Source organism: Lytechinus variegatus, chromosome 4, assembly GCF_018143015.1.
Source record: "Lytechinus variegatus isolate NC3 chromosome 4, Lvar_3.0, whole genome shotgun sequence".
NCBI classification, from domain to species: domain Eukaryota; kingdom Metazoa; phylum Echinodermata; class Echinoidea; order Temnopleuroida; family Toxopneustidae; genus Lytechinus; species Lytechinus variegatus.
The window spans coordinates 5232959-5299999 of record NC_054743.1 but is presented as its reverse complement, the minus strand read 5'-3'; the positions used below and the strand labels follow the sequence as shown (position 1 = coordinate 5299999).

At 37.1% G+C, this 67041-nt stretch overlaps 2 protein-coding genes across 2 annotated transcripts; both read left to right on the top strand.

Moving 5' to 3' along the window:
• Nucleotides 1-22217: 22217 nt before the first annotated feature.
• LOC121412436 lies at nucleotides 22218-29829 on the top strand. Its single transcript, XM_041605247.1, has 2 exons — nucleotides 22218-22462; nucleotides 23522-29829. The coding sequence occupies exon 2, from the start codon at nucleotides 23995-23997 to the stop codon at nucleotides 29827-29829; it is 5835 nt and encodes a 1944-aa protein (XP_041461181.1). The 5' UTR covers nucleotides 22218-22462; nucleotides 23522-23994.
• Nucleotides 29830-33511: 3682 nt separating this feature from the next.
• LOC121413235 (WD repeat-containing protein 3-like) lies at nucleotides 33512-64560 on the top strand. Its single transcript, XM_041605981.1, has 25 exons — nucleotides 33512-33615; nucleotides 38795-38989; nucleotides 39882-40091; nucleotides 40571-40689; nucleotides 41246-41324; nucleotides 44175-44270; nucleotides 44725-44847; nucleotides 45678-45779; nucleotides 46350-46447; nucleotides 47082-47180; nucleotides 47970-48200; nucleotides 49008-49101; nucleotides 49521-49622; nucleotides 51179-51267; nucleotides 51914-52055; nucleotides 52614-52670; nucleotides 53221-53433; nucleotides 53923-53976; nucleotides 54535-54663; nucleotides 59247-59408; nucleotides 59764-59814; nucleotides 60253-60296; nucleotides 60997-61125; nucleotides 62316-62409; nucleotides 63023-64560. The coding sequence occupies exons 2-25, from the start codon at nucleotides 38831-38833 to the stop codon at nucleotides 63176-63178; spliced, it is 2832 nt and encodes a 943-aa protein (XP_041461915.1). The 5' UTR covers nucleotides 33512-33615; nucleotides 38795-38830; the 3' UTR covers nucleotides 63179-64560.
• Nucleotides 64561-67041: the final 2481 nt, after the last annotated feature.

Here is a 67041-nt window from a genome sequence, read left to right as displayed (position 1 = left end):
TGACTTCTCTGCAGCACCCCAAGAAACCTTATCTGTCCCCCAGACCACAGAATGCCCTCGGGTGTGATAAGGGCATAAAGGGCCTGATAACCACAGAATATACAACTACTGAATTCCGACTGAGCTGCATGGTTGAATGATACTCTCCTGTCACAAAAGTTGTCTCTTTTTAATATTATAATGGAAAAGTTGTTAACAAGAATTTGTATCCCAGAATAAGCTTTAAAGCATGAAAATTGGATTGGAAATAGATGAAATATTACTCAAGAATCCTCTAAACACAGACATGATCAACTTGCATTGCGAAGGGAGTAGCCAAAATATGTTGTTTACACAATAGTCATCGCCCATCACTGACCTTGGCTGTGGTTTTTAGTTTTACCGCAAGTGCAGATTAATCTGACTAGCTTGAATTTCTGGACATCATGATTCGTTTTCTTGTTAGTTATTTCATCTTTATTTTATAAATAAAACTTCTTAAATTGATAGCTACCCCAGATATAACTTTGAATTTCTGAAAAGGACCGAGTATAAGCCAAGATATCTCTGCTGAGTGTGCTGTCAACGCTCTTCATGCATGTGTTCGTATCAAACGGACGCATTTTGCCTCGTTTAAATTGAAACATTGACTTCCGAGTTTCCCATGTAGACAGTCTTCGGGAACTCGGAAGTCAGTGTTTCAATCTGAAAGACAGCAAACTCGTTATCATTGACTAGTCTAATTCATAGACCAGACTACTGTTCTATAAGTGTATTTTGGTTTCTAATAATGAGAGGGGTGTGAATCACTTCAAAACTATTAATTAAATGATGGAATTATGAGGTTAAGCGTGGCAATGATAATACTCCTAATAAATAATATTTCTTAAAGTATGAAAAATTAGATCGCAATAGATATTAATGAGTGAGTATGCACTCATTAATTGCACAGATCCCTTATAAAAATCGCCAATGGTATTTGAATGGTGCCGAATGGTAGTTGAATGGTGATCTGAATGGTAAATGGTACGCGAATGGTATTTAAGTGGTGTTTCAATGGTAAGTTCTTAATGGTTATTGGTAGTTTATTTAATGGTAAATGGTATACCATATACCCAATGGTGTCTCAGTGGTATGTGACTAATGATATGATTGGTATGATGAATGGTATACCATTTACCCAATGGTGTCTCAGTGGTATTCAATGGTGTCTCAGTGGTATGTGCTTGTAATGGTATGATTGGTATGATGAATAGTATACCATACATCCAATGGTGTCTCAGTGGTATACAATGGTGTCTCAGTGGTATTCAATGGTGTCTCAGTAGTATGTGCCTGTAATGGTATGATTGGTATGATGAATGGTATACCATACACCAATGGTGTCTCAGTGGTATACAATGGTGTCTCAGTGGTATTCAATAGTGTCTCAGTAGTATATGCCTCTAATGGTATGACTGGTATAATGAATGGTATACCGGCCATATACCCAATGGTGTCTCAGTGGTATACAATGGTGTGTCAGTGGTATTCAATGGTGTCTCAGTGGTATACAATGGTGTCTCAGTGGTATTCAATGGTGTCTCAGTAGTATGTGCCTCTACAATCGTATGACTGGTATGATGAATGGTATACCATATACCCAATGGTGTCTCAGTGGTATTCAATGGTGTCTCAGTAGTATGTGCCTCTATAATGTTATGATTGGTATGGTGAATGGTATACCATATACCCAATGGTGTCTCAGTGGTGTCAAATGGTGTCTGAGTAGTATGTGCCTCTAATGGTATGACTGTATGGTATACCATATACCCAATGGTGTCTCAGTGGTATGCAATGGTGTCTCAGTGGTATTCAATGGTGTCTCAGTAATAAGTGCCTCTATAATGGTATGATTGGTATCAATGGTATACCATATACCCAATATGGTGTCTTAGTAGTATGTGCCTAGTGGTATAATCATGTTGGATAATTGTAAAGCCATAGTGGCTTAGTGGTGTTTGCCTAATGAATGCCATTTGTGTTAATGGTGAATGGTATGCCCAATTGCATTACCCATTAACATAATTCCGAAGATTTAAAGAAAATATATCAAAGATTAAAAGCTATTTAGAGTTAATTAAATATTTGAGCTGTGACTTTTATGCGAGCAGCTTCCCCAAATCAAGTGTAATCGCTCATGATTGTAAACATGGTTTCTTGCATTCTTTTAAATTGTCTTTGTCCTTATAAATAAAAGGTCTATATGTGTTTAAATATTATTGATCCAGTGGTTATAATACAATATTATAAATTTGTAATATTTTACAATTGTACATATTACCTTCTAAATTTAAATATGATGCAATGGATGCAAAAATAAAATCAATCGATCAATGAAATCTTTTTTGATAAAAAGGGCTTTAATTTTTAATTAATAATTTTTTATTCTATTTTTATAATCATTTTGCTTATTTATGGCCGCTTTTTATAAAAACTATATATGGAGTGTTCCAAGAAGATATTTGCAATCAATCCCAAAATTCAGATGCAAATTTACAGGTGATGATACATTAAGTTTATAAAACATATCAATTTGGATTTTTTGATGGATCAGTTGCAAGTTTGCAATGAAAAGTATGACTCTCAATTGATTTTGGAGTCTGAAATTGATTTGCGTTCGATTGCTTCGATTGCCCATAGGTCATTATTTTGCTCAAAATGAATTCACTGTTGGTTGTCTTGGTCCCCCAACCTCTATCAAATTCCCGTCCGCAAACCCTGATTTGGTCTGTCTGCAACGTCAAAGCCCCCTCTGAACCCATTTGTACGCTATTATAGCTGCTTCCAATCATAAATTATTTCTCTCTTTTTTTTAACAAATGATATTTTCAAAATTCTAATTCTATTTTTAGGCCCTAATTATTCTTTCCCACTTGTGGACGGCGTTTATAAAGAGGAGAGCTATTCTATAGGCCGGTCATTACTTGATTGAAATGATTTATCCATATTGTCTTGCTCCCTCACCCCTATCAAAATTCCCTGCCGCCATACAGGGTATAGTACAATGTAACAGAAAAGAAATCTACTGAATGAAATCTCAATTTCAATCATTACAAAAGCAAATTAAAAGGGAAGAGGAATGAGTAAAAAAATATATATAAAAGGAAAAAAACAGGAAAAGGAAAAGGCAAAGATTAACAGAAAAGAAAAAAAAGGACAACGAAAATAAGAGAGAGAACAGGAAAAAAAGTGAAGGGATCGAAATTTTTTTTCATAGATTCCAAGATCTAAGGAAAACAGTGGCACTCATGCCATCATGGTTTGCAACCCAGAACCAATCGAGAGGAAAAAGAAGACACCCCTGATTTGGTTTTAATTCACCCCCCCCCCTCCCCCCCATATGCGTTGGCAAGCAGGGCCGCTTGGCTGCTTGCTAGCGCATATTATACGTGTTGTTATCGCACGCACGCGCGCGCACGTCTAACCGCCAATTGCAATATTTGAAAAAGAAAACTCCATCTACCGGGACCACCGTTTTGCTGTTGATAAGTCCGTCGATAATTCATCAAAAACTAAAGGAACACTGGTCAGATTCGGACAGCGACTTCAAAGTCATTTGTAGAAGGCTAAACAGTAAGTTCTATAACAATTTTCTTTGATTTATTTCTCAAATTGTCTCAAAATGTTAGATGTCGGTGTACTGCCACGACCACTGCACTGCCACCGCCATTGCCCCGTTGGCGCTGGCCGCTGCTCTACGGGCCGGGACGTGGCTATGACGATAGGACGATAGGAAGTGCTTACATGTATGCTTTGTGTTGGCCGAGTTTAGCTCGGCGAGCATTGAATAGATTAGTAATTCGCTCATATTGCCTGATGTTTATTGTCAATGTTTTACAAAAGCCATCTCTGAATACGTTGAATTCATGAATGAATGATTTGTTAATGCTATTGTCATGACATTCACTGAAATTGAAAACTTGCCGACATATATTGTTTTGGGCGCTAATGCAGTTTCGCACCGGCCGATTACCAGCACACCTAATCACCAATACTTGTTACCAAATGTCATGACAAGTCTCTCAGTCACATTTCGATGTCAATATATCCACCACTTTTCAAAATATTGTGATCGGGAATGGCTGTATTTCGGCTTCGATCTCAACGTCGTTGATCGACATCGCTTCTCGTGGATCGCTTGGATTCACCGTGCACCGTAATGTTGATATGAACTGAAGTTAGCAACCAAATCATGCGAACATAGATTCGCATGCGGCATGCTGGCAGTTTGTTCGCCACATTTTCGCATGATTTGGTTGCTAACTTCAGTTCATATCAACATTACGGTGAATCCAAGCGATCTGCGAAGCGATGTCTACGCCGTGTCGATCAACGACGTTGAGATCGAAGCCGAAATACAGCCATTCCCGATCACGATATTTTGAAAAGTGATGGATATATTGACATCGAAATGTGACTGAGAGACTTGTCATGACATTTGGGAACAAATATTGGTGATGAGGTATGCTGGTAACCGGCCGGTGCGAAACTGCATTAGCGCCTTGTTTTGGAATTAATTAGGCCTAGGCCTAATTTGTTGTTGTTGATAGATGTTGGTAAATGAGATAAAATGGAGGTGAAACATGGTAGGGGTCCTAAAGTTCAAAAAAATGATAAAGGCTACGCAGCCCCAATGATAAAGCTACACTGTACACACCACTCATGGCACATACTGTTTCAATGGTGAAATGTGCACTTTGTGTGTGGAACTGTGACTGGACAGAGTGACAAACGATTCCTATTCAATTTTTCTACAGAGGCTGCAATAATTATGCAGAGAAAAGTGGCGCTAATGCAGTTTTGCACCGGCCGATTACCAGCATACCTCGTCACCAAAATTTGTTCCCAAATGTCATTACAGGTCTCTCAGTCACATTTCGATGTTAATATACCCACCGCTTTTCAAAATATTGGGAACGGCTGTATTTAGTCTTCGATCTCGAGGCGTTGATCTAATCCGTAGACGTCACTTCGCGGATTGCTTGGATTCGCCGTAATGTTTATTTGGACTGAAGTTAGCAAAGAAATCATGCTAACAGGTGGCGAACAAACAGCCAGCATGCCGCATGCGAATCTTTGGTCGCATAACTTCGGTCCATATCAACATGACGGCGAATCCAAGCGATCCGCAATATTTTGAAAAGTGGTGGCCATATTGTGTATTGACCTCAAAATGTGTGTAGACAATTTCTGGTGGGGAGTTTTGCTCGAAGTTGGCTGGTGTGAAACTTGTGAAGCATTAGTGCGGGAGGGTATTCTTAGATCTTTTCATGGGGCTAGGCATATCAATTTTTAAAGTAAATTTTATCCTTTTTAAGTTTGTCCTGTGATCACATTTTATCTGTTTTTATTTACTGATCAAAACTTGCCTAAAACAATGTCTGGAATTCATCCACTGGCATATGATTGTCCATGAACAGATCCATTATTTCTCAAAGGGGGTAGTGGGGCAGATTTTCCCAAGGAAACTTTAAATAACAAGCAAACCAAAAAAGAGATCCTCACTCTTGTATGAGACAATATTTTCAATATAAATATTTGCTGTAACTTTCGAAGGGGGGGGGGGGAACATTTGTGTAAGAAAGCCACATTTTTATCTTGCTCTCAAGGTGGGGGCACAGGGGTCCATTGCAGAAAAAGTTGTGTTTAAACGCAAGTCAAAAAATCAATCGCATGTCCCAAATGCGTGCTGTTGATTGGTTGAAAATCAAGTTGCGCATGATATTTATTGCAACTCTAAATATACAACACACCCCAGGTCAAATGTGCCCACTTGGATCCGCTTCTGCGATTGTCAATACCAGGAAAATGGAATTTATGTCATCGATTACCCTCCTTTTGAAAATTGCTGCTCTGGAAATTTGATTTCAGATGACATAGCTATTACTAGTATAAAGCATGCACAGTTATAATACAGCCTTGTCTGAACTAAGCTGAACAATATCACATTTCCTTATGATTTTCCTGAATTCTTGGCTGGTAATCAGAGATCCATGAAAAATATCTCTAAAATTAAAGTTCTAAGATCATTCTTTTTCTATTACTATATTAGTATTCTATTTTTGTTTGTATCTGCACATACATGCAGATTTTACAACACTCAAATTGATTTTATTTCATTTTCAAAGTTTGGACGACGGATGCACTGGATGATAAGGTAGATGGTCCAGCCTTATCTGGGAATGACACGACGGGTGTCGAACACAGAAAACGTGCCGTGTACAAGAAAAAAATGGAGTTTATGAAAGGTATGTGTGTAAGAATTTTCTTCAGTAGAAAAAATTGCAAAGCTTCATGAGATAAAACAGATTGTATTCCTGCAGTGGCATAGCTGAAAAAAAATTAAGTATGTTGGCTGAGGGGAGGGGTGGACACTTTGTCCTCAGGTATTTATTTGTTGTGGTATTTGTCATCATTGGGGCCTCCCATTAGATAATAGGTTATTTTCTATCCATCTATGTTTAAACATAAATTTATTTATCATATTTTACAAAATGTTTTGTTGATATTTGTTATTTGGTACCATTCAATTGAATGGTAGTGTATACTTCAAATTTATCGATATTTAAAAAATATATGAACTTCTAAAGAAAGCTTACACACACGACAAGCATTGATATTTTGAACCCTTAGCTAATATACTGTCCTTTGCATTGTTTTCATCCAATATTTCTTATTACAGCTTCAAGGAATTAATCCTGCCGGGTACCCATTCACTTCACCTGGGTCTAGTGCAGCACAGTGTGGATAAATTTCGGGCTGAAGAAAAAAAACACACCATGGCTAGGACTCAAATTCATGACCCTCTGTTTGTAAGGTGAGAGTCAGAACCACTAGACCACGACAGCTGATGTCATATCCCCACTTGTTCTTTTGTATTTTATTACAAGAAGTCGTGCTTATTTACACTTTGTCCTCCGAGAGCTATAAAAAATGGAGTGAAAATTTATTTCAAAGACATGTCCACCCTAACAAAAGTTTGATTTGATTATAAAGAGAAAAATCAAACATAAAAATCGGATGAAAAATAAGAAAGGTATGACATTTTTAAGTTTCGCTCAATTTCACTTAATAGTTATATGCACATCCTGCTCGGTATGCAAATGAGGGAACTGATGACATCACTCATTCACTTTTCTTTTGTTTTTTAAAATATGAAATATAATTTTCTCCACATTGACCTATGAAATAAAGTTTTATTTCTCACTTAACATGTGGAGTTACCATTGCTTAACATTATTTGGTTCAGTCCAGTTGGTCCTTATTATCAAATCTGTAAAAATTGAAAAATTGTAGAATTCAAACAATGAAAAACAAAAGTGAGGGACATCATCGATTCTCTCATATGCATGTGGGTAAATTGTGCATATAACCATTTTGTGAAATGTAAGCGAAATTTCAAAATGCCATAACTTTCTTATTTTGATGAAATATTTTGCATGATGCTTGCCTGATTTTTCCCTGTTGATTCAAAACAACCTTTTCTGTGGTGGACTTAATCTTTAATGTGAAGATATGCATTGCTGGAAATAATTATATGATACTTGGGACATATACACACATGTATGAAAATATGAAATAATTATGATTTTATTTTATACAATAAGCCTAGCAAATATTCCTGACAATCATGTGTACATTAGGTTAATTTTTTACCAAAAGATTGTTAAAATTTCAAATTCAATAACTTTGTTATTATTAGATGTTAATGAAATTTTCAGCATGATGCTTTTCTGATTCATTCTCTCCCTACCAAAATCTCCACTTTTCTCATAATGCTTTCTTTCTATGGTCCCCTTCATTCTCCTTATAACTATTTTGTGTGTAAAATGTAACCGGTCGTCCAACCCATTTGATTGAAGGGCTAGAGGTACTCGAGACTGAAAGTTATGTGATATAATTCAAAGTGTACATCAGACAAACAAAAAGCACTGAAAATTTCATCAAAATTTATTGAGGATTAACGAAGTTATGATGAATTAAAGTTGTTATTTTTTGGTAAAACTGTTCTCTGCAAGTCCTCATGAATATACAAAATCACAATTTATATATTTTTTGTATTATATGAATTCAAATTTTGTCCAAGCTAGGTTGTAAAAAATTATGTTTGACTACTGATTCTGTGTAAGACAATAATCATAGTATTTCTCACACATAGTTGAGTTATTCATCTGATTCAGCACAACAAAAATAGACAGAAAAGAAATAAGTGGGTATCTTGTATATATTATTTTCTATATATTTTGCAAAAAGAGGTCTCTATTTTTCTTGTTTTTTAGTGTTCCAAATTGAATAATTTTATAAACTTTTGGCGTGTTTCTACAGTAAATCATTAAAAACAGTTTATCTTTTCCGGACTCGATTAACCTTATCGCTCTTAAACCAACCTGTTTCTACAGACCGAATAATCTGATTAACTTGCATTTCGCTTCGCAAATACGGCAGAAATCGGAAAATTCAACCTATAACATCAACATTGCATTTTGGTATGTCAAAAATTGCATCTCGTTAGGAAAATTTTCAAAATTCATGGTAGATCTCACTCATTGTAGCAGGTATACATGTTTCGCGATCAGCTGGTGAGATTAAAAAGGCCAGAATATATGTATACTGTGAGATCGCACTTCTGGGTTCAAGCACTTAAGCCAGACATGCATGCTATTTTGCCCCATGTTTTACAGAAAAGTTAAACGGATTAACATGACAATAACCACCTCTCAGAGATGGTTATGAGAAACCGTATTTTGCGCGATGCAATTTATCAATAAACCGCATGGCGTCTGTTTCTAAAGGAAACTTATCCGGGATTCTGGATACTTAGGCGGGTAATACTTTTTAACAATTCTATGTAGAAACACGCCATTGATATATCTTTTTAGGTGAAAAGAAAAAAGAGAACAATTTGGGGGTACTATTTTCCCCCCTTTTGGGGATATTTCATTTCTTCTAGGTGTGGTACCCTTTATTCATTTGGCCATGTGAAGGCTATCGCACATTTTGAGTTTAATCTTCAAAATTTGGTGTTCATTAGTTTGTTGTCCAAATTCTGTCTTACATGTAAATTTGTTTATAGGAAGATTAACATAATATCTATGTGGAGTGCAATCATTGATCTCTTGTAGTGTCGCGCAGTCACATGTATTCATAATATGGTGCTTTTATGCCATACCTGTCAATACTCTTTTGTTCTTGAACTCATTAGTAAAAAAATGTTTATTAATGTTGTTGAAAGCAATTACACACAACAGATTTAACATCAAGTATCAGGTTTGTATGCAGAACATTGGTTTTGCCAAGTACTCAATCCATGTAAAAAGCAATAAGAGAGAACAGGTTTATTCTTGGAAATGTTAGTCTTCATTTGTTGTGTTTTTCAATCAAACTCGATCTGTCTTGATACATGTTTATTTTTTCATAACAAGATTGACAGAGTATAGATATCAACGAGTAGCTAAGTCATATATATTAATAACTTATGTGCTTTAATTATAAAGTCTATACTTGTGAATACTCTGTGCCATTTATGCTGTACTTAAACTTCTTATAGTAAAAAACATTTTAATGACGTTCTTGAAATAACTGCTTTCATTTTTTTTCTTGTGTATACTTATTCCATTATTAAGCCTACCATTAACCCCAGAGATATGCTGTTCACCATTGGTCTACCATTCACTGTACTTTATTGGCTTACTATACATTGCACATCTTTGTTCTACTGTCTACCATTGGTCTACCATTGAATATACACTTGTGGTCTATAGTGTATGACCAATGGTGTTATTTGAATGGTTGACTAATAGTATATAGTGTATGGTATGACAGTATTGTATGGTAAATGGTAGGTCAATGGTGTACAGTGTATGGTAAGCCAATGGTGTATGGTAAGCCTACGGTGTACGGTGAATAGTAGTTCAATGGTGTATGGTAGGCCAATGGTGTACTGTAAATGGTATGTCAATGGTGTACGGTGTATGGTAGAATGGTGTAAAGTGAATGGTCAATCAATGGTGAACGGTGTACGGCGAATGGTAGTTGAATGGTACACGAATGGTGTACGTTGAATGGTACGTGAATGGTGTACGATGAATGGTACGCGAATGGTGTACAGTGAATGGTACACGAATGGTGTACGATGAATGGTACATGAATGGTGAATGGTAGGCGAATGGTGTATGGTGTAAGGTAATTGGTAGGCCAATGGTGTCCAGTGAATGGTGGCTGAATGGTAAATGGTAGGCCAGTGAATGGTGGCTGAATGGTGAATGGTAGTCAATGGTAAACCTGTCTATAGTGGCCATATGGTAGATCAATGGTGAATGGTGTTTGATCAATGGTATATGAATGGTAAATGGTGCTCATGAATATGGTAATAGTAATGTCCGAATTATTTAAATTAGTTTGAATGGTATACCATTGAGGCTTGAATGGTATACCATTGGTGTATGGTGGGTGCTGTGCGAATGGTATTCCAATGGTATATCAATGGTGTATGATAAATGGTAGTCAATGGTATACCATTCAATTTTTTTTATAAGGGATGCAAAGTGGAGTCGATAGTGAAACAGCTAGGAGAATAAGGAAGGAGGATCTGGGGCAGAAGAGAAGAAGAAGAAGCATAGGGAGAAGTAGATAAAGAAGAAAAAAGAATCAATGAATGATGATATCAAGCGTAAGAGTATAGAAGAAAGAGGGAGAGAGGAAGAAAGAGAGGGAGGACCATGACAAAGTGATACAGGCAGGAGGGAGAGAGATGAACGACTATAAATTGCGCCAACAAATGTCTGACTACAAGACTATCCAACCTATTAAATGGGTTTCATTGATGCGGTTAACTGTTGCCTACAAGTTGCTACTTGTGTTTACTTTCTTTGATAAGCTTCTTCGAGTTGGAACTCTCCCCTCTTTCAAAGGCAATGACTCAAAGTTTAAACGAGAGGTTTTCGTCATGTATATATTTTTTCATTCCAAAATTCAACAAAAGTTACAATGTAAGGGAGTAATGCAGAGAAGACTATGCGAACATTAAAGGGGAATGAAACCTTTGGAACAAATAGGCTTGTGCCACATAAAAATCAAAGAATAAGAATAAAGAAAGTTTGAGAAAAATCGGACAAATAATGAGAAAGTTATATATGAGCATTTCAATATTGCAATCACTCATGCTATGGAGACCCCCCCCCCCGTTGGCAATGCGACAAGGATGTGTGATGTCACTGATGAACAACTTTCCCTTTGGTCAGGTGGACTATAAAATACCCTCAAAATGTCTCTTTTTGCTTTTTCTTATCATGCTTATGATGATACAAACTCTTTATCCATGATGTATTCTTAAAGAATATTACATGCCCTCATCATAAAGAACACATGATCTATGCATGGATAGATGTGATAAAAGAGGCAATTCAAGTGAAATATATGGGGAGAGTTGTTCACAAGTGACATCACACATCTTTGTCGCATTGCCAATTTGCTATCTCCATAGCATTAGTGATCGCAATATTCAAATGCTCATAACTTTCTCATTATTTGTCCGATTTTTCTCAAACTTTTGTTGATCTGTTTCTTTGATTTTTCTGTTTTCACACTAGCTATCTTTATTCAATGATTTCATTCTCCTTTAACTAGCCCCAAAAGGCCTAACATAGTGTGCTTTCCATCTCCATCTCCATCATTTTCCATGATAAGATGACCTTTTGTTCCGTCCGCTTCAAGCGGTAAAAAGGGTCTGTCTTGAGAAAATTTCACGACCATCACGATCTTCTACAAACTTAGTAGATTTGACACATTACAAAATAATTCAGAGTAAAGAAAAAGTTCAAGGTGCGTTGTAGGGCCTAGGTCTACATCATGAGCGCCAGTAGGACTATGAGATAATTTTACGACTAAAAACAGTTTAAACTGCTTGCTCCCATTCCGAAATCCAAATTTTAACGATTTTTCGCTCCGAACTTTGTCTATAGTAAATTCAAGATCGTTGTTGTTGTTGTTGTTTGTTGAAAATTAATGGCGACCAGTCATATTTGACTATTATCGCCAACTCGTTAGGCCAACTATTATTTCTTTTCTTTTTTTCGACGTGTCTTTAAAAAATCGTTCCTCTCCTTCTTTTTTTTCTTTTCTTTTTTATTATTATTATTATTATTATCATAAAGACTATCGTATCTTACAGGTTACCGCATGATCCCGTCCTTTCTAACGACACCGTCCAGACATCGTCCTGTCTCTCCGGTGTAGACAGGGGGCTCCCTTTGGGATACTCTATAGTCTTGAAACTCGAAAAAGAAATAGAAATAAAAATGATAGAGTCTTTTCCCGTGAAATGATCTCGCATATACCAATCAAATACATGTATGTCTGTTTTGCTTTGTATAAAAATGATAAAATTTGATATGGGGAGGTTAGGATGATTCGAAATTTATGGGGCATCCAAAATAAGGGCTTTAATAAATGGAATGGTGCATTGTTAAATCAAGGTTGTAAGTTAGATGAACATGGAATTAGTAAATAACCTACATATATATACACACATGCATATACATATTCTTTTTCCTTTCCTTCCATTTCTTCATTTTTATTATTTTCCTTTCATTTATTCTCCTCTTCCTTCCATTCTTCTTTTTTTCTTTTCCCTTTTCCTCCTTCCTCTCCTTTCCCTTTCTTTTCCTTTTTTGTTAACTCTTTCTTTCCTTTGTCTTTTTTTTTTCTCAAAATGGATAATAAGCTCTACTGAATACAAGGCATATAACCTAGAGAGAAAAGAGATATATATTATTCTAAAACTAAAGTGAACAAGGACCATCATCTTATATGGTCATTATACTCATATAAATGATATATATACACACATGTGTATCTACATGAATAAATATACTAATCAAATATATATATTTCTCTCTTTCCGCCACGGAAAAGAAAAAAAAATCCTATCGAATTATTCTTTTTGGAAACGTTTCGTTCTTTGAACGAAACGGACCAGTGCATTTTGGACACCAGGGTCCCAAGAATTCAGGAGCCTGGGAATTCCCTCGGGATCGGCGATGTCTGCCTCGACAAGAAGCATCGACCTTTCAATTAAATACTTATGACATTTCACAATATAGTGTTCAATTGTTTCTTTCTCCGGACATGAATTGCACTGTCCCGTTGGGTGTATTTTCATTCGCCAGAGATCTTCATTTAGTCCTATATGGCCTAATCGGAGTCGACGGAATATCTTTTCTCTTGCTCGGTCTAATGAGCAAGTCGGTGATTGTAAGACCGACTTTTGGATTACTTTATAGTGGGTGTTAGGGGAGTTTTGCCATCTAGACTGCCATTGATTAAAAGAAATTATCTTTAAAATGTTATTCACTTCGGACGTACATAAGTAATTTGTTATTTCTATGGGTTTATTGAGAGCTGCTTTGGCATGAAAATCAGCACGTTCGTTACCCAGTATTCCACAGTGGGAGGGGATCCATTCAAACCTAACATCAATATTTTTCAATTTTAGATGGGACAAACTTAATAGTATTTCCGAAATGAAATTTTCCTCTTTGTTATTCTTTAATGCCAGTAAAGCACTTAAGGAGTCTGTGAAAATAACTGTACCTACATAAAGGTTATCTAGCTGGTGTAGCCAATTAAGGGCAAGCATGATACCTGCCAGTTCGGTTCTGTAAACAGAAGTACCATCTGACAATCTCTTTGATTGTTGATAAGAGAATGCTGGAACGCAAAATGCTGCAGAACTGCGCCCTTCCTTGGGTGTTTTGGATCCGTCAGTAAAAATGTGGAGCTGATTATTCCATTTCGTATTAATGAATTCTAAGCTTGTCTGTAACAAATGTAATGGATTATCTGACTTACTTACCTGGTTTGTCAGTTCCGTTGATATAACTGGTTCCGTTAGTAGCCAAGGGGGGAAATTTGTGGGTTTGAATTTTTCTATACATAAGTAATTATTCGAATTTGCTGTTCGATACCCGAAAGGTTTATTGCAATTCTTACCTTCCATATACTGATATTGCCAGCAAGGTTGTAAGCTTGAGAAAAGAGGATGCTTAGGTTGAAGTTCTATACTATGTTTGAATTTATGAGCTAGCTGTTGTCTTCTTAGATCTAGTGGAGTTTCTCCCATTTCTACTTGCAGAGATGCTAAAGAGGTAAGTGGAAGTGCACCTGCACATATCCTTAAAGATTGGTATTGTATTGAGTCTAAAGTTTTCTTAACACTTTCTGAAGCACTATCATATGCCTCACATCCGTAGTCCAGGAGGGATCGGATATAGGATCTATATATCATCATTAGAGACTTAGAAGAACTTCCCCATGACGTACCAGTTAAACATCTGAGGATATTCATTTTTTTCTTACATCTGGTTGCAATGTTCTCTATATGTTCAGTCCAGGTAAGTTTCTTATCAAAAATCATTCCTAAAAAGCGATGCGAATCTTCACGTTTTAGGGGTATGCTATTTATAGTAAGATTTATCTCAGATAGTTTTCTACTCTTAGTAAAAAGTATGGGGACAGTCTTCTTTTGAGAAAGCTGGAGGCCCCATGAGGAGAACCAATCATATAGAACATTCAGATAATTTTGTATTTTCTTGGTAATGAAAGGGATGTTACTGCCAGAGATCCATATTGCACAGTCATCGGCATACAGTGAAATTTTAATCGAGGGATCTGTAGGGATATCATGTAACATAATGTTAAAAAGTGTGGGACTGAGAATACTACCTTGGGGGAGACCTCTATCCATCTTGAATTCTTTTGATAATTGCTTATCAACACGAACTTCATAAGTGCGGCCTTTCAAAAAGTTGCGTAGAAAACTAAGCAAGTTCCCTTGTATACCTATTTCATTCAATTTATGAACTAGACCTTCTATCCATATCGTGTCATATGCTTTATTTATGTCCAAAAAGATAGCTAATGTATGTTCCTTGTTATTTATACTCTTTTGAATGTCGTTCTCAAGGTTCACTATACTATCTATGACACTCCGGTTTCTTCTGAAACCGTTCATGAAGGATGGTAATATTTCATGTTTTTCGAGGAACCAATCGAGCCTTGACTTGATCATGGTTTCCATGATTTTTATCAAGCATGATGATAAGGCTATGGGCCGATATGATGAGGTATCACTTGAATTTCCGTTATGTTTTAAAATTGGGATCATTATTGAGTGCTTAAGCTGGGATGGGATTTGTTGTGTTTCCAAAATCGAATTGAAGAGCAAAAGTAAGTACTCTTTTGCTACGAGGGGAAGGTTTTGGTATACTATGTAAGGTATTTTGTCCTTACCCGGAGCAGAATTTCCTTTCTTTTCGATAGCTCTATTGAGTTCTGTAATACTTAATTCCTCATTCAGGACATGCGTGTTTATTTCCTCTGGTCTATTATTTTCCCTTTTTTTACGTTGTTCGAAAATAAGTTTCTGCTTGTTTTCAGTGAAATCCGTTGCTTCTTTGGTAAAAATCGTTTGAAAGAATCTCCCAAACAAATCTGCCTTGTCTTGGTCAGATTGGACAATTGTGTCTTTGTCTTTCAATATTGGGATTCTCTTGGGATGGGATTGTATACCGTTAAGTCTTTTAATGCACTTCCAAATAGTGGATTCTGGGACAAATCGATTAAGGTTCTTACAAAAATTATGCCAGTACTGCTGTTCACTTCGACGGAGAATTTTCTGCGCTTCCGCCTTCTTTTTCAGAAAATTATTCAAATTTTCAATAGAAATTGTTCGGTTTAATTTCCTTTTGGCTTTATTTCTCTCTTTAATTTTATCCGAACACTCTTTATTCCACCAAGGGATCGGCATACGCTGTTGTTTTTTCTTTTGGGGGGAAATTTTATTTAACACCCCAGTTATTTTGTCTACAAACTTACCATATAATTCAGTTGGATTTTCTTCAGTGTTTTCTGCATTGTTTTGCTTAAATACCTTTTCACATTCAACTGAAAAAAGTGCCCAGTTCATAGTTCGAAAAGGCCATCTGATATCCTCTTTTTCTTTTTGCATAAATGTATTATTACTCAGTAATTTGTCGAGAGTTATATCAATAAAAATTGGATAATGATCACTGCCGAACTGGGTTGGCGATGTAGACCATTCGCATTTGCCAGCTAAAGAAGGTGAAGTTATTGAGAGATCTAAAGCTGATGTTTTGGCATTCCTCGGGTCCATTCTTGTGGCAGATCCATCAATCAAAAGAACCATATGTGTGTCATTAATAAGATTTTCAATAATTTTCCCATTATGGTCTGTTCTTTCACCTCCCCACAGGGTGTTGTGAGAATTAAAATCTCCTAATATTATATAATTGCGGTGCTCTAGTATACTCACTTTAATTTCTTTAACTATATCATCGTTTAGTTGTTTACATGGATTATAAAAATTAACAATTCTACAAGTAAGACCTTCAATATATATATCTAAAATTTGTAGTTCTATGTCTGTTTCTATTGAGGGGTAGGCATATTGAACTGAATCATGAATGTATATTGCACATCCACCTCGATGTTGGGATTGTTTATTTTTGGGGATACAGGAATATTCTGGAAAGTATAAATTAATATTGTCATTAAACCACGTTTCTTGTACACAAATAAGGTGGACTATTTCATTTGCTTTATTTTTGCTATTGACAAATTTCAAGAGCTCAGCTCCATGAGCTGGTAGACCTTGTGCGTTCCACTGAATAATGGAAAGCACAGCTAATAATGATGTAATAGAACTAGCTCTGGTCGTTCGGCTGAACTGGGCCTGAGCCCCTGAGTAAAAGTCTTTCTGATGACACCTTGATTAGGTGAATGATATTCTTTTCACTTATATCTTTGTAAAAAAGTTTCAATAATTCAACTAAGGAAATTATCAATCTCTCACATGCTTCTGTTGTTGGTAACATGTCTGTTGGGGGGTTGTTCACATCATCTTCTATATCTAGACTCTGGGTATTCAAGTATGTGCTAGATGGAACTTTCCTCGGTGCTTCATAAGGTGGGGGTATAGATCTACTTGAAGTTTGGGTTGAGGGAGCGCTGTTGGATGGGGGAGCTCTATTGGATTGGAGTTCAGAAGGCCTAATGGGTTGATGAGGCCGATTAGAGCCCTGTTGTGGGGGGTCTTGGTGAACTTGTTCTGGGATTGGATTTGAGTTAGGAACAGATTGGTTTTGCCTTTCGCCCCAAACTTTTGTAGCTTGTGCGTATGTTAATTTACTTTCATATTTAATTCTCTGAACCTGTTTCGCCTTTTTTGCTTCTTTACATCCGTTGTAGGCAGCGGAGTGTGCCTCTCCGCAATTTGGGCAGCCCGGATTGTCTTTTCTTGGACATTCATTGAAAGAGTGAGGTTCTCCACATCTTACACATCTCAATTTAGATCTACATTGAACAACTGTGTGCCCAAACATTTGGCATCTGTAACACCTAGTTACTGGCGGAATATAAAGTGCTACTTTAAATGATTGAAAACACATTGTAATATTTTCTGGAAGTTACTTGCTTGTTGAATGTTAAAATAACACTCCTAGTTGGGACGAAAACGGGTTGGTAATCGTTTTCAGCATTTCCAGTTCTTTTTGACATCTTTCTTTTTGCTGCTCAAAACATTTTGGTGTTTCAGTTCTTCTTCTATTTCTTTATCTGTCATATCTATGGGGATACCTGAGATTATTCCTCTAGCGCCAACAGCTTTTTCTTGGACTTTTACCGGAATGTTACCAATTGACTGGATTTGCTGTAGGCTTCGATGTTGTTTTTCGTTTTTACATTGGACTAGAATTCCAGCGTACACATGGTTGATCCGCTCAATAGGAGACAAACCAACACATTCTTTAATTGACTTCGCAATATCTTTTGGGTTTATATTCTTCAATGATTTTTTCTTGTCGATTGGAACAATTAGAGTTTTCAGATGATTGGTGCTATGAATGGAAGTGCTGCGGTTAGGAGAGGGGGTTTTGTAGTCAGTATTTCGTGATTCAGAATCGCTGGAAGAGGAGTCCGCTCTGAGCGAGATAGATTCTACCGCCAGACTTCCTTCACGTTTGCGTTTATTTTGGCGTTTTTTATACGTGACAGTCCGGACATCCTCGTCCATGTCAAAAGGGTCGACTTCCGGAGCGGAAGTCGACGCCATATTGGGTGCGCCGGGGAGAGGCGGGAATTTTAAATTCCGCCACGTGTGTGCGTGTATTAGTGCTAGTAGTATTAGAGTGCAGTTAAAGCCCAAATCTTAAATGCTACCTTATCTCGTAAAATCCAACTCACCCATGCAGTCTCTGAATCTCAATTACAAGAGTATATGCCCATGAAATCAAATTCCAGAAGAAAAGTAAAAATTTTCTGTCAAAAAGATGAAATTTTCTCCAAAACTTGATCCGATCGGGAGAGTCACGTCAGTACGTCAGAGCACGTCAGAGCACGTCACGAGGGGGGGGGGCACTTATATTGACGAGTGCGCGACCAAAACACGTAAAAGGGATGTCTTTTTCAAGATAGGGTAACATACCTGGTAACATAACGTAATAAGGGTGTCAAAAACAAAACATCGAAATAATGAAAAAAAGTATCTATTTTCGCTAGGAAAGCTCCGTATTTAGGGTCAAATTTGCGACCATAACAAATAGGACTAAAATGTTTTATAAATAAAGATGCACTTGCCGAAAGAGTAAACGTGTGAGAGCCGTTATATTGTAAGGATTGTCACTGTTATTGTCAACCGATACCGAGATGATCGTCTGTGTGATCGGGGTCGGGGGCGACTGCAAAATGGAAGCTTCTCGCCAAGTGACTTACCGTGATCTTCAGAGATTAATGTTGCTAGATTAAAGGTGTTTTCGTTTTAATTCCTGTCTGATTCCTGGTTATTCCTGTCTGTACTTTTGGATCCCCTTATAGTGGCGCTGCGAGCAGGGTAGATGAGTTGGTTATTCAGAGAGGAGCGAATGTTTCAAATTCTGGTTCTGGAGGTGACTCCTCCACACGGAGACGGGCAGGTACAGGCAATGCATCAACCGGGCGTAGGTACTTTAATGGTCCTTGTTATCGGTGTGGTCAGCTCGGGCACAGGATTGCTAACTGTCCTGTACCCCCAGGAGTCGAGCCTCAACACTTGGCTGCACAAGGCCCAGATCAGATATCACCACAGAGATGCAATTTTATCTCATGGAACAAAGGTGATGTAACAACAGCAGAGGTTGTTATTGAAGGTCCAGCTGACAAAGTCACAAAGACTAGAGCCCTGTTGGACTCAGGATCAGCAGTGTCCTTGATTACCTCTGATCTGTGTAATGACCTAGGTGTGCAGCTTGTAAGTGAATCAGATGGAGTGTTAGGCATGATAAATGAGACTGAGTTAGTGCCTGAAGGTTTAGCGTCTCTCCAAGTTGGTCTAGGAGGCAGCAGTGCAAATGTTGTTTTTCACGTAGTTAACAAACTGCCAGTACCTGTTCTACTAGGTGTAGATTTTGCCGAAAAGGTGAAGCTTGTCATCGATTTTGGAAGTGGTAGTTTTAGCACCAGTAGCACTGCAGCCGATGAACGGCCAGTCAAGTTTTCCTTGGATGGAGTAACTGATGTGTCACCGGTCAGAGACGAAACTGACGGTCATTCTGGAGCTAAAGGGAAGTTAGAAAAGCTTGATATGAATGAAGTAGAGCAAGAGAAGTTAAATCAGATTTTCCTGGATTTTCCGGATGTATTTGATGAAGAGCCTGGTCATACAGATGTGGCTACCCACAGAATTGATGTTGGGGAGGCCGCTCCCGTCCGTGCTCATCCCTACAAGCTTAGCCCTGAAAAGAGGCAAGCCCTTGATGAGGAGATAGATAGGCTTCTTCAGCTGGGTAAGATTGAACCCTCTGACTCGCCATGGGCAGCTCCTGTAGTTATGGTCCCAAAGAAGAATGGGAAATATAGGATGTGTGTAGACTACAGGAAATTGAACAAAGTGACAAAGGTTGATGCTTTTCCTATGCCTACCGTTGATGACATTTTGAGCTCCCTGCATGGAGCCTCGGTGTTCTCATCACTAGATCTACGCAGTGGATACTGGCAGATGAGAGTTGAGAGTGAGGATATGGAAAAAACTGCCTTTGTTTGCCATAGGGGTCTTTTTCACTTCAAGGTCCTCCCTTTTGGTGTTGTGAATGGTCCTGCGAGTTTTCAGAGGTTAATGTCTAAGGTACTTGAAGGACTGATAGGGCGTAATTGCTACGTCTACTTAGACGACATTGTGTGCTTTTCTCGTGATGTGGAACAACATCTCTATGATCTTCGCGAGATATTTGGTCGCTTACGTGAAGCGGGACTGACCGTGAATGCTGACAAATGTGAGTTCGCCTGTGGAGAAATGAAATATCTTGGCCATGTTGTCAGTGCAGATGGTCTGAAGATGGATCCTGATAAAGTATCCACCATTGTCAACTATCCCCAGCCAGTGTCAGTTAAGGAATTAGAGAGGTTTCTTGGGATGGTGGGGTGGTATCAGAAATTCATTCCTGGTTTCTCGGATCTCGCTGCACCCCTTAACGAGCTCAAGAAGAAAGGAGTTTCTTGGAATTGGACAGCTGGCTGCGTTAGTGCATTTCAGACTCTGAAGGAAAGACTCCTAACAGAGCCAATATTGGGATATCCTGATGAGTACTCCAGGTTTTCTGTACACACCGATGCCAGCGATGTGGGCATTGGTGCGATCCTCACACAATGTCAACAGTCTGGTACGCGAACAATCGCATATGCAAGTCGCTCTCTCTCTGCCGCAGAGAGAAATTACAGTACAACAGAGAAAGAGTGCCTGGCCGTAGTGTGGGCCCTTGAGAAGTGGAGGCCATACGTAGAGGGTAGAGAATGTCGGGTGATAACTGATCACCAAGCTTTGTGCTGGTTGTTCAGAAAGAAAAAACAGAATGGCCGGCTGGCCCGCTGGATCCTGAGGCTTCAGGATTTCAGATTCCAAGTCATATACAGGCCAGGAAAACAACATCATGTGCCAGATGCACTCTCTAGGATCCATAAGGCAGAGGTTGCCCCCATGGTGGGAGTTGTTAGTAAGACTTTCGTTAACAATGATCATGAAAGTCAAGAGGAGGAGTATTGTGCAGCTAGTGATTGTACTATCCCAGATGATAAGGTGGTTGACTGGATAGAATGTGATGATTGTGATAAGTGGTATCACCAAGTATGTGTTCATATTGACCCACAGGAAGCTAAAGATCTCAAAAGATACTCCTGCCCATCTTGTGCAAATCAGTCACGAATCAGTGAAGGAATTGCAGTTTCCTCGGAATTGACAAAGGCTTCTGTTTTTAGAGCTCAGAGGAATGACCCTATGCTCTTACTAATGATTCAAAGGATTGAGAAGCAGGAGAATAATGGAGATGTGAATCAGACGAGTACGGCTTTCAATTTGAAAGATAGAGTGTTGTATAAGGATGAGTGTTTGGTTATCCCTAAATCACTTCAGAGTGCTGTATTAGCCGAGTGTCATTGCAAGCCCACAGCAGGGCATCTTGGGAGAAGGAAGACTCTTGAAAGGTTGAAGTCCATGAATATTTGGTGGAACGGTATGTCACGATCGGTGAGAAGCTTCATCCGCGGTTGTAAAGTTTGCCTTAAAACCAAACCCTCTTACCAACGACGTCAGGGGAAAATGTTGTCTACTACCTCATTTGGACCATGGGAGAAAGTTGGTGTGGATCTCATGGGACCTCTCCCAAAGTCATATGCTGGACATGAGTACATCTTGGTGGCTGTCGACCACTTCTCTAAGTTCGTAGAGATTCTACCCTTGAAGTCAGCTAGCAGCCAGTCGATGGCTGCTACTCTAGTGAGGGAACTGTTTTGCAGGTATGGACCTCCAAAAGCCTTGTTGTCAGACAACGGTCCCCAGTTCAGGAGCAAGGCTTTGAATGCTGTCTGTGAGTCTTGGGGGATTGAGCAGATCTTCATCACACCCTATCACCCCCAAACCAACTGGGTAGAAAGGGTGAACCGTAACATCAAGGCAATGCTCCAAGCTTACTCTGAAACTGATCATCGCCAATGGGACATTCATCTTGCAGAGTTTGCATTTGCCCTCAACAGCAGTAGCCATGACACTCTTGGGGTGGAACCATCAGTGGTAATGTTTGGACGACGCTTAGCTTCACCTTTGACTAATCGCCTGCAGGTGGAACGAAGCAGGGACATTCCAACACAAGAGGTGTTACGGCGGCTACCAGTCAAAATTAGTTCCCAAAATTTACCTTTAAGAATATATGAGTAACACCCCTATTAGGCATGTTAGGAGTGTAACCCCTAATTTGCATATCTGTGGTCAAGCCCAAGGAGTGGGCATCATACTTGCACAAAGAGCTCATTGCTTAGAAAAGGAAAGTTGGATGCAGTTGCTATTGAAGAAGCTCACAGCAAGTTGACAAGAAATTCATCATTTTGGGGTATATAACAGTTGGTGAGTTTAATTATTCTCATTTATTATATTGCATAATGTTGTAATTAGATATTAATGTATTAATTGCAAGATTTCACTTAGAAGATACATATTGCAAGTTGGTCAGTAATTCTACCAACTCTCTCATGGAGTATATATATGTTTCTGTGATGCGAGATAATTATGTGTGCAGCATAATGGGCACACCCAGCAAGATATAATTTACATTTAATGTATGTTCTATTATATGTATGATAGATTCATTTTAGTTTAAGATTCATTTAATCCTTGTATATTATCTGGGATAAGTTGTTTCAGGTATAGATTATGTATTCATTAGTAGCATCATTTTATATATCACATATTGTGTATATAGTCAAGTTAGGGAAAGAAGTGAAAGTAAGTTTAGAGCGAGATGGAGTTTATGACTCATCATCATACTCTGGACAGTGCTCGCATCTCCTCACAAAGGGAAGCCCTACACTGTGCATTCAATGCATGCAATACACCAATACCAGTGTGTGTGAGGGGATGCAGGCCACTCTCTGGCTGGTGATGAATCAGACTCCAGAGCAGTTTCAGAGAAAACCACTGTTTGAGGATCTGTTCCTACACAAACTTAATTCTCACTGATTCAAGCCAGTGTGAATGGGGTTTATAGGAATGTCATTTAGAGACAGAAATGAAAGTTTAGATTTAAGATCATATTAGTTGTTGTACTACAGAAAAGTTGAAGGAATAATTCATGTGTGAAGTATATATGTATTTAGTTAATGTTTATGGTTGATGTTTAATCTCTTTGTCTAATTTATAGAATAGATCATGAATAACAAGTTATGATCAATGTATCATTAACGCATCTAATCACTATTTAGAGCCCAATTCACATTTGAAAGATAAGTCCACAAATAATTTACTTTGGTTTAATAAGAAATTAATCATATCACAATATTACATTTGGTGTTTATCATGTAGTTAAACAAGTATAATAACATAAAGTATTCATGTGTGTATGTAAGACAATTTAATTTAACTTATACAATTTACTTATTAATTCATGTTTATGTTTATTTGTTTCAGCTAACCACACACAGTGCCACACACACAGTGCCACACACACACGCGCAAGGTGGTACACACACACACAGCTGTTTACACACACACTTACACCTACGTCATATAAGCTCAAGCAGTGTTCACACATTACGTTCAAGTCGTGTTCACACGCAAGTTTATGTTAGGAATAAAGTGACACTTCGACATTTGGTATTGCTCGTCGATCTTTATCCATTGAATAAATGCAACAAGGCTTTATTGGTTGGAACTTTAAGACAAGGTCTTCGTGGTGATTATTTAAGCGTCGTGGTGACTTTCAAGTTCGTGTGCGTTAGAACGTTATAGTTTCCCTCCGTGTAGGAAGTTTATTTCGTGAGCTGTAAACGACCCTACACGTCAGTTAGCAACTCGATATATAAGTCAGTTAACAACTGGATATATAAGTCAGTTAACAACTCGCTATATAAGTCAGTTAGCGAATCGCTATATAAGTCAAGATGTCTTCTTCAGAAAAGAGTTCGACGACGAGCAAGCCTGGTGATCACAAGGATACATTAAGGGACTCGCAGTCAGATGATAGCACGCCAATTAAAGCAAAAACTGAGCAGTCAGAAGATGTCGCGTCAATGCGGCATTCTTGCCAAGGTTACGTAAGAAGCTTGGCAAGACAGTTTCAAGAACTTGAGTTTCTCATGTTAAGTGGAGACAACTTCGATGATGCTGAACTCAAGTACAGCCAACTTAAAGGTACATTCCTTCTATATGAAAGGAAGTGCAAAGACTACTTTCGTGAACTATCTTCAGATGAAAAGCGAGCTGAGATGAAATTGTATGAATCTCAGATGCAAAATAAAGCTGAATTTGATCGCCGATACTCAGAATGGGCTGATCAGATGAGACAACCCGTGGTGGAGGATCTACAATCTGAGAACTCAGACAAGCTATCTGTTCGGTCATCGGCAACAAGGAGAAGCGGCTCTAGTCGGGCAAGCGGCCTGAGCTCATCTTCATCGCGACTAAGGGATGTCAAGGTGAAAGCGCATCTCGCCAAGCTGAAGTTAGAACAATTAAAGAAAGCTCAAGAAGTTAAACGAGAGCAGGAAAGGCTCAAAGAACAGTTGGACGCTATGGAGATAGAAAATGAAATAAAAAATGCTGAGGTAGAAGCTCAGCTCTTAGAAGATATTGAGAGTGAAGTTGAGGTAAAGGTAAGAAATTACAATGATGTTAATGACATTATGCATGTACATGTACCACATAGGGTAAATAAGGAACCAAATAAGGAAGAGCGACCAACTGAAAATGTAGTTAAAGATACATGTAACACAGGTCTGTCTAATCTGAACCCTAATGCCCCAGTATGGCAGACTAACCAAAATGCAGCACAGGGACTTGATTTAACTCAACTCTTTCAGGCCCTGAATCTTTCTGCAAATCTCCCAAAACCCGATCTAATGACATTTAATGGTAAACCAATAGATTACCAGTCATTTATTAACAATTTTGAAATCAACATAGAAGGAAAGATTGCGGATAATAGGACAAGATTAATGTATCTCATTCAATACTGCTCAGGGGTAGCAAGGAGCAGTATTGAGAATTGTGTCCTAATGGGTGGGGACCTTGGGTATATAGAAGCCAAAAGAATACTCAGGGAACAGTTTGGACAACCTTACGTTGTGGCCCAGGACCATCTCAAGAAAGTCCTTAATCGCCCCCAAGTAAAATCGAATGATGGGGCAGGGATGTGGTCATTGGCTAGGGACATGCAAAGATGTCAGATGGTTCTTAGTCAAATGGGTTATATGGCAAATGTAAATAACTCAGACAATTTACTAAAGATTCAACAGCTTCTCCCCATCCATCTCCAGTCAGAGTGGGCCAAGCAAGCTCACAGATTGATGGAGAACAATGCAGTTCCGACGTTCGAAGTGATGACAACCTTCGTGGAGAAGGCCGCTAAACTGGCCAACAATATGTTTGGCCAAAACATTGGGCGGTCCTCCCCGAAGGAGAAAACACAACCTTCGAAGACTCAACCTAAGAGAAAGGGCACCACCCTGACAACGCAAGGCAACAGCCAAAAACAGCAGACGCCGGGACAGGATAGCAGGCCAAGCAACAAGTGCCCCTGCTGTTCTAATGATCATAGGCTGAGTGCATGCAAGGTCTTCAAGCTAAAGCCCTATGAGGACAGATTCAAGCTGGCTCAAAAGGTAAGGGTATGTTTCAACTGCCTCCTGCCATCACACATGGCTAAGAACTGCACCAGCGAAGGTAGGTGCAGGAAAGAAGGATGCCAGAAGAAGCATCACACCCTTCTTCATTCCTCCACGAAGCAAAGTTCAAGGACAGCTACCACTGGGGCCGGTGAAAGGGAAGAGATTCCACCTGAACCAGTGAGCGACGTCACAGAAGCAGGTCAATGCCATAGTGTGTCTTCCCGAAAGAAGGTGTGCCTGAGAGCTGTTCCTGTGAAGGTCAGGGGCAAAGACAAGGACGTTTTCACCTGGGCACTCCTGGACCAAGGTAGTGATGTATCGCTGTGTGACAGGAAATTAGTGGAGGAACTGGGCATACAGGGAGTCAAAAGAAGCTTCCAACTCACCACAGTTGACACTGTGGGCACCACCAAGACTGGTCTGGAGGTAAGTCTCAAAGTAGAAAACATCCAAGACCATGAAAGCATAACGATGCCAAGAGTATGGACGGTTGAAAGTCTTCCTATATCTGAATCCTGCATTCCAGATGGCACAGATGTAAACAAATGGCCACATCTAAGAGGAATCGAACTTCCCCGTATCGAAAAAAGGGAAGTACGGATCCTGATAGGAGCAGACACTCCAGAGGCTTTCTGGGTGATGGAGCAGAGGATTGGGAAGAGAAAGGAACCCTATGCAGTAAGGTCTTTGCTAGGATGGACTCTTCTCGGACCAACAAGGTCAGCAGACTCCAACACTCCAAACCATGTCAACTTCGCTCGTCTGGAGGAGCAGAGGCTTGATGACCAGCTAAAGCAATTCTGGACAACAGACTTCGGAGCCTACATGGTTGGAGACAAGGTAGGAGAATCCATAGAAGACAGAAGGGCGAGAAAGATGATGGAGGAAAGTACTTCACTAGTTGATGGTCACTACGAAGTTGGTCTTCCATGGCGCCATAGTCCAGCATTCCTACCAGACAGTAGAAAGATGGCTGCCTCAAGGCTTCACTACTTGAAGGGAAAGTTCAATAGGAATGAAGAGATGTACAAAAAGTACAATGCAACTGTACAAGAGTACATAGACAAGGGCTATGCAGAAGAAGTTGAACCATATGAGCACAAAGGTTCTTCTACCAAGCCTCTGTGGTACTTACCGCATCATCCGGTCCTGCACCCTCACAAGCCAAACAAGGTGAGGGTAGTCTTCGACTGTGCGGCACGGTCGAAAGGCCAATCCCTGAACGATCAGCTTCTACAAGGCCCCGATTATACAAACAGCCTCGTAGGAGTACTCACCAGATTTCGACAGGAACCTATTGCCTTGGTAGCGGACGTGGAAGCAATGTTCCACCAAGTCAAGGTGAGAAATGACGACAGGGACGCCCTTAGATTTCTCTGGTGGAAAGATGGAGACACAAGCCGTGAGCCATCAGAGTATAGGATGACGGTGCATCTCTTTGGTGCTACCTCATCACCGAGCATTGCTGGATACGCCTTGAGAAAGACAGCAGATGACAATGAGACAACTGACAACCATCAGGCAACCAAGATCGTCAGACGGAATTTCTATGTAGACGATTGCCTAACATCAGTAAAGTCTGCTGAAGAAGCCTCAAGGTTAGTTAATGAATTGAGAGAGCTGCTGAGCAAAGGTGGGTTTAGGCTCACAAAATGGATCAGTAATGACCGTAATGTACTGTCGTCTGTTCCAGAAACTGAAAGAGCAGCATCTGTACCCAATATGGATCTAGACAAGTTACCAGTAGAGCGAACACTTGGTATACTTTGGGATGTGGACCAAGACTCCTTCGGTTTCCAGGTGAATATCAAGGAGAAACCAACCACAAGACGAGGGATCTTATCTACTGCAAGCTCCCTCTATGATCCATTAGGGTTCGTAGCTCCCTTTGTCCTCCCTGCCAAAGCTCTGCTACAGAAACTTTGTAGGGAAGGACTTGGTTGGGATGAGCCCATCCCAGAGGACGACGAAAGGGAATGGAGCAACTGGCTCCAAAGTCTCCCAATTCTCACTGGCCTCAAGATAGACAGATGCCTCAAGCCCACCTACTTCAAGGACGTGGTGTCAGCCCAACTCCACCACTTCTGCGATGCATCCGAGATTGGATACTCATCAGTAGCTTACCTGCGCCTAACCGAGGAAAGCGGAAGAATACACTGCGCCTTCGTCATGGGTAAGTCAAGACTATCCCCATTGAAGACAGTGTCTATTCCACGACTGGAATTATCTGCTGCAGTTCTTGCAGTCGACGTCAATCGATTCCTGCAAGAGGAACTTGATGTTCCAGTAAATGAGACCTTCTACTGGACAGACTCGACAGCAGTCCTGCAATATATTCGAAACGAAAGTAGGAGATTCCATACTTTCGTTGCCAACAGAGTTGCCAAGATACATGAAGCATCTCACGTATCACAGTGGCGGCACGTTGGTACAAAGAACAATCCAGCTGATGACGGTTCCAGGGGCATGACTGCAAAAGAGTTGATAGACAATCCTCGCTGGTTACAAGGACCACAATTCCTGCAGCAGGACGAGGAGAATTGGCCAGCTCCACCAGAGGTCATCCAGGAACTTTCAGCAGACGACCTCGAAGTTAAGAAGGTACAAGTCCATACAATCACCTCAAAGAACCCCGTAGATGAGCTCATCACAAGATACTCATCATGGATAAGTCTTCTGAGAGGTGTAGCCTGGCTACTTCGATACAAGCAGTACCTCAAATCTCGGGGTGATGATAAGACAGTAAGCGCTGATGACCTGTCGCCTCAAGAGTTGAAGGCTGCAGAAGTTGAAGTAATCAGGTATGTGCAAAATCAGAGCTTCCCAGAAGAGATGAATGAATCATCCACAAGACAAAAGTCATCTCGTCTGGATAAGCTCCATCCAATCAAGGTTGATGGTTTATTGAGGGTAGGAGGAAGGCTTTCAAGAGCTCCCCTAACAGATGAGGAGAAGCATCCTATCATCCTCCCTAATGACCACCATGTGACAACTTTGATAATCAAAGAGCATCATCAACAGGTTGGGCACTCAGGTGCTGTAACCACATGGACAGCTCTGAGACAAAAGTTCTGGGTCCTCAGAGGAGGAACAACGGTAAGAAAGATCATTGGCAACTGCTTCAAATGTAAAAGAAGAAACTCTCCAAGAGGAAAGCAGATCATGGCCGACCTCCCTGAGGAAAGAGTGACCCCAGACAGACCTCCATTCACAACCACCGGATTGGATTATTTCGGTCCATTCCTTGTGAAAAGAGGACGCAGTCAAGAGAAGCGATATGGCTGTGTCTTCACCTGCCTTGCGTCAAGAGCAGTTCATCTTGAAGTTGCACATTCATTGGATACGGATTCCTTCATCAATGCCCTAAGACGGTTTATCAACCGTAGAGGATGTCCGGACAAAATATACAGTGACAATGGCACCAACTTCAAGAGTGGGCACAGAGAGCTGAAAGAAAGCATCACAGCTCTAAATTCGAAGAAGGTCGGAAGGTATCTTGCCCAGACAGGAATACAGTGGGAATTCAACCCACCAGGAGCAAGCCACATGGGCGGAGTCTGGGAAAGGATCATACGTTCTGTAAGAAAGATCCTAGAAAGCCTTCTGAATCAGCAGACCTTAACGGACGAATCCCTCTTGACACTACTAACAGAAGTAGAGGCAATTCTTAATGCCAGACCCCTGACTAAGATAAGCTTAGACCCACGAGACCACGAACCTCTGACTCCGAACCATCTCCTTCTTTTGAGGAGAAGCCAATCACTTCCACCTGGCATCTTCAACAAGGAAGATTGCTACGTCAGGAAGAGGTGGCGACAAGTTCAATACATGGCCGATCAGTTCTGGAAGAGATGGGTGAAAGAGTATCTACCCCTTCTGCAAGAAAGACAGAAGTGGACAAAACCACAAAGAAACTTTGAACCAAATGACCTAGTCCTCATAGCCGATGACAACTTCCCACGTGGTCAGTGGCCCCTGGGTAGGGTTGTCGAAACTTATCCAGACAAGCAGGGTAGGGTCCGACAGGTTGAAGTCAGGGTTGGGTCAAAAATTCTAAAACGTCCCATTTCCAAACTATGCTTACTGGAAGCTCATGGTCATAATTCCTAATTTGGTATCTAATTTACTCTATCTCACTCAAGGTTGTGGTTAAGTTCTATTGTGTAACTCAGAAGAAATTTGAATATTGCGTATCCAATCAAGTACAATTATTTGATTTTTTGTATATTGCTCTTGTTATGTATTTCATGTATTTAATCTATACATGCGTTTCTTATATGAATGTTGTTATATGCCTGTTCAAGAAAAGTTTACTACGTTTGTTATAATATACTGGTATCATGTTTGGTGTGATATATTCACGCCGCCTTTGATAATGAGAATTGATGAGAATGATCATCCTGTGGTCAGTTCATTGGGGCCGGTATGTTACGGCGGCTACCAGTCAAAATTAGTTCCCAAAATTTACCTTTAAGAATATATGAGTAACACCCCTATTAGGCATGTTAGGAGTGTAACCCCTAATTTGCATATCTGTGGTCAAGCCCAAGGAGTGGGCATCATACTTGCACAAAGAGCTCATTGCTTAGAAAAGGAAAGTTGGATGCAGTTGCTATTGAAGAAGCTCACAGCAAGTTGACAAGAAATTCATCATTTTGGGGTATATAACAGTTGGTGAGTTTAATTATTCTCATTTATTATATTGCATAATGTTGTAATTAGATATTAATGTATTAATTGCAAGATTTCACTTAGAAGATACATATTGCAAGTTGGTCAGTAATTCTACCAACTCTCTCATGGAGTATATATATGTTTCTGTGATGCGAGATAATTATGTGTGCAGCATAATGGGCACACCCAGCAAGATATAATTTACATTTAATGTATGTTCTATTATATGTATGATAGATTCATTTTAGTTTAAGATTCATTTAATCCTTGTATATTATCTGGGATAAGTTGTTTCAGGTATAGATTATGTATTCATTAGTAGCATCATTTTATATATCACATATTGTGTATATAGTCAAGTTAGGGAAAGAAGTGAAAGTAAGTTTAGAGCGAGAAGGAGTTTATGACTCATCATCATACTCTGGACAGTGCTCGCATCTCCTCACAAAGGGAAGCCCTACACTGTGCATTCAATGCATGCAATACACCAATACCAGTGTGTGTGAGGGGATGCAGGCCACTCTCTGGCTGGTGATGAATCAGACTCCAGAGCAGTTTCAGAGAAAACCACTGTTTGAGGATCTGTTCCTACACAAACTTAATTCTCACTGATTCAAGCCAGTGTGAATGGGGTTTATAGGAATGTCATTTAGAGACAGAAATGAAAGTTTAGATTTAAGATCTTATTAGTTGTTGTACTACAGAAAAGTTGAAGGAATAATTCATGTGTGAAGTATATATGTATTTAGTTAATGTTTATGGTTTATGTTTAATCTCTTTGTCTAATTTATAGAATAGATCATGAATAACAAGTTATGATCAATGTATCATTAACGCATCTAATCACTATTTAGAGCCCAATTCACATTTGAAAGATAAGTCCACAAATAATTTACTTTGGTTTATATTACATTTGGAGTTTATCATGTAGTTAAACAAGTATAATAACATAAAGTATTCATGTGTGTATGTAAGACAATTTAATTTAACTTATACAATTTACTTATTAATTCATGTTTATGTTTATTTGTTTCAGCTAACCACACACAGTGCCACACACACACGCGCAAGGTGGCACACACACAGCTGTTTACACACACACTTACACCTACGTCATATAAGCTCAAGCAGTGTTCACACATTACGTTCAAGTCGTGTTCACACGCAAGTTTATGTTAGGAATAAAGTGACACTTCGACATTTGTTATTGCTCGTCGATCTTTATCCATTGAATAAATGCAACAAGGCTTTATTGGTTGGAACTTTAAGACAAGGTCTTCGTGGTGATTATTTAAGCGTCGTGGTGACTTTCAAGTTCGTGTGCGTTAGAACGTTATAGTTTCCCTCCGTGTAGGAAGTTTATTTCGTGAGCTGTAAACGACCCTACAATAGGAGATCTCAAACAATCGTCAGAAAACGGTCAACAGCTCCAAGCAATATTATGACCAGGGTCGTGATGCGTGCCGCATAGCTGAAGGAGACAAAGTCATGGTTAAGACTTACCCTCTGTCAAATGCAAAGAAAAACTTCTCAGCCAAACTGGCGCCTCGGTGGACTGGGCCGTTTCGCATCCAGGAGAAACTGACCTCAGTCAACTTTCTCGTCTGCAATGAAGCCAACACTAAAGTGACACGCATTGTTCATGTTGACCAACTAAAGAGGTGCTAATTCCTTCAAACTTTGTTTTTCCACTTTTTGAACAGTTTTGTGAGCCGTACAATTCAGTGGGATCATGAACTTATATGTTTGGATCATTTGTTTTCATGACTGGATCAAGAGCAGACTTGAATTGATTTGGATAGCAACCCGTATTTCCGGATTGGATTTGAACAATGATAGATTTATATTGAAACACTCATATTCAACCACGGACCTTGATAATACGCACGTTTTGCTGGAAAGTTACCTTTGTGAAGTTGTGAACCCTATTAACGACTCAAGATGTGTACCATAAAGTCTTGGACCATTCTAAAAGACAAAATTCTCATCACATGATGTGATTTCTTCATGCATTTTGTTGAGCTTATTAATGCTGTGCTACTTGTCCAGCTTCAGTTAACTATCTGGACTGTGCTTGTGAATGATATCGTGAAAGATTCACTTTTTATTATATACATGTATTGGTTGGATTTGCGAATTTATATACATAAAACTGAAACAAAAGGAAAACAAACCCAACAAATTACAGTTTCTTTACGCCAGTGTTTTTCTTTGGTGAAGGATATGGAGTTATAACAATTTGACACTTGTTTGTTTTGTATTTAGGACTGTTGCTCTTCGAAGTTTTGAGCACTCTGACACATTAAGCTGTGCTGGTGTTAGCACTTTTGGCTCTTTTTTTTGGAAAAATTTCTTCATATATTCTTGTTCGAGCTGTTTTGTGCATCAGAGTTAAAAAAAAAAAATACCCAAGGGGTATTTTGGTGGGGGAGAGTGTAAGGATTGTCACTGTTATTGTCAACCGATACCGAGATGATCGTCTGTGTGATCGGGGTCGGGGGCGACTGCAAAATGGAAGCTTCTCGCCAAGTGACTTACCGTGATCTTCAGAGATTAATGTTGCTAGATTAAAGGTGTTTTCGTTTTAATTCCTGTCTGATTTCTGGTTATTCCTGTCTGTACTTTTGGATCCCCTTATAATTTAAATAGAGTAAGTTTGCGCGAGGTGTGGGAGGTGGGGCTGTACCAAAGCTGTATACGAGACCCATGAGAAGCATAATAGTAACATGTGGCCGGTATCACGTGCGCTCAGCTCAGCTCAGACAACGTGCACGGGGCCGATTGCACGAGAGTGTTCTTCCAAGGACCGTCTTTTGTGTCACTCATTTCTTATGATGCGCTATAAGCGGGGTATCTCTGAAATTTATGATAAAAAATGAAATTCGTAAATTTGATTTTAGATCAATTTTTAAATAATTTTATGGCATATACCATCATTTCATAGACAAAGATTTCGTTTACGTTAACGGAAAAATAAAATATGTTTGCAGAACTAGATAATTTATTTATATACCGGTACGTTTCACATGGCGCATCATAAGAAATGGGCGACACGAAAGACTGTCCTTTTTCAATGACCGTTTCTTGTAAATGGCCTTGGCTTGCATGAACCACGGAAATCCATCGGTTGCGGGCCGGCTGTTGTCTCTCAGCTCAGACTCAGTCATGAGAAAAAATGACTTGAGGAAAACTTAACATCGATTCATTCATCACATATTATTTGTAAGTACATTTCTTGAAGTGAGCCATCTGTATTTGAAATCAATTGGTTAAACAGGAAAGAGCGTGGAAGTAACGTAGGGTCTACCCTGAAACTAAGTCAATGAAGTCGTCGTCTTAATTAGATCTAGTCCCATGTGTTGAAATCTGTGATGTCCAAAATTTTAAAGTGATTGATAGCCCGTCGTCCATCTAGCATAATCTATTTCAATGCAGTTTTGATTCATAACGGCCGGCTTCGAGCAAATTTCACAGCTTAAATTGTTTGTGAATGTCAGTTGTCAAAAGCAAGACTGCTGGAACTCAATAAAGGGTTCAATTCATGCTGCCACGCACAGAAAAAAATCAAGCCATGCATGATGAAGTTGTCATGGTTGTGTGTTGTGTACACCAGAAGTGGGGTCGCAGCATGCGCGACCCACTAAGTTAGAAATCCACTGCCAAACGCAGTTCATGGTGCGAGGTTAGTATTATACCAACCTCGCAATAAAAGTAAGTGGACTGCTGGTCATGCTGGTACTGGTTAGCGACCGACATGACAGATTTCCATTCTCACTCTCAGACTCAGCCATTCTTCTCTGAGTCTGACTCTGTCTTGGTCAGTTAAGACAGTGCGGTGTCTGTGTGTTCCGTGTGTGATGCGAAGCGTGCTGTACATGTGTTCACTGGACTTGTGGGCATTACTAGATTAGAGACAGAGTGCACACCACACATTTTATTATGAAATACATTTTTTTTGGGGGGGATACATTCTATCACACAATTTTTTATTCCCAGAGGTTGGCAGGTCTGACACAGAAGCTCAATTAGATTGTACCATGAATTTATTCCACAATCCTCAACTTATCTGGATTTGAATTACATGCACTTCGATGATTGAACCCTGAACATGCTGAATAAGGGCATGTAACCACAGTCAATATATCTTAACTGGGCTATTTCGGACCAGTAGCCGATATACTGGGCAAAATTGACCCCCCCTCAGATCTCGGCCGCTGATCGTGCGATTGCTGCAAAATTTTGCACGTCTGTAGAGCCGGATGTAAACTACAAGACTATAGTAAAATTTTCAGAAAGTAATAAAATATTTTTTTTATTAAGTATGCAAATAAGTGTATGAAATTTGCCCTATGTTTGTTTTTTGTGTATGTTTTTAACTTTAACTTAAATTAAATAGCTAGTAGAATGCTAATTTTTGATGGGAATATCAATTATTACATTTCTAACATATATTAGGAGTGGGCTATACATGGGTCAAAAATACTTTTTTTGTAATTTCAATATGGGAACAGTTTTTTTTATTCCTTGTAATGTATCTCAACATGAAATGACAATATTTTTTGTCTTGGGTCCGAGAAAAAAGTGTGCCGGGCCAAAATCCAAAATGGCCGCCAAAACCACCCAAAATCACAGTTTTGGCCACAACTTCTTTATTTGGTGGTCTTTTTCTTTGGTTTTGGTGTCTATTCATATGTATTTGGGGGCAGGCAATTTGTTTTTCCTATAATTAGTACTTTTAAACCATTATTTGTAGAGTTAAAAGGTAATTATACCTAAATTTTTCAATTTTTATAGCCTTTTTTCAGCCAAAAAGTAGATTTTATCGTCCTGGGGTTCTTGGATATTAGATGGTATGAGGTCAACAATAGCAAGCAGCTTCATAGAGCTATATCGCTTTTATTCCTCTACTATGGGTTTTACGGATATTTGTGAAATATATCTTAAATAAAAAAATGTTAATTATCCATAGGGGCTATACAGTATACAATGTACTGTACATACTGCACTGCATAAATGCATTGGCCACCATGACAAGGCATGTATAAACTATAGTGTTATACATGTAGAAATGAGCTCTTAGGTTTAGAATTAGATGCCTCAGAAATTGAAGATATGTTTTGTCTCAGAAACTGAGGACATGTTTTGTCAAATATGCTAATTCAGGGGGCGGAGAAAGCTAATTAACCCCACATCATGGCATTTCAACTGTAGATATTCTGGGCCCCGTTGCATAAAAATTTACCATTATGTTAACTTAATGGTAACTTACATGGAATCCTTGGTTCTGATTGGCTGTTGATCAACGTTACCATGATTATATAGTTACCTGACCCCATAAACATAGGCCAGTTAGACACCACAACCAGGTAAAAAAAGCCTCCAAATGAAGAAGATATAGCTACATGTAGATATGTGATGTATGTATTATCGTATATGATATGTGATATTTCATGTGCAATTTACGTTGCTGGTTTCATCATGTACATCAGCTGACAAGCAATCAAATTCACAATTCACAATCTAATTTTAAACCTTAAGAGCTAATTTCTATGACTTAAGAGCTTATTTCTATGACACTATAGTTTATATACAGGCCTTGTCATATGTCATGGTGGTCAATGCATAGAAATATGCAGTGTAGTGTGTACAGTAACAGTACATTGTATACTGTATTGCCCCTATGGAAAATTAACATTTTTATTTAATAAGATATATTTCACAAATATCCGTAAAACCCATAGTAGAGGAATAAAAGCAATATAGCTCTATAAAGCTGCTTGCTATTGTTGACCTCGTACCATCTAATATCCAAGAACTCCGGGACGATAAAACCTACATTTGGCTGAAAAAAGGCTATAAAAATTGGAAAATTTAGGTATAATTACCTTTTAACTCTACAAATAATGGTTTAAAAGTGCTAATTATAGGAAAAACAAATTGCCTGCCCCCTAAAACATATGAATAGACACCAAAACCACAGAAAAGGACCACCAAATAAAGAAGTTGTGGCCAAAACTGTGATTTTGGGGGGTTTTGGCGGCCATTTTGGATTTTGGCCCGGCACACTTTTTTCTCGGACCCAAGACAAAAAATATTGTCATTTCATGTTGAGATAAGGTAAAAGGGACACAAAAAAACTGTTCCCACAGTAAAACCAAAAATCACCCATTTATAGCCCACTCCTACATATATCTTCAAAAATATAATAAATTTCTTATGTATTTTATTGTTTTGGAATTCTTATGTATTTCCGTGTTTTTTCTGATGAACTTTGTTGGGAACCCTTTTGTGATCATGAATAGCATAAAATAAATCCATTTAAAGAGAAATTCCAGTAGTTGCAGTTAACACTGATTTCATGAGAAAGTCTGTAAAACAAGGCTTAATTGCCAGTACATGTATATCATCGAGGATCTAGATCTGGTACAGTTACATTAACTGGACTTTGTGAAATCTTGAAATCTACGCTGAAAAATGTTCACACCGAAAATCCCCAACACAGATAAGCGCACGTGGGACAATGTATAATTATTGCTTAGGGCGTCGGGCCCGACGCCCTACCCGAATCCCGTGCTTATTTGCTGATTTCTCAGCAATTACACAATTTCTTCCAGAATCCTTTGGCACATGCGTTTTATTTATACAAACAGACACTTTAGTGGTCATTTCATTGGATTCTGTACGAACTCATTTTGATATCGTTACCAAAACTAGCATTTACCTTTAATGCAACAAAAGTAAAAATAATCATACATTGGTTGAAAAACACAATTTGCATTGACTTTGTACACGGAATCACGTTTTTGATCATTTTTGGGTCTGACATGCACTTACAAAATGTTGCGTGATTTCGGAACTGCATACATGTACCCGGGCATCGCAAATTTGGTCTCAAAAGACTTGAAAGTAAAAAGTTAGTGAGTGATGCGGTCAAAATATTTTGTGCGAGCTCGTAGTGATAAAATTTGTTAAAGGGGGGGTCAAATTGACCCCCCCCCAGTTTAATAAGGGTTAAAGAAGAAGAAAGGAGGGAAACGACAATGGAGAGAGTGGTTGGAGAAAGAAGAGAGAGGGGAAGATAGTTGATCGAGAGACAAGAGAGATGGAAAGAGATAGGGGAGTGGGTGGGCTAGATTAAAGAGAAAGAGTCGGAGAAAGTCAGGCCTAACAAATTATTTTAATCCTTTCATGTTATTCCTTCATTTATAATAATTCATGTAATGTATATGTTCACAACCAGAATAATTTCATTTTAATCATCTACACTGCATTATTTGCCCTCATTATTTCACAGTTATTAGGCATTTAGGATAATAAACCAACTGCTACTTTTTCTTTCTATCTCTATGGTTCGAACACACAGGAAACATGCATGTCTTTGATTGCACAATGACTTGATTTTTTTTTACATGACGTGTTGCCTTTCTTACCAAAAAGCGACACAGTTTGTTTCTGGTTTTTGAGAGGGAGTATTTGTCGCCCGATGGTTCGGGTAGGTGTAGCAGAGGGTAGCGGTAGTGAAATGTAGTGGAGCCAACACAAGCTATCACCTGAGACCTGCCTGAGGTACATGTAAATCTCAACATAATCGTTTTAATTCTCAGTCAGACATCGCTTTGCTTGGCTTTGCCAAACTTTACCATAAATGCCCATAGATCTAATTTGATATGGACTGAAGCTAGAGACCAAATCTTGCGAACATGTGGTGAACAAACGTGTGAGATGCTACTTTGTTTTCACATAGGCAACAATAGTGGATGGTGCATTGTAGAAAGTAAGCACTCTAGAAGGCATTAGGACCTCAATAAGGTTGAAAAAATCCACAAGTAGTTAGTCTTTCAAGCACCATTGTGCAAACTCAACAGACAATTACCAGAAATCATTTTTGTTCTTATCTGAACTTCAAGAAACAACAAATGACATTTAAAAAATCATTAAAAGAGGAAAAAAGTAGGATCACTAAACAAGGCTTGCTGGCAGTTATTGTTTTGAATGAAATTAATTTTTGTTTATTGAAATTAAAAATTTAGTCTTCAGATATCACAAATGACTATATCTGAGGTAAAAATATTTGATTAAAATCTGTGGAATTCGTACAATAGTGATTAAAAGTCAGACTATCCTGGCTTCCTTTCAACGTTATTGAGGTCCCTATGCCCCCTTGAGTGGATAAATAATTAAGCCAAAGTCCTGACTTAATAAGTCCTGCCCTCACGGTGTTTTGTAGAAATCGCACTAGACCTTTATCAAAATGAAAGAATAGGACTTCGGTCTGTGTAATATGCCTTAAAGAAAGGCACATTTCTTTTTTAAAATATTGAAATGGCCCACAATGACATTTTACTTCTTTTCACATGACTTTCATCTTATGAAGATTGGAATCATTTGTCACCCTCTGCAGGTCCATCACTGGTATTCTCTATGTTAATTATTGAGGATGGGGTTGACTAAACAATACCTACGCTTTATACAGAGTGCTGTATTTGGAGTCGTTGGAACAACCAAAGCCAATGTAGTGTTCACCAAAGATCATCAGTTTGTTGCAGTATCTGCTGTAGAACATGTTATCATCTGGAGCTTAAAGAAAGCGGAGAAGGTATTCACTAAAACTGATTTTTAGTACTGGTGATCATTGGTACGGTTGTCAATTCGTCTACTGCCGACTTGTCCAATCACCTCATGGTCTACTTCATTTAGTCTAATGCCATTCTGTCCCTAAACATTTTGTCTAACACAACTATTTGTTCCAGTAGCCATTCGGTCGAATCGTCACTTTGTCTAATCACCAGTTTGTGTATGACCATTTCCGTCTAGTATTTCATTTTCATTCATTTTACACAATTAATACTTAGTCTAATTAGACCAAATTGTATGGACTAAATGGCTATTGAACCAACTGGTTAGTAGATGAAACAGAGTGGCGGAAATGGCAATTAGACCATGTGAATAGTGGAGGAACTTATGGTAGGACAAATGGTAGTAGACGAGTTGACAATTGGATGAATTGGCATAAGACCAAATGAAAATAAAACATTGTACAATCAATTACTAAGCTTTGTATTATGATTGTACTACAGCTAAACTGGAACTGGTTTCTCATCAATGCAACCTTGGTTATGAAATGAATGTCACTAGTAGATAAGAAAATTAGCAAAATAGATGTTGCAAAGGTTTGGAAGAAATCAGACAAGTAATGAGAAAGTTATAAATATTTAATAGGTGAATGTGTGTAGTGAGATTGAATAAAGAAAAATATTGTTTATTTTGATATCATAATTCAACAAATAAGTGTACACATGCTGTAATGTGATTTTAGGAACCAACAAAGTAATCAGGAATTCATCTCCAGAAATACACATTCTTTGAACTACAGACAAATATTTTGCCAGAAATTTTTAGTTGCTCTTCATCACATTTTGAATGTTGGTTCTTCTGAATAGCAATCCTTTGCTTAATACTTCATTCATTCTATTTTTCTGCCCATATAGGTACTATTACTTGAAGGCAGTAAACATGAGGTCACTTGTCTTGCTCAGACTGATGCTCGTCCAATCATTGCTGTTGGTTATTCAGATGGATCTATTAAGCTCTTTGATAGTAATAATGGAGATGTGATTGTTACATTTAATGGTCATAAGACAGCTGTATCTACAATGCATTTTGATGAACATGCTCTTCGTCTTGCTTCTGGCTCAAAGGTCAGCTCATATAAAACTTGTTATAAATTCAAATTTAAAATAACAGTTTAAAGCTAGTGAAGTAATTCAATTTGATGATTGGCTGATTATGAACTTGTTATATAAAGTCTTCTTGAAACAGTTCCCTTTTGAATATACAGATAAAAGCTGTACCAGGCTTTAAAACCAGTTTTCAGAATTCAGGACTAAGTTCTAGTTTATTGAACTGAATTGATTTGATAAATTCAATTTGGATCATGTTATTGTTTTTTATATTTATTTACTGAGCTTTCCCAGAATTGCTGAAAACACAACAAGAAAATGAATTTGTTATTAAAAATATAAAATAAATCTTGCAGTCCTAAAAGTCTTGATCAAATTTTTTTAAAGTCCCCTTTTAAATATACATTACATGTATCTGATACTGAAAGAAATGTTTACTCTTCTTGTCTTGTTTTATTACATAATTTTTTTCTCCAACTGATGACTTTATTGTACAGGACACTGATGTAATAATATGGGATGTCGTTAATGAGAGTGGTCTGTATAGATTAAAAGGTCATCGTGGTATGGTGACCAGGGTTAACTTCATGGCACATCACAATATTGTCATCTCAAGGTCAGTAGGCATCATCTTTCTTTCATAGTGCTATATGTATTGTAAGACATTGTTTCTTTATCATGGAGGCATTACGGTCTCGTGGTTAAGACTTTCAATCAGAGGGACATGAGTTTGATTCATAGCCATGGCATGTTTCTCTTCAGCAAGAAATTCACCAACATTGTGCTGCACTCGACCGAGGTGAGATAAATGGATACTGGCAGGAAGTCATTCCTGAGAAAGGTTTGCGCACCAGAATGGGTAGACTAGCTTAGCCGGGGTAATATTCGAGCGCCTTAAGGACCTAACAAGGGGTATACTTGCGCTATATAAATACTATGTTATTTATTTGTATTGTTATTTAATGAAGTGGGTGATATGATAGTACTGGTACCAGTGTGTTGGCTCAGTTGGTAGAGTGTCTGTCTCACAATCAGGAGGTCAGGGGTTCAAACCCCGGCCGTGTCAGACCAAAAGACGTTAAAAGATGGGAGTTGCTGCTACCCTATTGGGTGTTAAACAATTGAGGGGATAGATTTTTTGTAGTAATTTGTTTCCTTTCATTTATCCTTAGTTCCAAGGATACATTTGTAAAGTTCTGGGATTTAGACACACAGCATTGCTTCAAGACACTGGTTGGACATAGAAGTGAGGTGAGCAATTTCATAATCAATAATATGATTGTAGACATTAACAGAAAGTCAACAGAACAAGCATTATAAAGGTAGTAATTTTTGGAGTACTGCCAGTGAAAGTTATTGTAAATAGGAGTGGGCTATACATGGGTCAAAAATACTTTTTTTGTAATTTCAATATGGGAACAGTTTTTATTTATTCCTTGTAATGTATCTCAACATGAAATGACAATATTTTTTGTCTTGGGTCCGAGAAAAAAGTGTGCCGGGCCAAAATCCAAAATGGCCGCCAAAACCGCTCAAAATCACAGTTTTGGCCACAACTTCTTTATTTGGTGGTCTTTTTCTTTGGTTTTGGTGTCTATTCATATGTATTTGGGGGCAGCCAATTTGTTTTTCCTATAATTAGTACTTTTAAATCATTATTTGTAGAGTTAAAAGGTAATTATACCTAAATTTTTCAATTTTTATAGCCTTTTTTCAGCCAAAAAGTAGATTTTATCATCCTGGGGTTCTTGAATATTAGATGGTACGAGGTCAACAATAGCAAGCAGCTTCATAGAGCTATATCGCTTTTATTCCTCTACTATGGGTTTTACGGATATTTGTGAAATATATCATATTAAATTAAAACAAATGTTAATTATCCATAGGGGCTATAAAGTATCAATGTACTGTACATACTGCACTGCATAAATGCATTGACCACCATGACAAGGCATGTATAAACTATAGTGTTAAACATGTAGAAATGAGCTCTTAGGTTTAGAATTAGATGCCTCAGAAATTGAAGATATGTTTTGTCTCAGAAACTGAGGACATGTTTTGTCAAATATGCTAATTCAGGGGGCGGAGAAAGGTAATTAACCAAACATCATGGCATTTACACTGTAGATATTCTGGGCACCGTTGCATAAAAATTTACCATTATGTTAACTTAATGGTAACTTTACATGGAATCCTTGGTTCTGATTGGCTGTTGATCAACGTTACCATGATAGTTACCTGACCCCATTAACATAGGCCAGTTAGACACAACCAGGTAAAAAAAGCCTCCAAATGAAGAAGATATGGCTACATGTACACATGTGATGTACGTATATGATATGTGATATTTTTATGTGCAATTTACGTTGCTGGTTTCATCATGTACATCAGCTGACAAGCAATCAAATTCACAATTCACAATCTAATTTTAAACCTTAGGAGCCTATTTCTATGACACTATAGTTTATATACAGGCCTTGTCATATGTCCTGGTGGTCAATGCATGGATATATGCAGTGTAGTATGTACATTAACAGTACATTGTATACTGTATTGCCCCTATGGATAATTTTTTTTTATTGAATAAGATATATTTCACAAATATCCGTAAAACCCACAGTAGAGGAATAAAAGCAATATAGCTCTTTGAAGCTGCTTGCTATTGTTGACCTCTTACCATCTAATATTCAAGAACTCCAGGACGATAAAACCTACATTTGGCTGAAAAAAGGCTATAAAAATTGGAAAATTTAGGTATAATTACCTTTTAACTCTACAAATAATGGTTAAAAAGTGCTAATTATAGGAAAAACAAATTGCCTGCCCCCTAAAACATATGAATAGACACCAAAACCAGAGAAAAAGACCACCAAATAAAGAAGTTGTGGCCAAAACTGTGATTTTGGGGGTTTTGGCGGCCATTTTGGATTTTGGCCCGGCACACTTTTTTCTCGGACCCGAGACAAAAAATATTGTCATTTCATGTTGAGATAAGGTAAAAGGAACACAAAAAAACTGTTCCCACAGTAAAACAAAAAATCACCCATTTATAGCCCACTCCTATTGTAAATCAAAAGTTTTATTTTTTGGGGTGAATTGAGACGATGATATGGGTTTCCACAAAGAATCGTCTCCGACCAAAATCTTGCTGAAGTGCATCATTGATTGAACCATGCAGTTGTCAAATATTGGAATCTTATTCTTTGTGAATCACCCCTCCCCCAAGATTTTACTTCAATTGTTCTACCCCAGTCTTCCCATTTCGGATCAGTCTCCATCAACCCAATTCAATATTCCTGGTGGGTGTTTCATAAAGCTGTTGGTAAGTTAAGAGCGACTTTAAGAATGATTGGTGAACCTTTCTTACGCACGTAACCATAGCCAATGAATATACCATTTACCACAATAAAGGATCACCAGTCTTAAATTACGAACAGCTTTATGAAACACCCACCAGGTTCTGTTTATTATCAAGTTCTTTGGAAAAAAAAGTTTAAGAGGAACATTCAGATTTGAATCTCAGCAACTACAGTGTGACATCATTTAAAGGCATTGTGCATGCATCATGGCCTCATCCACTTTCCATTAAAAGTACAACTTGCCCTTGTTTTTTCTTATACATGTGAAATCACCCAACTTGCTATGTCTCTTCATGTCCAGTCTGATGTAAAAGATTTCAATCTGTAGTTAACAGGTATACTGTACTATGTTGAAAAGCATGGAAGTGTTCAATAATTTTCTGCTGACAACTGGTGGCACTGACTGCATTCATGATTTTTGATTGGCTAAGAAGCAGATGCCTCTGACTGTTCCTATAGCAACTACCAGAGAATTACCATTTTTAAAAATGTTTTTGCTGCTGACAACTTTCATGAAATGGTCTCATGATCAGTGGATATGCACCTTGTTCTTGTCTACTCTGAAATTCATGAATGTTGAAATTGAACAGTCAAAATGATTGAACAAAAGTGGGGATGATGATAGTATGATACTATGACAATATTATGTTTTAATCATTTGAAAGAGTGATTTAAACATGTATTTGTGGATTTATTGTGGTAGGAATTGTGCAGCCAATAAGAATCTGTTGTTGTTAAACAGGTATGGGACTTTGCTCTGCTACCTGACGATAAAGGACTAGTGACTGGAACATCAGGGAGCGATCTTCAAGTATGGGAAATCACCTTCCAAGATGAGGTAAACCAATTTATTGGCAGTTATTATATTCTTGTTGGAGTGAAACCTCAAAAAAAATTCTGATTCTCATGTTATATTAATAAAGTTGATAAATTTAAAGTTGTAAATTCATATCAGTATAATAAAAGTGTCATTGATGGCTATTAGTTAGCTTTTAATTATTGCAATAGTTTTTTTAAGGATGGGTAAAGTAAAATTATATTACTTTCAAAGATACACTTTTGAAAGTTATGATTGGAAATATACATGTAAATTTTGCTGTGTTTGATCATCTTGCTAATTTTGTTATGTTTTTCTGAATGTTGCACATGGAAATCAAATTTATTTGTTACAAGTATGTTTGCAGAGACCAAATAAAACATTTTGCATCTTGTATTTTCTTAATTTCTTCTACTTTTCTCTTCCTCATATTGATGTTGCTTTTAAATTGTAATCATTTTTTTTTGTGAAACAGCTAGAAGGTGATGATGGAGAGAACAAAGGACCATCTCCTGCCAAAAGACCAAGAAGGACAATGAATGAAGATGATGATGAGGAGGATGAGGAGGATGAGGATGATGAAGAAGGTGATGATAATGTAAGCACCCATGCATTCTTTCTCTTATGTGACTCAACCTTGTAATGGTCAAATGAGGCCTGAATGCAGGACAAACGGTTCCATAAAAATTGCTCAGGCGGCATTAATTACTCTGCTATAAGTTCCACACATCAAATGACTATGTTTACCCCATGATTCAACACTACCCTATCCTAAACCTATTAAACTCCACTGCAACCCTAGCCTTAACCCCACATCTCAAATGAAATAAAGCCTGGAGCATTTGTTGCCTTAGAAAATGACATGTCACTGGACAAACATGATATCAAAACTAAAGTTTTAACATGTGAACTTTCACAAAATCCTCAGTTCCTGTAATAGATTTTTATCTTTGCTTAATTCAATTGTACTGTAAACCCTTTCTCCTCGGATTATGCCCATCATTGTGCTTTTGAATAACCTTTCAGACGTCTTTTGTCTGATCAACCCAAAGAGTACTCAAAGCATTAAAAAAAATAGATATGTTCTTGCAGCTGTGGTTTATGGCAATAGTTGATATGTTGCTGTTGTATTTCATGTTTAGTCTTTTGATGATAATTTTCAGGTACATGTAGTTAGATATTTAGTGTTCACTTAAAAGTTATTTGCATCTTCCATTTACATTTTTACTCTGTTTAGAGTCATCTGAGCTGGGGCCCATTGCAGATAGAGTTGCAATCAATCGCAACTCTAAAAATCAAGCGCAACTTGATTTTCAACCAATCAACAGCGCGCATTTGGGACTTGCAATTGATTTTTTGACTTGCGTTTAAATGCAACTCTTTCTGCAACAGGCCCCTGTATTTATGTTTTTACTGTTTGTTTTACAGAGTATCTTAACCTGTGTCAAAGCTGGAACCATCCTAAGGAAGGGAAGTGATAGAGTAGTATCTTTACACATTGATTCTACAGGAAGAATACTGGGATGCCATGTAAGTATCCAACAAGCCTTGTCTGACATCATCAATAAAATGGGAGGTATTCTGTTATACCTCTTCTATGAAAGAGCAGGTTAGACTGTCATGATAGTTCAATGGTCAGTTTCAATTTAAAATGACCCTGAGTAAAGACATGCTCAATATTTCTTTTGTCTTGCAATCCAAACAAGGCAAAACATGAGCTAAAATGAAGAAATAGTGTGAACAAACCCAGAGCTATCATATGCCGTCAGAAAATTGTGGTGAATCAAGGATTAGTGCCAGAGTCTTTTATTATAGAAATCACTAGAATTCTAAAAGCAAGAACAATAGATATTTCTGTCTGAATAGAATAGTGTCTGTTCAAATTGGTATTTTGCTTCAGTAATGCACAGATGACTAAAGTTTCTCACAAGGCTGAGAACTTGGGATAAAAGTGTATCATTTAAGTTGAGACAACTGATATTTCTAAATAACACTTGTCTCAACTTCCATGATACAATACTCTTCATCAAAACATGATATTCCTTTATAGCATTTTTCAATACACACACTACCCCTTTATATTTTGCTCTAATCTGTTAGGGTCCAAGCCCCAATCTTGAGCTTTTCAAAGTTTGTAATGCTCAGGAGCAGAAGAAGAAACTACTCAAGAAGCAGAAGAGAGAAAGAAAACGATCAAGGTTAGTCAGTACTTTTATATGATCACTTTATTTGCAATTCCATGAAACTAACCCACCAAGCTTTTTTCTCAATTATAGAGTTGTAACCTTCATTGTCTACCTCTCTTTCCATGCTCTTCTTTCTTCTCCCATTTTCTTCCCTTCGTATTTTTCTGCTTGAAAAATTATAGGGTGGGGATTTACCTCTACCCACCCTGTAGCACTGCTCGTGTATGTGGGATCGTGGAATAATTTCTGTTTCCTATTTCATATGAAAATTTTAATTGCTGTCAAATTATCCTACTGAAGTATTAAGAATAGAGGTAACTTTGAATGATTTATAATATGGAAAGGGTTATTTTTTATGGAGTTTGTCTTATATTTGTGATTAACAGCATTACTGTTCAAATTACTTTCAAATTTGAAATTTCATTGATTTGGAACTTATTACATTGTATGCTTTTTTTTCCAGAAGCAACTTATTGAAATTACTTTCGAGTGATTGCTAGAACCTCATGCCAAAATCCTGCAAGTGGCTTTCCATTGCTCACTGTTACTCAGAAACAAAACATTGGTATCCGTAATGCTGAAATGCAAAAAAAGAAAATATTGAGACATGTTGGCTTGATTACTCTCTGTTCTTTTGTGTGTTTAGAGGTGAAGATGGTGATGAAGTAGATGTATCTAACATCAAGCTAACAGCGGAAGATAAGATTCAACCTCTTACAAATATCAAAGCTTCGGCAAAACTCAGGTAAAACTCATCTTTTTCTCAAGTAGCCTGTTGGTTCATAGGACTACGAGGAGTAGTCTGTATGATACACAAAGAGTGAATATGCACTTGTATGATGGTATAAGATGAAAGATGTTCTATTCAACCAGGTGTCTCTCTTTCACAAGAAACAGAATCTTGTACTATCATGCAGTTAGGAATGTTTGCTATTTATTTATCTGTAGTATGAATGATTGGTTTTCCCCTTTCATGATATGCAAGCTAACTAGGCATTGCGCAATTTGACTACATCCTTTGCGACTGTCTGTAAAAGAATCTATAACAAAGCACATCATAGACAACAAAGTGAACAGGATGTGGGGTAAGTTCAGGACAATGGGATTATCTGATCCTAGACATTTAATCAACCCTTCGTCCGTTTTGCCAATACCTTATTAAAACAGAATGCTTGAAAGACTTCCAAAACATTTTCTCTAAAGGGCAGTTTGATATTCCATGTTGTGGTGCATTGTGGCCCAGTGGATTAATATTCTGACTTTGAAACAGAGGGTTGGAGGTTCGAATCCCAGCCATGTCGTAATTTCCATCAGCAAGAAATTAATCCACAATGTGCTGCACTCATCCCAGATGAGGTGAATGGGTACCTGGCAGGAATTATGCCTTGAAATGCCACCGCGCTGTAAAAGGCTGCGAGGCTAAAACAAGGGTAATAATATCCAAGTCATTTGGAAGCGCACAGGGAGGTTATGACATAATGTGATATGCGCTATACAAGAACTGCGTTATTTATCATGTCTATTTCTTGTTTAGATCCTTCCATTCTTACATGGATAGGAATGGAGAAGTGAGACTGGTAACCCTTTTACAGAACAACACCCTAGAAGCATACAAGGTAGATCTTACAGCTGATAAACCTGTTGGGAATAAAGAATATGTTATCAGTCTTGCTGGTCATCGTCATGATGTCAGGACACTATCAATTAGCTCTGATAATACAGCTTTGCTTTCTGCAGGAGGGAATGCTGTCAAGATATGGAACAGGTAAGATCATTTTATATGCAGTTGCATGTTGGTCTTATTTGCATGTATAAGAGAATCTAACCTTGGTAATAAAATGTTATGTGTGAAAAAAGTAGATAAACCAAAGAAGATATTAGCTAACTCTTCTAATTTGATTTAAATTCGGAGGGTAAATCTCTGAAAAGATCTTTTCAGAGATTGAGAGGCATGAAGTAACTGATTTTTTTTATATCTCAACTTCCATCTGTATAACATGTAGAATAAATAAAACAGTCACTGGTGAAGCTTGTAGTCAGGCTATCAATTCTCTTGAGCTTAGTACATGTAGTCTAGAATACTGAAATTCTCTATTGATCAATGAAACAGATTGTGAAAGGTTGCAGCGCATTCAAAATCATGCCACTTGGATCATCTTGAAAAATTGGAAGTATGATTGAGCCCCTCTGTTGAAACAGTTGCACTGGTTACCAGTTGACAAAAAAAATCTTACAAAGATACATTGTTAGTCTATAAGTGTATGCATAAAATGGCACCTGAATACCTCTGTAGTACATGTAGATCACTCCGACCACATTGCAGATGGAATAGTTTACCAATTCATATTCAATCATGTGCTCTTGTTGATTCATTTATAAGACTTTTGAAAACATATTTATTATTGTTGTAGTGTAATTGTAGTATTGTAATATTGGAGAGAAAGTTGTATATGTGAAGTGCATAGAGCAGTTTTGATTGTGTGCTATATGTATAAGCACCAATTTATTACTATTATTTATTATTTTCATCTCCCAATACTCCACTTATGTAATCTTTATTCATTGTTTGTAGATCCACTCAGCAGTGTATTCGAACCATGAAGTGTGGTCATGCATTATCATCTATCTTTGCTCCAGGAAACAGGCATTGCATTGTGGGTAATAAGGTAAGTTACTGATTTATATACTATGCAAAAAAAGAGGGTTTTATCAAGTTTGGTGTTGGGCTGTTTCTACATCGGCATGGTGCCAAACTAAAAATGAAACTGGCCTTTGGTATTTGAACGAATCTCTCCAGGGGATAGGCTACTAATATCGTGATGGGAGCATAATTTACCATTCAACTCACAAGTTTTTTCTCTGCATTCTCTCTTTCTTTTCACTTCAATTGTAAGTATCTTTATTATGTATTTTGTAGGTAAGAGTATCATTTTAGATATGTATTTGATTTATAATGTGTGTAGATGAAAACAAATAGTTCGGAAGCAAATTTATCCATTTAAAATGAAAAAAAATTATGATTTTTATCTTACAAATAATTTTAAATTTCTGTCATATTTTCTTGATTTTGATTGAAACCATATAGGCAGGTCAACTAGAAATGTTTGATATTGCGTCTGGTTCATTGATGGAATCTTTTGAGGCACACGAGGGAGCTGTTTGGTCTATCTGTTTATCACCAGATAAGGTAAGCTTCCCCTTTCTGTATGTAACTATTATTGATATGAACACACTATCATTACTTTGGTATTGCTAATGTCCATAATAGGAACATATGCTACACTACTGTGTGTGTAAAAAAAAAACTTGGCACCTCACAAACCCCCAATTTAAGGAAAATATATACATGGCTTGAAAGAGTATTGTCTCCCAAATAATTTGATACCATATTTATGTGGTATGTGTTAACACCTGGATGATCAGGTATGTCGTCAGTGTTTTGGTTTGAAAGAAAGTACTGACAACGTGCCCGCCAATCATCAAAATCAAACTATACTGTTGGGGCGACACATTCCGGTGTTCTATTTGTTAGCTATTTTCTATAATCATTCTTATGTTTTATTCTTGGTTTCCCTTTTTCAAGCCTTTGAGGCTTTTTGGGATACCTTTTTCTTTCATTATTTTTTTTTTATCAATGTTTCATGATTATATTTGTATAGTTATGTTCAAAATAATGTATGATATTTGCATGTTTTACTATAATATTGAAAGAAATAGATGAGAGTATTTCCACTCTCCCACAATCTAAAAATCTAAGTATGTTTTGCAGTGATGTAAATCTTGATTTGTGCCAAAGTAAGGCATGTCTGCAATTAATTAATCCAGATGTTAATGGTGTCATAATCGTACAAGGGTTGCATTAGAATTTATTTCAAAAGACCTTGTCAATGATCTACATTAAAATTGTTTAATGAAATTTTTTTGTGTATAAATTCTCAAGTTTATTTCATGGAAAAGGGATTTACAAAATATGTTTACTAAATCATGTAGGATTATGACATCTTTAGCATCTGGATTCATTCTTTCCAGTCATTCCTTTGTCACAAATCAAAAGTTTACACCTCTGCAAAGAATACCCACTGATTATCCAAGCATAAAGACATAAATGTACCACAAAAATATGGTATCAAATTATTTTGAAGTAGATACTCTTTCCAGCGAATTGTAATAATCACTCAAAGCTGCCAACTCATGTTTTAATATTTAGTGTTTTTTTTTTTCATAATCAAAAGTGACAAAATATGATTTTCATTATTGCAAAATATGTTTTTGTAAAATTTGATTGGCATGCTTCATATGTGATATACATAAAATTTTGTACCAATGTTTTACCTTCAAAATATGAATTTAATTAGAGATCTGTATATATATGTTTGGGGGTCAACAGAAGTTGGCAGCTTTGAATAAATATGCATTCATGATATGTTTTTCCTTAGTTTGGGGATTTGTGAGGTGTCAAATGATTTTTTACTCATGTGGTAGAGTGTGTTTTGTAGTTTTGCTTATTTTGTTCTTGTGTTAACACTTATGCAGGGGATCAATCTGTGTAAAGACTGATAATGAGTAATATGTTTGTTTTTTAGATTGTGCAATAACACCAAGATTCCACTACGGTATTTGCACCAACATGAATAAAATCTAAAGTCATGCAAACATTTATGAGAAATTCATTAGATGAACTTATTAAGCTATTAAGAAAGGATGTTAAAATGTTGCTAATTGATTTTAAATTTTATCTTTCAGAGGGGCTTTGTGACAGGAAGTGCTGATAAGACTTTGAAGTTTTGGGAATTTGAACTTGTAAGCTCAGAGAATGATGAAGGCAGAACTATGTACGTAAAAATTACTACTTTTTGCAACTCTAATTGCTTTATGAAAACACTGATGGACATATTCTTTGTATCAAAAATTAAAAATTAGAAATTTCTTCATGAACAGTCCTAAGATATTAAATTCCATATTTAATAGGCCTTCATATTGGTTACAAAATTATTTCTTCGAACCCATTATTTACTTCATTGCTCTGAAGATGTAATGTACCATAAACCATTCTCATTTGCTGTGTTGGGGATTTAACAGAAGTTTTGTTAAATGTATGTATGTAAATATAGCGAAATTGGAAAGGAAAAAAAATAAGTCATGACTAAAAGTGGCTGATATTTATTTGTAAGGTACCTAATGCATGGAAAATAAAGCATACAGTAGACTCTGATTTAGTCAACCTTCCATAGTCAAACAATTGCATAAATTAAAGCATTATTTCAGACCAGACTATGCAAAAAATATGTACATCATCTAAATTGAATTTTGTCTAAGTTGTTAATATTTCTGTTGCCACAAGAGATTTGAATTTGGCAATGTCACCCGTAGATTGTTATCATTACTCAAGCAAATATTTTACTTATGAGCAAAATATGAGCTTTTATGATATGCATATTAATTTCCTTTAAATTTTCTTTTGTTTATATACATGTATAGACGTGAATTGAGCATCATTCACACCAGGACATTGAAGATGTCTGATGATGTGTTATGTGTGAAGTACTCCCCAGATGGTAGACTAGTAGCAGCATCACTCTTAGATAGCACTGTTAAAGTATTCTTTGCTGACACACTCAAGGTAGGAAAATATTAAAATGGGCTTTGGATTGTTATCAAAATAATTTTGCCAAACTTGGAATTTTGTAGATTATTAATGGTGGCTAAGGCAAGTCTATTCCTAACAAGGGTTGCTCTATTTATGAAATATGGTCAATCCATTAGCAGAAAGTCTTGTACCTTTGATGATTCCTGGGCACTTTCTTACAAAGATATACCATTGATCGCTAAATGAACTGACCAATCAAGATTAATAATACATGCGCATTTGGTGCAAAATACTGACCAGGAACCAATCAGAAGTGTTCTCTCATATTTGCTATTCTTAGCTAATCTTTGTGTTACGGGACCCTGTCCTTCGTTTTACAAAGATATACCGTTGATAAGATCAACCTCAACAGTATGGATAGCTATCAGTGTCATGATTTTTTCTACAGGAAATTTTTACAATGTCCTTTGTAAACAAAGACAAGCACAACAAATTTTTAAAGAAAACATTGAATGTATGAATATGATCATATCTGGAAAACATTTAGAACAAACATGCATTTTATATAATAATAACCCTCTTTCATTTCAGTTCTTTCTGTCTCTGTATGGACATAAACTACCAGTACTCAACATGGATATCTCTTCAGTAAGTTATCGCTCTATTTTTTTTAGGATAATCAAATATTTTGTGATGTAATACCAAACAAGTTTTCAGTTTTGTTCTTAATTAACAGTTAGCTAATCATTTCAACCAAGTAAAAAAAAACTTATTTGATTGCATACAAAAAATTGTTATTGTGCTTTATCATTATTGCCAAAGAAATGGGTTATTTGATTAATGTAGGCCAAGTGCAGTACAATGAAATGAGATATATGGTTGTATAGTGAGGATTAAGAGTTCCAAATAAGAAAATTACAGTTAAATTGTCCCTCATAAATACCTTTAGGATTATCCCTTGTTTGATTAATATTCTTTATCACAAGGGATAGCCAAGTGAAATGATATAGTCCAAATATGACCAAACAATATATTTTTACTATGGCATGATTATGGCAAGTCAATATTTGTTTTACATGTTTATCAAAATATCAAAAGGGTTCTTACAGTGCAATAGTAAAATTATTGGATGATTCAATTCACAGTAGTCATGATTTTAATCATTTTAATGATTTTTGTCCCTGTTTGATTTATACAGGATAGTACATTGTTGGTAACTGGGTCAGCAGATCGGAATGTGAAGCTATGGGGTTTAGACTTTGGTGATTGTCATAAGTCTATGTTTGCTCATGATGATAGTGTAATGTGTATAGGGTTTCTACATGATACTCATCTGTTTTTCACTGGAGGGAAAGATGGAAAGATTAAACAATGGGATGGAGATCACTTTCAACAGATAACTACATTAGAGGTTGGTTCCCATCCTAATTCCCCTTTCTTCAAATTAATCAACAATACAAATTTCAAATGAAAGTTAAGTTTGACTTGATTTATGAATAGTTATGTTGTTTTCTTGTGTGTTTGAAATCACTTAATGTTGACGAATATGGAAGGTGATGGTGATGAAGTTAGTGATGATGATGATGATGGTAATGATGGTGGTGATGATAATGGTGATGATGGTTATAGTGTTGATGATGGTGATGTTAATGGTGATGATGATGTTGATGATAATGATGATGGTGATGTTAATATTAATAATGATAGTAATAATAAGCTTGGAATATTTATTTCTGGCCAGTTGTTAATATGTTTCCTATAAATTGCTAGTAAAGAAATTGGTTTGTTGTGTAACATGTTTTGTTGATGTAAAAACAAATGATTAGATGAATTGAAATAAATGAGAAGAGATGTTTAGTGTCATGATTATTATTGTTATTGCAATTTTTTTTATTTCTAGGGTCATCATGGGGAGGTTTGGTGTATGGCTATCAGTCCTGATGGTAGCTTTATGGTGAGTAAAGATTACATACTAGCAAACAAACAAATTTCATCATAACAAATATAATTTCAATCTGAAATTCACTTATGTATTTCTATTTTGCTATTACTGACTTGTATTCCTTTTACTTATGTGACTGTGATGTTGCTGCAAGTTTGGTTTTAAAAAAAAGATAAAAGGCTAGAAATTCATATCAAATTGAAATGAGTACCTTATTTTAATTACACAAAAAAAAATGAATTTGTGTTAAACCCCAAAAATGAAATTTTGTGATTGGAGGCAAATTCACTTCAGTGAGAATACATTCATAGAACAGCAAAATTAACACAATTAAAAAAAAAAATGATAAGTAAAGGAATCTTACTTGATTGTATATTTGTGACATGCAAGATGCTTGCCAATTTTGATCATTATTGTGCAGTTAACTTATCTGTATTTCTATGCATTAAAATAACCCAGTCATTACAGGGATAATTTGTTGTGAATCACCCTCTCGAAATGCATGCATCTGATTTTCTTGCATCTTGTGATAATTAATGATTTTTATGTTTTGATCATGTGACTGATCAGGTGAGTGCATCACATGACAAATCTCTGAGGATATGGGAGAAGACTGAGGAGCCTTTGGTATTAGAAGAAGAACAGGAAATGGAAAGAGAGAGAAAATATGAAGAGAGTCTCAATAAGGAAGAACAACCGGTAAAGAAAATATATCATTTTTTTCATTACTGTATTCAAATCTATAAGATATGATGATGATATGCTATCTTGGGTAATAGTGGGCTATCTATCTGGTGAATATCTTGAGGTCTTGTGTAGGTGTTACATGTAGTTATGGCAATCATCAGGCCTCTGTTTCATATCAAACCATGATAATTCCAGATTCAGACTTTTCAGCTTTATATTGTAAGGACATGAAGGGCTATGACATTTTCCTGATTTTTTTTAGGTCAAGTGGTTAAATCTGACCGGCATCCCTCAACATGTTTCTTTTGTTTCTCTCTTTTATGTTCTTGTGCAAGTCGTTAAAATGTTGGTTCTGTGTTGCCAGCTTAGAACATAAAAAAACCCAAAACTTAAAACAGTCTACTCTACCAACACAAACAATACAAAATATAGTAGAAATGGGGGGGGGGGGGAGAACAACAATGATAATAGTAAGGGAACAGAGCAAAAATATTATAGCGTGAAGCCTGCAGGGGGCATGGGGTGAACGCTAGAGGCATGGGGTAATCAGAATTAATCCCCCATGCCGGATGCAGCCAGCATGAACGGTTGTTACTAAGTAATTACCCCGTTCAGCATGCAAGCGGCATGGGGTCAAAGCCAGACGAAATTCAATTTAATCCCCCATGCCGGATGCAGCCAGCATGGGCCTCATTCCAACCCCATTCAGCACGCAGGCAGCATGGGGTCAGATCATGGCGCATTTTCAAGTTAATCCCCTATGCCGGACGCAGCCAGCATGGACACCCACTTCTAGGTAATTACCCCGTTCAGCGCGCAGTCGGCATGATGTCAAAGTAAAATGCATTCAAAGCTAATCCCCAATGGGACGCAAGCCCCCCCCCCCCCTGTTTACAGTGCTTGTCGGGCAGGTTCATTTCACGCCCGTCACATGTCTTTTTACACGACCCACTTCAGCTCCACGTCCGATATCGGGGCAGCGGGCCCACTGAAACCATTGGAACAAGATAGCTTCTGTGAAAACAGATAAATCAAAGAAACAGATCAACGAAAGTTTGAGAAAAATCGAACAAATAATGAGAAAGTTATGAGCATTTGAATATTGCGATCACTAATGCTATGGAGATAGCAAATTGGCAATGCGACAAAGATGTGTGATGTCACTTGTGAACAACTCTCCCCATTACTTCAGTACATATTTCACTTGAATTGCCTCTTTTATCACATCTATCCATAACTCATACTGTTCTTTCTACATGAGGGCATGTAATACATATTTTTAAGAATACATCATGGATAAGAGTTTGTATCATCATAAGAAAAGCTAAAAGAGACATTTTGAGGGTATTTTATAGTCCACCAAAGGGAAAGTTGTTCATCAGTGACATCACACATCCTTGTCGCATTGCCAATGTGAGGATCTCCATAGCATTAGTGATTGCAATATTCAAATGCTCATAACTTTCTCACTATTTGTCCGATTTTTCTCAAACTTTCTTTATTCTCATTCTTTGATTTTTCTGTTTCTACACAAAACTATTTGTTCCAAAGGTTTCATTCCCCTTTAACTGGAAATACGTATTTCCAGTTCAGTGAGCGGACCACGGCTCGCTTCCAAATAACTAAATAAAAAATTTTTTATTATGCCACCCTCATAAACCCAAAATCGGGAAGTGGGTAGGTATGTTTTTTTTCTTCTGTTGTAATACCTTTGCTAAAGCGCTGAACCTATTAATAGAATCACAGATGGAACTACTACATTCAAACCTGTCCAAAAGCATATTAAAATACATTTTTAGCCTAATGGAAATGAATGAATTCAACGTTGACTAAAGAATTCCCCCCAGTGGACATTTCTTCCACAAGAAGACGCATGGTATTTCGGGTCTCCTTAAAAGAGAAAGAGGGGGGGGGGGGGGAGATGAAGTGACTCCGTTTTCCCCTCATTACATTCTCGCATTCTGGAAAATATTTGATGTTGTATATAATTGCTCACTCCATGACTCTCCTGCATTTTTTTTTTGTCGGAGTACCTCCCAGGGGAACTCGGCAAAGCAACAATTGTTCTGTCGCTTTCAGTTGATTTCATATTATTAATTTTCCTTAGGTAGGGCTATAAAGCTCACTGATTTGATTCTTCATGCTTTATATAAATTATTTCGTACGATAATATTATCCCGTATTCTTGGCACCAGCATCTTCATTCGACAAATTGAAATAATAAATAAATCCTAATTTGTTTTTTTTTATAATAGTTAGAATTTATTTTTGTCTCTATCATTTTAATCGTTCAATCTAAAAGTACAGAGGCGGCGGAGTTGGTAGGAAGTTTCAGTCCTCACCCCCTTCAACAAACACGTACAAGTAAAAGCCAAAGTCTATATAAATTTGTGATTTTTGTTGGCCGGTCCACTCCCTCTCACAATCAGCTCAACCCCTCTATTATAAAAAAAAAAACGCTCAACGGCCCCTGTTTTTTTTTATTTAAAAAAATCAGATATTTTGGCTTTGATGCTAATCAGGGTAAGCCCCCAATGCGATTTTTTTTTTTGTAATGGGGGAAAACTGGCCAGGACGGTTGTTATTCTTATTTTGTCTACCGCTTTACAAACAGAACATCGGAGAGAAGAGACAAACAAGCAACATGAGTGTAGGTCAGAACACTTCCATCAGGGGGGGGGGGGGGCTAAGTCAAACAAGAATAATTATAAAAAAGCCATCAGTTCGACAAGGGTCTGAGGACCGAGTTGTGACAAATAGAAACGTGTTTTTTTTAAGTAATCTAACCAAAAAATAAAGTCAATGTTCTAATTGTTTAAGTAGATATTCATGGAATTTTAGCAAAAGCGCACTTATCTATTCCCCCTTTTATCTCTGTCTCTCATTCTCTCTCGTTCTCCGTGACATCTTAGCATTTTTTTTCTAGAATTGCCCTAAATGATTCTTCTTTCATCCTTATATGCTTTTATCACCTAGGGGAAGCGCTTTTACAATATGAATCACTGATGGATGTTATAAGCACCTGTGTTGTCGGTAAATGAAACAAAGTTAGATACTGGATGTTGGTTGAAAAAAGAGTATTCATAAAAGCTTATTGCATTGCTAAGTACGAAAAGCATTCAACAGGTCGTCCTGCTGATAAACACTAATCTTCCTTTTGTTCGGGGCGTTGACCATCTGTATCCTGCTCTTTTCGGAAGGAATTTGTTTGAGTGGCCGCCCTGACATTCTTTTGTTTGGGTAATGCCGATATATCATGAACTACATGGACGTTTCCCTTTTGAAAAGAGCATAAGGTGAATGGTGTGCTAAACTGCTTTCTTTTATCCCTTTTTTCAAAATAATGAGAAGAAGGATGATGGGGAGGGAAAACGTTCAAAAGTGCACCGAGATCAGCTCAAAGTATTAAGACATTACTCTCGTACAAGATTTTTATTTTTCTGAAAATACAATTAGATATCATTCTAGAGATGTATCTCCTTGGTGAAACAAATAATAAAACGAAAATGGTGAATAAACGCATAGCGTATTACGTGACGATCTTGCAGAAATGATATTAGCGTATCTATCAGAACAACGATATGGATCAAATTACGTGATCAGGGGCCTGTTGTAGAAAGAGTTGCAATCCATCGTAACTTTGAAAATCATGCGTAACTTGATTTTCAACCAATCAACAGCGCGCATTTGGGACTTACGGTTGATTTTTTTGGCTTACGTTTGAACGTAACTCTTTCTGCAACGGGCCCCTGGCCTAGTGCGCACGTACGTGCTCGTCACAAAAGTTATTTTCCCCGTCTTACTCCAACGAAAAAATCGAGTAAATTTGAAATGATTTCCTTTTTTCGAGATTTTCCCCACGTAGGTGTATATTTTTCTTTTTTATTGAAATAGGTTTATAAAGAAAATAGTGGCAGAGGTTTTAGTACATAACGACTTCGATAAAGTTGAAAAGCTCCATTGAATTAAACCAAACAAATCTTTGGCTTTTGTAGAATTCCGTCGTAGCACGTCGCACACAAATGGTTAAAAACAAGGGGGCATGGTGGATTATTTTCTAAAACAACTGGTGGTAGGCTGCAGGTGGAATGGTGGATTAAATTGGAAAGATTTTGCACGGTAGCACGCAGGGGGCATGGCGGATTGTTATTTAGAACATCCGGTGGTAGGCTGCAGGGGGAATGGTGGATTAATTTATAGAGATTAGACGCCGCAGCACGCAGGGGGCATGGCAGATTATTTTTAAGAGCAAGTGATGACCGCCTGCAGGGGGCATGGGCTTCTTAATTGGAGCGTGCTTGAGGGGGAGCCTGCAGGGGGAATGCTGTGATATTTTTGCTCTCGTCCCTAAGGCAATTCCATAAAATATGTATGTCCAACCCCCTTTATGTGGGACCTTCATGAAATTTTATGTCTCTGATTTCTTGTTCTTTTGAAAGTCTGTAATGCTGTCAAATGACCATAACTTGGTCAGTGTTGGAAGTGAAGTAAGACTTGAGAAAAATGGGGGACTGGTGTAGAAAGGTTGATCATTTTATGCACTTGCCCATTAATGAAATGAAATATGGTTATTTTCTTTTTGTGTCTCCAAACAGATCGCAGGTGAACCTACAGGGGGAGAGGTGTCCTTGCCTGAGAAGAGAACAGCAGAGACATTGAAAGGAGCAGAGAGATTGATGGAAGCTCTTAATCTTTACCAGGAAGAAACAGCTAAGATGGAAGATTATAAAGACAGGTGTAAGGCTGCAGGAAAAGAGGTGAGAAAAGATGGGGAGACGGAGAGGAATGGGAAGAGAGATTGTGAGAAGAAGGGATGGAGGGGGGGGGAGAAGAATTAATAAGAAAAAGGAAGAGGAGAAGGATGGGTAATACAGGTGCAAGGCAACATATAAAGAGGCAAGAAACAATGGGGAGAGAGAGAAGAGGGGAGGAGGAGAAAGAACAAGAAAAGAAAAAAAAAGAAAATTAAAGGAGGAGAAAAATAAAAATAAACTATAATAAAATAAGGAGTAGAAAGAAAAGTAGAAATAAATTAGCATAAGGAGAACAGTAATAGGATGATCATATCACCTTTTGATGTTGCAATAATCTTGTTATCTTACTATTTTTCAGCTTCCACCACCAGACCAGCATCCTATTCTCATGGCGTATGGAAACCTTACAGTAAGTCTGCTCAACTTCTTCACATAACTAAAGTTTAGCTGGTTATAGTTTCATCTCTTTTCAGCAACTTACCATAAAGTAGAGATTGTTGAGGATGATGATAATTTACCCTCGTTGAATTACTGTAAAATTTACAAATTCTCAGAGCCATCATCATCATCATAACATTTTTTATATCTGGCTAAGGATGCTATCCATAAATCTTGTTGAGGGTTATTTAACCATAATGGTTTTTTTTTCTAGACCTTCACATGCAAATGTTGCAGTTACATTAAGATTTCAATCATAATCATTGATTTTCTTTGTCTTTATTATTCTAGAGAAGCTAATTAATGACCAATTCTTTTCAAGGTAACATAATAATTATCTGTATTCATTTTACGAATATTCATTCAGAGGGCAAGAGGTTAATGACTGTTTTTTTCTCTTGTCTTACAGCCTCTCAGATATGTAGGAGATGTTATAAAGAAGACTAAATCAAGGTATGGTATTCATTCAATTGTAAATTTGATATTATCAATTGCATTGTTAAGACCCGAGGCCCATCTTTTGTGTGTATAATTATTTACAACTACAAAGCTCGGATTCCTCTTAAGTATTATGATCTCAAATGTTGGTCTCTCTCTGTCATGACATAGGTGTCAGTAAATGAAGTGATGAAGAATATGATTGCCTGAAAATAGATTAAAGATAAATTCCAGTTCTGGTAACGATCTCAAAATGACTTTTTACAGAATCTAATATAATGACCACCCAAGTGTCTGTTTGTATGAATAAAAAATAAGTGCAAAAGGATTGTGGAAGAAATAAGCAAAATAAGCGCGGATTCGGTCACTTCCGTCGGGTCTTTATTCCAGCAATAATAATACACTGTCCCTGTCCCATGTGTGCCTATCTGTGTTGGCAATCTTCAGTGTGATCGTATTTCAGCTTAGATTTTATGATTTCACAAAGTTCAGTTTATGTAACTGTACCAGATCTAGATCCACGATGATATAGTCATACTTAACCTTGGTTTTACAGACTTTCTCACGAAATCAGTGTTTTACTGCAATTACTGTCATTCAGCTTTAATTAATTTTTGTTATGAAGAAAACTACAATATAAAATTGGTTCTAAAAGATAGACCAAGAGATAAATGAAATGAAATATTTACCCTTTTGCATTTGATTTTGATTTCAGTGAACTAGAAGAGAGCTTATTATTATTACCTCTAGACTATGTGCTTCAGCTATTACCTCTGTTAGAGACTCTCATTCAAGAATCAAGAGAAGTGGAGCTTGCTTGTAGATGTCTTCTCTTCCTTCTCAGGTAATCTTTCCTCTGGATGGAATTTTACAAAGCTGTTCTCAAATTAGAGATGTATGGATGATCATTTTAACTTGTTATTGTAGAACTTATTGTAGAACAGTTTATGTCACCAGAGGGCTTGAAATTAAATCACTCTTGAGTTCCATGAACAAGAAGATGATTTTATTATACAAACTCCTAGAATTAGGTCAAATTCTTTTCAAAATCAATGTCATGAAGACTTCAGAGTGACATATTAGTCATATGGAACAGTATTAATGACTGGTTAATGTGAATGTTAAAACGGATAAGAAAGAATGAAGTTTCTTCAAAGTGTCTTGAAAAACAATTCAAACAGGCAAGAAGATACTGTAGTAGCATACCAAGTAAGTGTCATGATTAGAATAATGCACATGAAATAACCTAGAATGGTTCAGTACGAATGATATTCATCAAAATCATCAAAAAAGATAAGGAACGTCATCTTCTGACCTTGAAAGCCTTCATTCTGTCAGCATTAGTTACATTTTTTACATTTATATCGGCTCTGATGAAAACTTGACACCATTATCTCTTGACACTGATCTTGTCATGTATCAATCTTAAACATTTCAATGATATCAGATGAATCATTGAAATTAATGAAATATGAATGAAAGTGATTCCAAACCATTTGATAAGTGGCTGAAAACTAGATTTCAATGTAGAGCTGAAGCACTATCAATGTACCCCAGTCATTAATACTGCTCATTTGGCTTGTGATCACCATGATAACATTCTGAAATGTTCATGAATTTCTATTTAAATTTCTTTCAAAAGGTTGTACTGTGTGATTGACATTCAATTACTTAAGGACTCTAGTAAAGTGTTCATGTATGTCTCATATGACAATCTATGTTATTCATTACTGTTACTATGAAATCAATATTGGCACAGACAGGGAAAAATAATGAGGATTAGTTGTATAACAAGGGGGTAAAAGGGGGTTATGTATGACTGCAAAAGTAAAATAAAGAGTATATGTTAAAAAAAATCCCCCCCAAAGTAAATAAATAAATGAATTAAAAAAAATGTTTTGTCAGTATTTCAAGGGATATTGTTCATCCAATCACTGTTCCTTGGAGAACTTGATCACCTGTACCATAGAGTGCATAGATGAATGAATTTCATTTAAATTTGCATTATGATTTGTTTTCTTTTGTTTACCATAGGATCCATCACGGTCAGATAACATCTAATCAGAAATTGCTTCCTATGGTTGACAGACTGAGGAAGACAACATTAACAAAGGCTAATAAACTAAGGGTAAGTTTATATAGATATGTGTTTAAGTTAATACTTGGATCAAAGTTGGTTATCAATTACATCATGAATACAAAATAATCAAGAAAAATACTAATGTTAAAACGCATAATGATATTGACTGGAATACAGACCGAAGACTTGGAGTTCTGGGGCCCGTTGCATAAAACTTTTTACCTGAGAAAACTCAGGTTGTTTTTACCGGAGTTTTTGCCCTGTGCTAAAGTCAATGGCGGAAATCAGACTAACCTTAGTTTTCAGTTTTTACCAGAGTTTTCTCAGGTAAAACGTTTTATGCAACAGGCTTCTGGAGTTCATTAAAAAAATCAAAGATCATTAAAAAAATGAACCAACTGTCCAATGAAGTTGCTTTGTCCCTATTTTAATTCTAAGTTAAATGTTTTCAAAGTTTATTATTTGAATGTGATTTCCAAACATACAGTGTAGGTTTTTCTGTTACTTGTTTCTTGGAGCTTGTGTGCATTTTTTATTATTGAGATATTAAAATAGATTTTTTTTTCAAAGATTGCCTAATTCAGTGGATGTGTCGGTGCTTTTTACTGTATTTTCCAGAATAATTAAATCAATCTTTGTGTTCTTTTTTTTGTTTTTCTAGGACACCATAGGATTCAATTTAGCCGGTCTTCATTTCTTGAAGGATAAGCTAGAAGCTGAGAATGAAGTTCAACTCTTTGCTGATGCTACTGCTAATTACCAGACGAAGAAGAAGAAACAAAAGAAGAGAGCAGAAAGAGCAATTATTAAATTATGATGACATGAACTTTACCTCGTAGTTTTTAAAGGTAATGAAAATGAAGATTTCAGCGGTAGTTAGAGATATCCTTTCAAATGGTAAATTGCTGATTGGTCTAATTGCCTTCATGTACTTTCTGTTTAGACTTGTCTATCATGGTCTCATCCTAGTTTGTATACATCTAGCTTGTTTACAAACCATATGACTATTTGGGCTAATTGACATTTAGTTTATTCTGCCCCTGGGTCTTACCATGTCATGTTCCCATCTGAATATCCCCATTATGTCTTATATTCACTTGGTCTTACACCACTGGGTGTATATGGTAAGCTGAACAAAATTTCATTTAACAAAGTAATAGTAGACAATAGTCAAAATTAGACCAAGTGGGTATTCAGGAGAAAGATAAAAAGGATAAGTTAGTATTAGACATTGGACCTGTCTTACAAGAGTTGCGATTGATCTGATCAATCTCAACTATGGAAAGCCAACATCTAAAATGCATGTTTGATCAAGATGTTTTCTAGATATGACGAATGTTAAATAAATTCATTTTTTTCTTGAAAATTTTGTGTGTTCACCTTTAATTTTGCAAATTTCATGTAGAAAAAATTATGCCTCTGATGGATTTCCATAGATTGACAATTGATTGAATCAAATTTTGTAACTCTTTGTTAGACAGGGCTCAAGTGAAGAATAGACTGAACAACAAGAAGACCAAATTGATAGTAGGGTTAAGCCTATGTGGTGTATGTATTAGACATAAACCAAGTGAATATACTGTACATGTATGTTGCCCATCCGCTCAGAAAATACCTTAAAATGTCACCACAATTTTAAGGATTTTTCATAATTTTTAGTAATTAGGGATGTATTCCCTTTTTCTTTTTAAAGCCTATCTTTAATTACGAAGTCCCCAAAAGTGCATGTCACTGTTCCAGTTTATTACTTATAATATATGAATGTGTAAAATGATAATGATGAGAAGGATATGAAAGGAAAATGTTTCATTGGATAAATTTACAGATTTTACATCACATTTTTTTTATCTGGTGCCCAATCGAAAGAAAGTATTTGCATGTTTATGGTCTTGTTTATATAAAACCATTCTCAACCATGGAATTGGCTGAAAATTTGTAAAGTAAGAGCTCAAACTTCTATTTTGAATAAGAATTAAAATATTACCAAGAGAGTGCACTAGATGCCAAATTTAAATCATTACAGCTGAAAAAGGGTCGAATTTGAAGTTCAATAGTTGAACGAAAAATGACCACTACACTTTTGGAATATTCTAATGATAGTTAATACTCGAGTATAATTCACATTCCCGACCATTCAGTGCCCATTTTGCTGCAAATTCGATCAAATAAGATCAAAGGGAGAATAATGCAATTTCACTGTGATACCGCAAAAAGCATGGTTTGTTAACTGTTCATTCAGTACCAAACAGTACAGTTCAGTATGGTTTGACAAGTTTAATCTTTGCTAATGTGTTATTCTCAGAAAACATAATACTCCATGCCATTTACTTTGCTTTGAGTATCCTACAGACTGATACAAGCTGCACTCTAGTAGATTAAGGTTAATGTAGCTCCTATCATTGAATTATAAAAGGAAGTCAGATTACATTAATGTGTTGATCCTTAGGGAAGCCATTAGTCAGTAGTACACTGTGAATATTCAGTAAAAGGATACCTTGTCTTTTGAGAAAGTGGGCTGAATGCACCATGACCTATATGTATGGTTTTAGTTCTGTTATAACTATGTGTATACCAATAGATATGCATAGACTGTTTAAAGAGACAAGGTTCATGAAGCAGTGATTTTATCTTCAAATACCAGTCAGATTCAGGGATGTGAATAGATTACGTGCCTTAGGCACTGAGTCTTTGAATTTAAATCTTGCATCTTTTTATTCTTATTTTTCACCTTGATCAAAATAGTGGCAAATAGGGAAACCCACTGTAACAGATGCATACCTCCATGTTCATGACAGCTACATGTATGATCAGCAGGACGTCACTGCAAATCTCAGTCTTTGTGCCGCTGTTTAGAACAAGATACTTACAATCTCGATATATTCCTATTCATACAGTTTTTCAGAATATAAATGCAAACTTATTTACCTTGAAAATATTGTATCAGTCAACTTATCACAATTTATTTCTGAAAATCCAGTCACAGCCAGTTGCTAAGTGTGGGCCTGACTTTTGACCCCTTCTTCTTTTGCACATACATTGAATGCACTTTATTTTCATTTTCTTGAGGAAACAAAGCTTTTGCTCATCTTCTTAGGGACACAGAAACCATGTGTCTTAAAAAAAAGCTCCTTGGTACATGATCATATATATATGATAAATATATATACCTTCATGATCATATTGTGGATTATTAATTCTAGTTACATTCCCATTTTGCCTTGGTATTACTGGTATCATCTATGATGATAGCATCAATTTAAAGTTCTTTCGTCCTATATTATGAATCAGATAGGTATTAAGCATTAAAAGAATGATTGTAAAGAAGCTCTGAAACTTCAGAATTTCTACCATTTTCATTGTAATGGTATTTTGACAATGATTAGCTGGGATTTTAGATGAATATTCATTAGTTATGTGACTTTCATGCACACATGTACATGTTGTATGAATATCACTTTTTGAAAATGTTTTTAAGTTTGGAAAGACATTTCTTTAAGAAAAAAAAAATAGCTGAAAAATAACATATTAAGTACATATGTACTTGAAACCAAATATTGTCCATTTTGCTTCTGCAGCGATATCATGTTCCGTGTTCATGTTCCTTCATCTTTTAGATACATGTTAACGACCCCCTGCCCCTTCTCTTCTGAACCACAAATTTTTGACAATTACAATACTAGAATGAAAAGTTTTACATAGTGTAAGTTATTCCAGGATTTAACCCTAAAAAGACTGGGGGGGCTGATTCAGCCCCCCCCCTCGACATTTTTCGCGATAAATCCGCCGCGCGAAATTTTTTGACCGTGTCGCTCGCTGACTTTTTAATTTCAAGTCTCGCGCAACTTTTGAGACCAAAATTGTGACCCCGGGTACGCAGTTCCAAAATTACGCAACATTTCGTAAGTGCATGCAGACCCAAAATTACTCAAAAACGTGAATTTGTGTACAAATCCAATGCAAATAGTGTTCTTAGCCAAAATTCATAAATGTATCATTATTTTTCCTTTTACTGCTTAAAATCAATTAATTTTATCTTGTTTATGGTCAAAATAAAGTCCCCGACAATTTCCATTGAAAAAACAATAAAAAACAAAAAGTCGAAAAACAAAGAAATACATAAGAAATTTAGAAAACAATAGAATACATAAGAAAATAAATGTGATTTTGAAATTTTTTAAAAATCAATTTGATCAGATGCCTATCTAGAGTATGTGAAACAAAAATTAGCATTTCAGGGGCATTATTTATTTAATTAGAGCAAACTTATGATTTTACGCATAAATTAGCATAATTAATGAGACATGAGATTTTTTGCAGAATTTGATGTTATAGTTTTGTAGATAATGCCATGGGTAACGCGTGTGCCAATTTTCGTCGCAATCGCGCGATCGACGGCCGAGATCATAAGGGGGGGCTGAATCAGCCCCCCCCCAGTCTTCTTAGGCATCGAAATAGCCCAGTCTATTTAGGGTTAAGAGTCCAAACATCACCCTCTGATATTTCGTACAGTACATGTTTAAATGTTTTTATTTCATTCTAAAGAGTGGGATAAAATCTTAATCTGTGGAAATGATTAAACCAATTGAAAATAGTGGTATTCCAGTGCTTCCATGTTTTCACCTGAATAAACAAGTAAGAAATATTAGAGATTTATTGATCATTTTCTGGTGTTTTTTTAAA

What these genes read in the sequence shown, in the direction of transcription:
- LOC121412436 (XM_041605247.1), top strand. Translation starts at nt 23,995, where the DNA reads ATGTCTTCTTCAGAAAAGAGTTCGACGACGAGCAAGCCTGGTGATCAC.
- LOC121413235 (XM_041605981.1), top strand. Translation starts at nt 38,831, where the DNA reads ATGGGGTTGACTAAACAATACCTACGCTTTATACAGAGTGCTGTATTT. An exon ending in GTCTTGCTTCTGGCTCAAAG is followed by an intron (nt 40,092 to 40,570) that starts GTCAGCTCATAT and finishes TTTATTGTACAG; the next exon opens with GACACTGATGTAATAATATG. An exon ending in ATTGCATTGTGGGTAATAAG is followed by an intron (nt 49,102 to 49,520) that starts GTAAGTTACTGA and finishes GAAACCATATAG; the next exon opens with GCAGGTCAACTAGAAATGTT.